This window comes from Mytilus trossulus, chromosome 7 (assembly GCF_036588685.1).
Source record: "Mytilus trossulus isolate FHL-02 chromosome 7, PNRI_Mtr1.1.1.hap1, whole genome shotgun sequence".
NCBI lineage: Eukaryota > Metazoa > Mollusca > Bivalvia > Mytilida > Mytilidae > Mytilus > Mytilus trossulus.
This window is the reverse complement of record NC_086379.1, coordinates 40,908,733-40,980,821: the sequence shown is the minus strand read 5'-3', so window position 1 is coordinate 40,980,821 and position 72,089 is coordinate 40,908,733. Positions and strand designations below refer to the sequence as shown.

General features: G+C 32.3%; 2 protein-coding genes across 2 annotated transcripts in view; both read left to right on the top strand.

Moving 5' to 3' along the window:
* The first annotated feature begins 12,443 nt into the window (after positions 1-12,443).
* On the top strand, positions 12,444-39,520 carry LOC134725082 (zinc phosphodiesterase ELAC protein 2-like). The gene is made up of 21 exons (XM_063588600.1): positions 12,444-12,847; positions 13,861-13,911; positions 15,362-15,435; positions 16,981-17,045; positions 17,758-17,812; positions 18,778-18,981; positions 20,265-20,353; positions 22,082-22,140; positions 22,787-22,847; positions 23,394-23,445; positions 24,515-24,671; positions 25,511-25,732; positions 26,478-26,608; positions 27,584-27,674; positions 28,009-28,147; positions 29,631-29,785; positions 31,671-31,779; positions 32,773-32,893; positions 35,518-35,596; positions 36,506-36,653; positions 39,244-39,520. The coding sequence occupies exons 1-21, from the start codon at positions 12,489-12,491 to the stop codon at positions 39,409-39,411; spliced, it is 2,589 nt and encodes an 862-aa protein (XP_063444670.1). The 5' UTR covers positions 12,444-12,488; the 3' UTR covers positions 39,412-39,520.
* Positions 39,521-52,493: 12,973 nt separating this feature from the next.
* LOC134725083 (zinc phosphodiesterase ELAC protein 2-like) overlaps positions 52,494-72,089 on the top strand; it is a 22,124-nt gene continuing 2,528 nt past the window's right edge. Inside the window, exons 1-18 of the mRNA XM_063588601.1 lie at positions 52,494-52,815; positions 56,533-56,580; positions 57,872-57,945; positions 58,650-58,714; positions 59,101-59,167; positions 60,601-60,711; positions 61,130-61,215; positions 62,398-62,456; positions 63,203-63,263; positions 63,990-64,041; positions 65,066-65,222; positions 65,957-66,178; positions 66,575-66,699; positions 67,339-67,429; positions 68,191-68,329; positions 70,258-70,412; positions 71,040-71,151; positions 71,565-71,685. Of these exons, the coding sequence (XP_063444671.1) occupies positions 52,544-52,815; positions 56,533-56,580; positions 57,872-57,945; positions 58,650-58,714; positions 59,101-59,167; positions 60,601-60,711; positions 61,130-61,215; positions 62,398-62,456; positions 63,203-63,263; positions 63,990-64,041; positions 65,066-65,222; positions 65,957-66,178; positions 66,575-66,699; positions 67,339-67,429; positions 68,191-68,329; positions 70,258-70,412; positions 71,040-71,151; positions 71,565-71,685 (2,017 nt within the window). The 5' untranslated portion in view covers positions 52,494-52,543. The remainder of the gene's footprint in view (positions 52,816-56,532; positions 56,581-57,871; positions 57,946-58,649; positions 58,715-59,100; positions 59,168-60,600; positions 60,712-61,129; positions 61,216-62,397; positions 62,457-63,202; positions 63,264-63,989; positions 64,042-65,065; positions 65,223-65,956; positions 66,179-66,574; positions 66,700-67,338; positions 67,430-68,190; positions 68,330-70,257; positions 70,413-71,039; positions 71,152-71,564; positions 71,686-72,089) is intronic.

The following is a 72,089-nucleotide window of genomic DNA, read 5'->3' as shown; positions in this document are numbered from 1 at the left end:
TTCGGAAATAGACAAGCGTTCATAAAAGATGTCAAACTTAAGAGTCAATGAAAGCTGTGAAAAGTAAAATCACAAAAATAATGAACTCCGGGGAGAATTAAAAAAGGAAAATTATTTTTTTTAAATGAAATTGCATAATACAAAGCTCAAACACATCAAACGAATGATGAACAACTGTTAATTCTTGTTTTGGTACAGACATTTTCGTATTTAGAAAATAGTGGGTAAACCCGGTTTTAAAGCTAGCTAAACCCTCACTTGTAAGACAGTCGAACATAAAGTTCTATTATATTGACAACGATGTATGTACAAAACAAGCAGACATAATAGATAATAATGTCAGAAATAGGAGTACAGCAGTCAACATTTAAATATTACATATCGACTTACACAAATAGGGATTGATGTTCTTTAAGTATAAATTCTAAGTACTGACGATGTTTGTTATCTTATTTACGTGTTAAAGTGTTTCGTTTCATTTGTCTTGTAAGTTTTTACCCATTACTTTTGATTTCATTTATGTTAAAATATTTTTGACGTTAATGGGTATTTATACATGATGTATCTCATTTTGGACAATTTTACCTATTTTATATGTTAGTTTTGCCTACATATTGTTGTTAATATGATGGAATAATATATATGACTGTCGTACAAGTGAGAGGTTTAGCTAGCTATAAACCCAAGTTTAATCAGCCATTTTCTACATAATAAAATGCTTGTACCAAGTCAGGAATATCAATATTGTATATTCTATTCGTTTGGTGTGTTTGAGCTTTCGAATTTGTCATTTGAGAAATTAAGGACTTTTTACGTTTCAAATTTTCCTTGGAGTTCAGTTTTTTTTTCAATTAAACTTCTTATCCTGTCGATCTAGCTATTCTCATAGTCCTGGGGCCTCACAGTTTGTATTTAAATCCTTGATTTGTCTCCTGGTAAAAATTAAAATCAACACTAAAAGTGTGCCAAATTTGAAAAGATCTATGTACGTGCATGTGGTAAATAACCTTTATTGATCCAATTATTTTAACATTTTTAACCAATAACAAAGACCTGACAACATCTTTAATATCGTATATCAGAACAGAAGTACTGACTGCTGAGTAGTTGTAACCCCCTGAAATGTTCACAAGCTGTGGGATCGAAACAGTGCACGTGGACAACCCATGTATGTAACAAAACTTAACGTTACCCAACGATGTGAAATGTATCAAACATTACTATTTTTTATTTGTTGACCAATTTGTTATGATGTATACTATAGGGTTATTGCATGAATATTGGGGAATATTGTCCCGAGTAGAATCTTATATTGCAAGAGCTTGCGAGTGCAATATATGTTCTACGAGGGACAATATTCCCCTATATTCATGCAATAATCCTTTTATTGTATGGCAATATAATATTTGAAAGTTAAAATTGGTTTAAACTAAGATTTTGTCGTTGATGACGTCATGAATTTTGAAGATTTATTGCACTAGTGCAATATTAGAATTTATTGCACGCTAACTTTTGGTTACTTTCTGTGGGAAATATTATATTGCTATACAATAATATATATAATATGTTGCTCTTGTTGCACACACTGTGTGTCTGAGTGTATTATTAATAAACTTGTCTTGTCTAAAAAGTAAATTTAACGAAAATATAGCAATGGTAAATATATTATGTTTTATTAGTGAGTTAGACATACTGTTTATTATAATTTCTATCATTGTTGTTTTATTATTCTATATCGTGTGACTTCGCCAAAATACTGTTAAATAATTATCATTGTACGAAACGAAACTAATTTAAGAGATAAATATGGAAATGCAATACCATACGGTTATTCAAATTGCTGTATGTCATCTGGTGGTAACGTTATTAGTCATATATAACTATCTAAATCATTTGCGATATTACATATATTTGGAATATTTGGAAACTCATTTTAGAGCAGAAGGGTCAAGTATGATTTAATATGAAGATCTGCTGAGCCATTATTGCTGTAATTTCCTGATAAATAGTTATAATTTAGTACGCCAGACGCGCGTTTCGTCTGATAAGCAAGATGATGAAGATTTGTGCTAAAGGACAATACAACAATATAATACCTATCTACGTTGACAACGTTTTATCTTAGTTGCAGGATAGATAAAAAAAAATCGAACTAATTAGAAATGCAATGATAGCTGTTGTTCGTGTTTTTCTCTGTCCTATATGTTCTCCAATTTATTTGTATTTTAGTCCTGTCATGTTATGCTGTCGTTGTTCATACAATGTTATATTAAACATTGCCATAAAAGCTGGAGGTTTGGTTAGCCACCAAACTAGGTTCAAACCACCATTTTTCTCCTAAAATATCCTGTACGAAGTCAGGAAATGGCCATTGTTATTATTATAGTTCGTTTCTGTGTGCGTTACATTTTAGTGTTGTGTTTTTGTTGTGTCGTAGTTCTGCTCTTATAGTTGATGTTTCTCTCAGTTTTAGTTTGTAACCCCGGATATGTTTTTTCCTCAATCTATTTATGAATTTCGAACAGCGATATATTACTTTTGCCTTTATTTATGATGTTTTATTTGGTTAGAAAGTAATAAAGAACGACCTCTTTAAACAGACTTGCTAGTTTTTAAATATTTTGTAATTTGATTGGGATGTCCACGATGAAGATGTGAAGTGTTAACGAACGAACAGACGAGTGCGGCTATCGATAATTATGCAAAAAGCTGAAAGCAAGATAAAATATCATTATGGATAATGATGATTGCTACGTTACAGTTAAAAAAAACTAACTGTAACACGAAATGCCAATTTTACATAATGATAGTTAAACATGCATGAATCTATACAGTAAAGGTACATCGCAACTTGTTTTGCAATACATCGATGATGCAACAGTTTGTTATTGATAAAGGTATTAAAAACTACTTATTTCGGTTTTATTTATATAAAATGCCTATATATATTCAATTATATTTATGGTGAAAACGTGTGGCAATATTTTTTTTATTGTTTATATCATTAAACTATATACGATCTTGAAGATTGTGTTACGTAACAAATAAATTGATTGAATCACGACAGTATTATATTGTTTACCGGTTGATCGTTAATTCGATGTTTGCTTAACATTTCATGAGTGTCTACAAGGGAGATTTTTCAATTATGTATTTTTTAATTCTTTATGCCCTTTTTCACTATTCTTTATACCTTTCGGCCATTTTTCTTTACTTTTTGTATTTTAGCACCTCATTGTTATCTGTACTTTATTTTTTTCTCAAGTTTAATTTTTAAGCAGAAGTTTTTAGTGTGATTTCAGCTTCTGTTATGGAAAAATTGTTCGGGAATGAAATGCAGTTCGTATGGTTGTAGTACTTGTATAACAAAACAATTTATGACTAATTTGAAGTCAACAACAGTTAGTATGATTTTCAGACTGTACTAGTACCAAAAGATAAATCAACAGCTGTTATGGTTGACCTTCAGCACACACTATCGTCTTGAAGGTTGGGGGCAACAGTTCAGTTCTGACGATCGAACAAACCAGCTGTTGACTTCAAAACCAGTCAATAACTGTATACTAAGTCACCCTCTTAGCAACATGTACAATGTATTTGTAATGTATATACTGTCTAGCATAAAATATAAACAATTGAATTTTTAAGTTGATAATTGATCATTATATCACAATTAATAAGATGTATTATCATATACATATTGAAAGGGATATATCAGCAATTTTACCTGACCATATCGGAAAATAGGTATTTAGTCGGATCTTAAAACGTACTTGTGATTTTTTTAATCCGGTTTTCGATAAAAATATACGAAGAGATGTCAAAATGTTTAGGACTTATTTAAATCCGTATTTCGGTAAGATTGTGCAAGCATACGATTTTATTGCGTCTTACACTTTGAGAGGCGAATAATCTGTAACTACTTTATTCAAATATTCTGTAAAAACGTTAATTTTAAGCTATGAAAGTCAAGTGGCTCGAGAATTTTTCTGAGGAAGTTTTAAAAAAGTGCAAAAAAATACTTTTACAGTGGTTTAGCTTCCATTAGTCTTCACTATCTATAGATTTACAACTTTTGGTTATATTTATAATTCAGAATCATCATTGAAGGAGGAGCCCGATTGCGCAGTTAATTTATTATATATTATATGTGCCATTTGTATGATGAGTGACATTCCGTGGTATTATGTGGCAATTCGAAAAAGTTATACGAGAATTGTCTCCCCTTAACAGGTTCATTTTTTTTTATAATTATGGTTAGGTTTCTGATATAATTTTGAATAATTACAAAATGAATCAATGCAATATATTTCAGTTTTTGTTATTGATGTATCAAAACAATTGATGTACGAATATAATTTCATAAATTTGAAACGTTTAAAATTTTTACATACCAATATAAAGAACTTTTTATCATTTTTGAAATAGACTATGAATGAAAATTGCATAATTTTTCTGCCCTTCATGATAGATTGATTGGGAAATGAGCCAGAGTTATCTATTTGAGATCACAGAGAGGGACTAGCAAGCAAATTTTAATTGTAGCTAATTCATTGTTAAAACAATGTTCCACTCTAAACGAATGTTATTTTATACAAATATAAGGACTTAGTTAGCTAAATCTACAAATTTTATTTGAAATTATGAATTTTTATTGCAATAGATTAATATGCTAGATATATTGTTAATTCTTTCTTTTCAGAATATAAAGAACCATGTGTAACTTCCCTGTTCGAACACCAAAATGAAATGAAGCGTTGCCAGGTAAACTCAATTTGAGACAGTAAAACTACCGATTGTCGTTCACAAAGCCTCAAATACAAAACAGATTTCTCTGAAGTGTTAAAAAAAGTGATGTTTCCAGTTCTTCAATATAACTCGTGACATTATAGAAGTAAATAAGCTAATCCGTTATCGTAAGACATATCGTGAGAACCCAAGATAAATGAACTATTGTACTTAGGATGGCGATTCCAAGAAGAAGACCCGTGAGAAGAGAGACAAACAGTAGTGTGGTTTTGTACTCTTAAGCAATATACAAATATATCTCTCACCTTTTGGTCTCAATCGTAAATCATCGCTTTGGAACCCGAGATAATTGAACTCTATATGTACGATATTGATTCGAAGAAGAAGACCCTTGAGAAGAAAGACAGACAGTAGTATGGTTTTGTCTCCAAAACGATATAATATATATATATTGTTCTCTCATCTTTTGGTCTCAATCGTTAGCCATCGCCTGGGCATCCAAGATGAATTAACTGTTGTATTAACGATAGTGATTGCCTGATTAAGATCCGCGAGAAGTCAGACAGTAGACCAGTGGTCTGTGTTTTGTACACCAAAACGTATCCTGTCACAAGTCATTGCATGGGAACCTGAGATGAATGAATTATAATTGTATTTGCGATAGCGATCCCAGGATTAAGATCCTTGAAAAAACAAACAGTAGACGAGTAGTATGGTTTTGTACTCCAAAACTATTTATGTAATTTGTTATTCTCTCACCTTTCGGTTTCAACCGTAAGCCATCGCATCAGAACCCGAGATCAATGAACTATTTTGTAAATTTACGATAGTAATTCACCAATTATGATCCGTTTATACATTTTGTTCTCTCAGTACACGAGTACTAATAGTATGGTTTTGTACTCTATAATAATATATATGAATTTTGTTCTCTCTTTTTGTTCTCAATTGATTAGAGGTTTTTGAAATGTGTGTCATTATTGCGGTTTTATGTTTATACGTTTATGAGAAATGGGTATACCAAAGAAGTTTCATTTCAAAAGTCATATGAAACGATTGTCTTGAAATTATAAGGATATAGCATGGCATATAAGCGACAACAAATATTTTGTTAAATGAAAACATTGCCTGCTTATCAAGTTGTGTGTTTTATTGCAGAAATCACCAAACGCGACCTTCATAAACAATCAACACAGAATCATGGACCACGTGAAAAAATATGTTTTCTTTTTTTCCTTTTTTTTGGTAGGGCGGAGAATGTTTTTTCATGTGTTAATATTTGTTAAATCATTTCGTGTATTAAATTCATCTTTCTGAATCCATTACACTAGCAAATGTTTCTTTCATCATGCTTTCTCTCTCGCACTTGCCGAAGTACTAACAAGAGGTCTTATGAATAAGGAAAACCTAGAGGTGAATTAATTAGCGTACAGGTAGACAATAATTCAATAGCAGCACTTTCCTTAAGTTTTAATAAGACAAATGTTGTTTTAAAAATCAGTCTATGTACACGTGTTTTATGGTAAAAGTTTAATTATATACAATGTCATCAACTATGAGTTTTTTACTTTGAAATAGCATATAACTTTCAGGCGCTTTTGTGGTGTTGATACGGTCGTGTGACGGACAGTTCGGGGTTCTGTTATGCTGTCCTAGACTGCTTACGTGTTCGTTGTTTTTTTCTGTGGTTAGCAGCCGAAATGTACTATTGTTTTGATTATTTGTGTATTTCTCTGTCATGAATTTTCATGCATTTATTTGAACTGTATTCCTGTCATGCAATGTTGTAATATTAGTGGTATATTTAGCATTTCCATAAAAGCGCGATGTTTGGCTAGCCACAACACTAAGTTCAAACCATCATTTTCCCTTAAAATATCCTGTGCCACTTTTTTGTTTCTGTGTGTGTTAACCTGTCATTTGTTTTTGTTTCACTCCAGGGTGGGTTTTTTCATTGTTTTGCTCTTATAGTTGATGTGTATCCCTCAGTGTTAGTTTTCAACCAAGATTTGTTTTCTCTCAATAGATTTATGACTTTTAAACAGCGGTATACTACTATTGCTTTTCTTGAGGATAAGGGAGAATGTTTTGGTTCTCAAAAACAAATTCCTATATCTATATGAGACCAATAGTTCGTGGAATGTACATTTTAAAGATGAACTTCACAAAAGGATAATTCAAGATGAACATCAGTTCATATTCGAATAGTACTGTAGATGTATCTGTTATCATGTCTCCACTACGGAAACAAATCTTCATTTTTCAACTTGACTATCTGTCAAAGCAATATACAACTGTTTCCGTGAGGATTAGATCATAATAGCCTTTCATGATATCTTTCTTCGACAAATATTGACAATCACAACAATCCTAAACGGAAAGCAAAGTAATTTGTTATGAAATTGATTCACAACCGGACAATGTCGTAATCCAGATTCATGACAAATAGAAATGAATAACAGTAGGAACGAACATAAGATATTAGCAACTTGTTGTTTATTCACAACGTGTTTACATTTGGTACTGTGTTTTGAAGTTTAGCATAATATTAAGGTTTCCAGCCATTTCATATTTTTTGAGAACGTATGGGTACTTATAAACACATGTTTGTTTTGTCACACACAAACATATATTAGAATTGAAAATAAATATTTGACACAAAATCAAAATGAAAGCAACACTTAGTAACGAATCACATAGTAAACGAGGGCGTGAGCTTTTTTTTAAATGATGTTGTTCATCACTTGCTTTTATTTCAAATTAATTTAAAAAAAAAACAGCATTCGATTTGTATATATCAATATCTTTTATAAAATTCAATAAACCTGCCTGTGATTTAAATTTTTAATCAAAAAGTAAAACCTTAAAGTTCAAAACTTTAGTCGATATGAGATGATGACTTAAATGCACTGCAAACTCAATGACAATGGAAATCAATTGTACTTTGAAATAAAGATTAAAATAGTATCAAGTGAATGTCGATTTCATAGCTGGATATTTTAAAGTATTTTTTCTCAAATTTCAATAATTATTATACTTAAAGAATGAAATAATGTTTTATTAATTCACATTGATGATGATTCATTTTTAATTTCTTAAGTGCTTTTATATTCATAATGATTAATTGTCTGTCGCAAGTTTAAACACTTTTATTTATAGTGGATTGGGAAACAAGTTTCGCAACTTATTAATCCCTTTCCGCTTTGCGAGTGCTAGTGCTGCCTTGTAGTAGAGTAAGCCTGCTCTTTTTCGAAATCTACAAGGATTCTTTTAACGTGCAAGAGACATGGTTCTCTCTTAACACGGGTCAGTCATTTATCGCCCCTTCCGACGGACTATCATCGTTTTCTCATTACCATATTCGCAAATGGTGTCAAGGTAGAGCCGAAAATTCAGTCCCTGAAATTTTCATCTCGAACCAGGAACCTTTGTGTTAGTAGTCTGATGAACTGACCACTGCACCACGGCTCTCATTTCAGCACTAATCACTACACCACGGCTCTCCTTTGCCGCAAGTGCTCGAACCTTGTGAGAAAATAAAGTGTTTATTTGTTTGAATCTTTTCACAAGACCTTTATATAGGACTTACAGCACAGGATTTTGCTTACTAGTATTACTACGGTGACCTACTGCTCCTTAAATCCTCGTCATTTTAGACATTTGTAAATAATTGTCTCATTAGCAACAGAGACTGCTTTTATTGTTGGTGAATGTGGTCTATTCCTGAGTTGCGTTTACACAAACAAGAGGCTCCCAAGAGCCTGTATTGCTCATTTGTATCTACTTTGGTTTTGGATATCCTATGAAATAAATTAAGGTTAACACTATATATATATATAAATAATTATTTGAATCAGGTTTAGTTTATTGTGGCCAAGTAGTTAAATTATTCTAGAGATACAGCTGTCTTTATTTAACAGTAAACTCATCATAGATACCAGGACTAAGTTTTGTGTATACGCCAGACGCGCGTTTCGTCTACAAAAGACTCACCAGTGACGCTCGAATCAAAAACGTTAAAATTGCCAAATAAAGTACGAAGTTGAAGAGCAGTACGGACCAAAATTCCTAAAAGTTTTGCCAATTACAGAAAAGGTAATCTATGCCTGAGGTAGAAAAGACTTAGAATTTCAAAAATCCAAAATTTTGTTAACAGTTAATTTATAAATATAACCATATCAATGATAATGCATGTCAGCACAAAAGTGCAAAAGTGCTGACTACTGGGCTGGTGATACCCTCGGGGAAATAAATCACCACCAGCAGTGGCATCGACCCAGTGGTTGTAAATAAAGTCATCATAGATACCAGGACTAAATTTTGTATATATACGTCAGACGGTCGTTTTGTCTACAAAGGACTCATCAATGACGCTCGAATCCAAAAAGCTAAACGGGCAGAAATTGAAGAGCAGTACGGACCAAAATTCCTAAAATGTTTTGCCAATTACAGCTAAGGTAATATATGCCTGAGGTAGAAAAGCCTTTAGTATTTCAGAAATTCAAAATTTTGTAAACAAATGATGGTTTATCTATATATATGTTCCTCGAGGAAGATTTTACAGAACAGTTTGGAAAATAACTGTGTTAACAATGTAACAGGTGGAGGTATTTTCTATATTCCCTGTGATGGATATAAAATAAATGGAGAAAAATAACTGTAATAATTTTGTTACATATGATGATCTATCTTTTTCCTGTGAATAATTGATAATTACATAAGTTCCAGGCTTTTCAATGTAAACATATTATTTCGTAGCCTTGACAGTCATAATGATTTACTGTTCCCATTTTGTTTATTGATTTTCATCAATATTATTTGAAGATTTTGTTATCAATTCGGCAAAGAATGCTCAGTTTTAGAAAATATTTTAAAATAATTATCTTTACCCTTTTAAAATAAAGGCCTAAATTCCAATGACATACATATAGGCATGAAAACAAACTTATTTAAAATAACACAAAACATACATACAAGAATGCCCTTTACTATGATCACAGTCCTAGTAAACATACAGTTAGTGTAGTCTTAATTACTTCATAACCTAGTTCCATATTTAGATGTTCTGTTAAAATGAGCAACTCTGCCAACGTTGAACGTTTCGTATACATTGTAATCTTAATAAACAGAGAAAATGAAAAGGTGCAACAAAATTTCCTTTCGTTACATCCTAATGAGTCATTTGGTTGTGTTCATATCCACTCATAGAACTTGAGTATCCTGAGATTATTTTGTTAGAACATACTTCTTTTTCGCTTATATTAATATCAAAAGGTGAATTAAAAAAAATTAAAAAAAAATGATTGAAATGGCATGGCGTAAACAGAATTGTTGTCCCGTTTATAGTGGCTAATTGTAATACAAAGCAGATACAATTACAGTAACAGTACTTGAGACAGACGTGTATGAAAACAATCTGCTTAAAATCAAACCTTACGGTCGCTCTTTTTTTTTAATTGGCAATGTCACCCCAATAAAAACTTCTACTATTTGAATCTGAGTGTCACCGATGAGTCTTATGTAGACGAAATGCGCATCTGGCGTATCAAATTATAAACCTGGTACCTTTGATAACTTTTTTACACCTCTGGGTCAATGCCATTTTTGGTGGAGACGTTTCGTCCCCGAGTGTATCAACAAACCAGTAGTCAGTGTTGAAATAAACATCAAGTAAATGGTAATTTCTATAAATTTACTGTTTACAAAAATATGAATTATTCGAAATACTAAGGATTTGTTTTATCCCATGCAAGGATTACCTTAGCAGTATTTGTCACAACTTTTTGGAATTTTGGGTCCGCAATGCTGTTATATGCTTTTTAACTGGTTTGATCTGCACGTCACTGGTGAGTCTTATGTAGACGAAACGCGCGTCTGGCGTATCAAATAATAACACTACAATCATTAAAGTATATGAATTTCTTTTGGTAATGTTTTATTCTTTGGATAATAGATATTTGGATAACTTTCGAATCATAACAGTTGAAAAGCCAATTTAATTACGAAATTGAAAAGCGCAGAAAACAAACAATTCCAAAGGGTTTTGCTTAATCTTCTGGTTTGGGCTATATCTTATGCTTTGTGTTTCGAATACATCAACAATTTATACACATTTAAAGAAAATAACCTACCAACCATGATTTGCTGACATTGGTTCATTGATAGGTATTGGCTACACTTTTAGTTAACTTCTGATATCCCGAGTCCAGTTCATATACCACCAGCAATGATATTGACCAAGTTTACTTTTAAAAACTAATAAAAAATACAACAGGTCTCCCGTATGCAAAACGTCTCGCGTTTTGTCTTCATAAACCAGCAAAGGTGCTCTATCAAACAGAGGGGGAAATTAAATACGATTGTCACTGAGCCTACTATTCACTGAGACTAAACTATATGTTATAGTAGTCTGAGATTTAAAATTAAATTATGTGGAATTTGACACTAAATTAATTGTCAGACGGTTTATCTGCCGAAGGTTATGGTTTTTCTGTGGGCACATCAGCTGAGTCTACAAATGTAACGTCTTCAAACTACAAAAACCATTAACGACGTCGATGTTTTCCTTCAGAAAACGTAAGCGTAACAAAAACACTGGACACTTAGTTTACCACATAATTCTAAACATTCACGTTCAACATATTTCTTTTTTTTTCGAACAAAAAAGTGCAGGAAATGCACATTTTGAAAATATAAATAAATATTTGCTACGAGCAGTATAATGGAAATAATTAGCGACGATGTCGTGGTTCCTTTTCAGAAAACAGCGTCAAAACGCCATTTCTGTAGATTGTAACATAATAGCTGGACATTTAAAAAAAGTAGGTGTTCAGACTAGACTATCGAATCATTCATATGTTGCAGATTTTATAAAACCTCTGGATTTGCACATTTCGAATACCAAGTTATTTTGAAAATAAAAAGATAGCAATTACATATTTTGTCTTACCGATTCTTCCATTTTTATTATTAGTCCTTCCAAATTACTACTTCTTACACATAACGAAGATCATTCCAAGCATATCTACTATTGTCGTTTTTGATTTTTTTGCAGTAAATTTCGTATAATGTCAGAGTCCGAATCTGAACAATTCTATTATACGAAAATGTGGGATACAACGTTAAATTTGTATAAAATTAGGTCTAAAACTCTATTTTATGCTAATTTCATGTTACAAGTTACACCGATTTTTTGCCGTTTTCTATATAGATATAGGAAGATGTGGTGTAAGTGCCAATGAGACAACTCTCCATCCAAATAACAATTTAAAAAGTAAACCATTATAGGTTAAAGTACAGCCTTCAACACGGAGCCTTGCAACTCATTACATATTTTGACAGCAGAATATATGAAAAAATGCAAGCCATACTTTGTAGTTCTTACAGCAGGTATATATTTTCAGTTAATTTTTTTGTATCTGAAAGAATATTTTCAGTTCAAGTACGTATGCCTATCCACAAGCTGAGATTGAACATATTTCTTTTTTTTTTTCGAACAAAAAAGTGCAGGAAATGCACATTTTGAAAATATAAATAAATTTTTGCTACGAGCAGTATAATGGAAATAATTAGCGACGATGTCGTGGTTCCTTTTCAGAAAACAGCGTCAAAACATATATCAAGCTGATATTTTCCCGCGCAAAACTATTATAAATAAAGGCTTGTTACCTCCCTTTGTAAAGAATCTTCTCAAAGAAAATAAATAAATTTGTACACAAATTGGCGTGTTTTTATTTTTCATGCAGTTTCGTCAGATGTTCTACAGAAAAGTGCTGTATAAGAGTTTGCTAAAAATTCAATTGACACTTAAAGCTTTTAAAGTGTCACCGATAAGCAAGAGGCATATATCTGACAATTTTAGACTCGAAATCAAAAAACGAGTAAAAGACAATAAATTTAGCCACAGAAATATGGATAAAACTGCTGAATCTAAGAAGACATTACGACAGGTAGTTAACGGCGTTGACCTGGTACGAAGAGTCAAGTACAAGGATAAAAAAGACAGCCTTCCACCTCCAGGAACCATTGATCTTCGAGTCATATCCAGTGGAGGCCGGGGTACTCCTAAATCTGTCCTCCTGAATACAACAAATGAAAGGTGTGTATGTTTACAAATGTACAGTATATAAATACATGAGAAATAATGTGAATGATCTGTGTTGTCAACCTGCGAACACCCCTATGACTACTTTCATGAGGGTAGTAATGGGGGTACATTCATGAGGAATAGCGTTAACTTAGTGCATGACGATAAAATGCAGGTACACTTTCTTTAAGGAGATAACAAATCCATTGATTTTGACACATCACTTTAAATTTTGTCTAAAAATGACGTTAGCAATAAATTGTTTTAGACCTTTGACAAATCACGAGAAGGATATGTTGATGAATCACAGTAAAAATTTTAAACCAATTTTGTGGTCTGAAAATGATCGTTTGATGCCTTAGATCATTACTTCCCTTTTTCATTTGGTTGAATGAGCCAAAAAATTATTTGGCCAAAAAAATAAATCATGTGTTTATGCTAACCTGCTGGGAAAAATATAGGATATATTTGCAGGTACATGTAATAGTCACAATAATTATGATGAGGGAGGCTATTTTGAATTTTATCTTTCTGTATCTCATATCTGTATGTTACAGGACCCTATGTTACACATTCATTACAGTGCAGGATCTGATGGAGATTATATGCGCACTGGAAGGAGAGCTGGTTGGTTTGTCTACAGCCTTCAATAATTAGCAAAGCCCATACCGCATAGTCAGCTATAAAAGGCCCTGAAATCATGAATTCAAACAATTCAAACAAGAAAACTAGTGGCCTAACTAATGCACATGTACAAAAAAAATAACAAAACACAAATATGCAACACAGCAACAAACTACAACCCTTCAATTACAGGCTCCTGAATAAGGACAGGCACATACTTTCAGAATGTTGTTGGGTTAAAGTTGTTAGCAGGGTAATAACCATCCCCTAACATGGCACAGGGGTGTAACAGATCAACATTAGAATAAACTATAAGAATAATATATGTCAAATGTATGTTTTGCAACTGTTATTCATGTTTATTATTATACTGTTTATACATTGTTTATTTGTCATTTCAGCTACCTGTTTAATTGTGGTGAGAACACATATAGAATCAGCTGTAGCAGCAGGTAATGTATAAATTACACACTCATGTTCATTTAGTTTAACAATAAAAATGAAGTCCATTGACATCGTTTGTGGAAAAATATTTGGCTGTGGCAATGATTTACTTTCAATTGTTGTCTATGTTCTGCTTCATATGCTTCAATATTTTATGTCATATTTTTTGTACTCAGCAACAGCATGGTGATGTCTAGTTATGCCCACTTTATTTGAACAAAAACCATGTGTGGACTGGGTACATGCATTGAGACAGCAACGAAACGTAGATATTAGTCTACCTGTTAAATTCTTCACACTCTTACAACTTGGGCTTTATAATTCATAATTCTAAAACTGCATGTAATTATAAATCACAGTTTGATGTCTGATTTTATCATCATCTTATCATGTAATATACATGTATCCTGCATTTAGCAAACTCGTGTAACTACATGTATCAACTGCATAATAGTTTGATAGAAACTATAAAAAAAAAACATAATAGGAACAGAAATATGTTTAAATCTAGGGAATACTAATATGAGGCAGGCGTAACTTGTGAAAGGGGATGAAGTCTGTATGAATTATTATTTTTAATTCAAACAAGTTAAAAAAGAAATGGAAATACCGTAACGTTTCCGATTCTGGTTCTGTTGGTAGGGATTTTAGTTGTGACATTATTTAACATGTTTAAGTTATGACGTCATATTCAATGTAAAAAAAGAAATGCTGTCATCATGAACATTTTAATACAACTGCATAAATTGAAAATTTTTTGGTCGTATATGGTATGACGTTGGCGTTGTCGTCTTCGTCGTCATTGTCATCTAGAGACATTTGGTTGTCGCACTATAACTTTAGTATAAGTAAATAGAAATATATGAAATTAAAACACAAGGTTTATGACCATAAAAGAAAGGTTAGGATTGATTTTGGGAGTTTTGGTTCCAAAAGTTTAGGATTTAGGGGCCAAAAGGGTCCAAAATTAAACTTTGTTTGATTTCATCAAAAAAATGAATTATTTGGGTTCTTTGATATGCCAATCTGACCAGATTCTTAATTTTTGGTCCTGTTTTCAAATTGGTCTACATTAAGGTCCAAAGGGTTCAAATTAAACTTAGTTTGATTTTAACAAAGATTGAATTCTTGGGGTTCTTTGATATGTTGAACTAAACATGTGCTTAGATTTTTATTATGGGCCCAGTTTTCAAGTTGGTCCAAATTGGGGTCCAAAATTAAACTTTATTTGATTTAAAAAAAAAATTGGATATATGGGGTTCTTCAATATGCTGAATCTAACCATGTAAGTATCCAGACTTAACTAATCGATCAGATCGGTAATCAAACACTAATCGATCATATTTGATCAGTAATCGATTGATGACTTTAAGTCTTGATTTTTCTACTGTTATAGGGGGACGTCTAATTCATCCCCATATTACTACATGATTGATATTTTGCAATTTTCTTTTTCAGACTTGATAAATTTTCCAAAACAGAAAACATTTTCATCACACACAAATCTTGGGACAACATTGGCGGATTACATGGTACGTAAGATTTTACTTAAGTTTTATGATTTAAGCTGGAAGTTTTCTTCTTTAACAATAATTTTGAAATTGTTTCAGACAACAAAAACTATTGAAAAAGTATTATAATTCTGGAGCTTTAAACTTGTTTCTATATATAATTCAAACAATGCTAAATAGATATAGGAAGATGTGGTGTGAGTGCCAATGAGACAACTCTTCATGCAAATAACAATTTTAAAAAAAGTAAACCATTATAGGTCAATGTACGGCCTTCAACACGAAGCCAAGTCTTTTTTCTTAAAACTATTTTTTGATATCTTCAAATATCAGGATCATGGATAAATATAAAAATAAAAGATCATGGATAAATATAAAAATAAAAGAAGTGGTATGATTGCCAATGAGACAAATCTCAACCAGCATGACCAGACACCAACTGGTGTTAATGTAACACAACTATAGAATACAGTCACTGTTACGGCCTTCAACAATAACCAAACCCATACTAGAATTGAGAATGGAAATGGGATATGTGTCAAAGAGACAACAACCTAACCATAGAACAGACAACAGCAGAAGGTAACCAATAGGTCTTCAATACAGCGAGAAATTTCTGCACCCGGAGGTGTCCTTCAGCTGGCCCCTTAACAAATATACTAGTTGAACAGTAATCATATACTGTAAACAGAGAAATTTTTGCGGTAGTTTTATTTTCGCTATTTTTGCGGCAAGAAATGAAACGCGAGAATAAAACAATCGCGAAAATATCAAGGAAAAATTCTTTTAATTACATTTACTTTCACAAATTGTGAATTGGATGGAGAGTTGCCTCATAGGCACTCATACCACATGTTCTTATATCTACGTATATGAATAGAATATATATATGACAACTGTGTAAAACTGTTTTCAAAGACAACAAATATATAATTTAAATTATAACTGTATCTCTTCATTGCTCTTAATGAAAAGCAATGTTAAAAGTCATGTCTTTAACTCAAATCAGTTATTTCACGGACGCGAACATTACGGATATTGTTGATCATTGTTATGTAAACAACACTCATTACAATTATGTTAATGACACCTGTCAATCAGTAATAAAGGTATCACCTCTTTGAATCTACTACAAAGATTGGTCAGATCAAAAGATCGATTAATTAGCATTAATCCTGGCAGCTTTTTATTTTAATTCATTCCTAATTAGATTTACTTTTCTATTATAATTGTGCATGTGTTTTTACGAGCATTGAAATATGCCAAACTTTTAATCTACAATAACATTAATGAACCGAAAATGAAAATTTTGTGATTGATTTTATCATTTGATGTAAGATATATGTAAAGCTGTTCACTTTCCAAATCATTTATGAAAATATTTATCTAGGCCAAAAGGAAAACACGAATTCAAAACGGCGTGAATTTGGATCTTGTCAATAAATCGCGAAATAAAGACGGCGCGAACAATTTCCCAGTTTACAGTACCCATACTACATAGAAAACTATAAAACTATAAAACAAATGAAACAAGAAGTTTATAAGTTGATTTATATTCTTTTACAGGAATGGCATTATCTTTAGAGGCAGCTGGTGTTCCTAAAGTAACATTGCATGGTCCAACAGGAATAGTATGTTTTTATATGTATAAGACAAAGAGTATTGAAAAAGATTACAACATCCTTAAATACTTGATGATCTAAAATTCAAATAAGAAGAAGAAAAAAAAACAACAGTATTTTGAATTCATGCATCATGTGCATAGACTTGAAAACTTTTATTTTTATGCGTTTATGCGTTGAAGAAAATAGGTATTGTTTAAAAGTATAATGAGTTGCTAACCAATCCAATCCACCAAGAGGAAGCATTCTTACAGACTTCTTAGACAATTTTCTATGCATGTGTCTCTAAATAAAAAATTTTGTAAGCTCATATCTCTCCAATTGTGTAACCTCTAATTCACAGAACCTTAGCCCTATTTGGCACAGTTTTTTTGGAATTTTGGATCCTCAATGTTCTTCAACTTTGTACTTGTTTGGCTTTATAAATATTTTGATATGAGCGTCACTGATGATTCTTATGTAGTCGAAACTGGCGTACTAAATTATAATCCTGGTACCTTTGATAACTATCATTAAAGATAAAAAATTGAAGTGGATGGACACAAAAATAATATTGTCAGCAGCTGATCTGGCTGAGGACAATTACATAAAGATATGCCAAAATTGAAGGCATGCTAAAAATGATACATATATTGGTGCACAGTTAATGAAACAAACATTTGTATATAACAATGTTTATGTATCAATGATATTTAATTCCATGTTCATTGTGACTTTGTAGGAAACTGTGACAAGGGATGCCATCTTCTTTGCAGAAGGTTGCAGAATAATTATAGGTAAATACTTGACATTCTTTTAATGGTAGATATATTTATAAAAAAATAAGGAGATTTGCAATAGTTTTAAATAAACTTGTTAGAATATTGCTTCAATGAAATGTTTTGGAAACCTACATTTTTTAATTGCTTGGACGTTGTGGTTGATGATGTATTTTCTAAATGATCAATCATGTCTGTTATCATTAATTTTCCTTTCTCTTAGGGTTCAGAAATTTATATCAGATCAGGTCCAGAAGCTAAATATATGTATACAGGTAATAGGAAAAAGTAACATCACCTTTATTACTGTTGCTTATCCAATAACCTTTGTGGTAGTGAATTACCTATTGCCTGACCAATTTAAAAAATCTCAATACATTAATTTGTCCATTTAAATTGTACGATAAGTATTGTGAGAGCTATTATCAACGGGTGGTCATTTAACTACCTATAGATTTACCTGGTTGTTTTTGACAGAGCTAAGTTAAATGACTGATAGCTAGCATGCTTTCCTCATGTCTAATGTTCTGAATGGACTATTCTATTTAGGTATTGGACATTTTATATTTTATACACAATTTGTTCTTTTGCAGGTAAATCCCACTTTCATAATGTAGAATAAAGCACTGAAATTTCTATTCACTAAGCTAATTGTACTTTTTTTATATATTGAAAATAATTTTTTAACAGTTATTCCAATTGAAGTAGATCCTGAATATTAAACAAAACTTAGCATCACTACTATTCCATTTCAGGAATCGAAATATCATGAAAATATATCCCATTAGAAAACACCAAGCCACACATATTTCATCGTGTAGAATTATTCACAATTGATGGGCTATCCAAAAAAAAAATTTCACAAACACTTTAATTCCATATCAGGAATCAGAAAGATTATTTTGCCTCTATATTTTATATGATGTTTCTTTTCTTTTTAAATATATTTAGTTGAATTACAATTAATTTTATTTTGATAACAGGAAGGCAACAGCCCTGGATGACAACATATAGTGATGACAATATCAATGTTACATATGTGCCTTTATTACCGGAGGAGAAAGAACAATTTCATAATCCTTCCAAAAATATATCTTCCTCATACAACTCCAACGAAAATACAAACTCAAATACAGTCTGTCAGGATAGTTCAATAACATCAGAGGGAACATCAATATCATCTACAGGTTTGTAATGAAGACCCCAAGAGTTAATGAGGGGGGATAGGACCTTTATCAGGACTCCAGGATCGGCTGTTTTTAAGCTCAGGATTTTGGGATTAACCCTTTCGGGATCCAGGAATTCTTTTTTTTCGGATTTCGGGATGACGTGATTTACTTTATTTAATTAAGGGACCTCGGGAATTAGGATTTTTAAGCCTGGGATTTCGTGATCAGGACCCCTCCTATCCCCCCTCGTTAATGTTTGAAAGGGATGATCAGATATTATTTTTTTGTATAAATCTACTAATTTTTATTTCAAAAGTGCTACCATATGGAACATAGTTTTGTAAACTGTAAATGTGTTATTATTATTGCAAATCCTTGATGTCTAGCATAATTCAAAATCTAATAGATGCATTTGCAAAAAATTATATGAAGGAAAATCACTATTGTTTTATAAACACAAAGTTTTATTTATAATGGAAACCTGATATTGTCATAATTTTTTCGATGAATAAAAACATTAAATAATTTCTGAATAAGTAGTATTCTATATGTTAACTGTTTTACAGGTTGATTAAAACACTACATGCATATGTATTATACAGATACTCTGTGTTAACAATACAGACACATTGAAGCCTCTTTATTGCTTGTATCAAATGTAAACAAATGGCTATATGCATGCTAAATGAATACAAAAACCAAAACTTTGCAGAAAACATTATAATTTAGAAATGACATAATAACAACCAGTAATATCAACATTAATATATATGAGAATAAAAATTTACTTCAAGGAGAGAGCAACCTAACTCATATGATTACCAAAATCAGATTAAGGTGGTATCCAACACTTTCACTAAAATTAATTGGGCTCGTTTAATTTTCATTAAATTTGTCAAATTACTTACTTTGACACTTTAACTAAATTATAAATTTTTTTAAAAATTTGAACCAACCGCTTTATCAGAAAAATTACACTGGTTATATAGCAATTTGACAAACACTTATTTTGATCATTGAGAAGCTTAATATTCCTTTTACAACACAATGTAATTAAAAGGTTTAGCTGACTTTACAGAGTAAAGACTCCCTGTAGTGTTAGGTACCACCTAAATAAAACTTGACAGTATTGAAATAAAATAAAATATGGTTTGGTTGTCCTGCTAATTAAATCCATTATAACATAAACATGAACATCATGATTTTCAAACAGGCTAATGGATAAAAAATAAATTGCTTCATTTAGAATAAATAGGCATATTTGAATTTACTAAAGTAGATAAAATGTTGAATAATTTCAGAACCATCTAGTCCACCAACCAAGAAGAAGAAATTATCAGTGTTTATGCCTTTAACAGATCCAGATTGTACTTATGCATACATTATTAAGGTAAATGAGAGTAAGGTTGAACAGTGATAGTTGTTTGTTTTATTGTGGTAATTATTCTCAATTAAAAATGTTGGGAATCTTAGAAAGTGAAACAATATTACTTATTGTATTTAAATTGTACCATACATATGTGATATTTAACCTGAAATGCATTTGTTATGTGTAACTTGACTCACTCTTTAACCATGTTAACCATTTGAATTGTCTATCTTGGACCAGAGAAATATCAATAGCAATTCAAGAAGTCTCTAAAATAGTACTCTGTTCAGTCTGTTGTCCAATCTCCTCTCTGAGAATGTCTCTGTTGGTTGAACAAAAACGAAGTCACTCAAAACTCGGAAAATTATGACAACTGTAAGTGAGATTGCTTTCATACAACCAAAAACAAACAAAATTGTTCAAATTTGTCACGTTTGAGTACATTTCATTTTAATTCATTGTAAATTTGTTAGGTCTTTATAAAATGTAAACATATTTTTCTAGCTTGTTGCCCGAGAGGCATTTTTTTCAATATCTTCCCTCATCAATTTTGAAATACACCAATTTTTTAATTAATTTTTTTTTCAACTCTTGCAATTATAAAAGAATAACAGATATAAACTTCAAATTTTAAAAGTTCAGTGTCTTTTATATTCACTGTGCTCAAACGGCTGTGGGTAACTCAAGTTAAGTTACCCACAGCCCAAGATGGCGGACTCTAAATTTGTTGAGATGATAGTTGATACGAAATCTACTTTTTGCAGCGTTCATACCTGTCAACCTCTGAAAATGAAAAGTCAGGTCATGACCTGCATTGAGAAAAAAAATCTCAGGTCATAACGCGTACGACATTTTGCGGGCTCAATTGAAGAACAAAAATATGTTTACATATAATTTATATAGTCAATATGTATATAAAACAGTTAGAACATGTATACAAGTTTATTTCAGACTATTGTTATATTCCATAGTAGCAGACTTGGCATTCTTTAAAAGAACTGCACTTGGTTTCAGTTCATAGCAATGCAAATGTGTATTCATTTTACAAGAAAGAAGAGCACACAGTGTATCCTTATTAAGATCAGCCCTAAACTCTGTAGCTATTTTCTTTACTAAAGAAAATATCCTCTCACTGTCTGCATTGCTGTTTGGCAAAACCAGTAATGTTTTAGCAAGTTTTGACAAAACAAAAAATCTTGGCTTGTTAAGAAAAATGTCATGCAACTTGGACATTTCTCCCCAAAATGTACCAATGTCAGTTTCAGGGAAAGTGCAAAGTGGAAGTTCATCTAAAGGGAGTCAACTGATAGTCACTGAACTCATCTTGTAGCTTGTTGAAAATATCGTTACGTAGCTCAGGTAAACAAGTCCTACATTTTGACTTTTGGTTACATTGAAAAAGACCGATAAAACCGAAGGTCGTACTACTTCTAAATACCGGAAACAATTCCGGTCAGAAATCCGGGTTAAACGGGTAATGTTAGAAATTCCAGGGACCCGCCGGGTAAAGAAAAACTCCCGGGTGAGAGGTGAAAATAACGGGTTTCACCCGCAAAAAACGGGTTAGTTGACAGGTATGAGCGTTTTTCATGATCCATGTTAATATTGATAGGATTTTTGAATAAAGGAATCACTTACCATCACTACAATTTTTTTTAATTTTGACTTCACTTTAGCGCAAGGTCAACTTTTAAAAAAGTTAATAAAATATTGACATACAGAGGTTATTCCGTGTATTCTGTATTCCAGCCACATCCACGTCCAAGAAGTGTTGATTTAAGTAGATGTAAAAGTTTAGGATTAAAACCGTAAGTATATTTATAGCTATTTCACACAAGAGCTACAAAATTCACTAATAGTTTCCAAAAATAACTAAGGAATTTTTTATATGAGAGGATGTGGTATGAGTGCCAATGAGACAACTCTCCATCCAAGTCACAATTTGTAAAAATAAACCATTATAGGCCAAAGTACAGTCTTCACACCAAACATCAAGCTATAATATGCCTCTAAAATGATTAGTGTAACAGGAAAACCAACAGTCTTATCTACATAAAAAATTAGAAAGGAGAAACACTTAACCATATCAACAAACCACAACTATTGATCACTAGATTCCTGACTAAGGACAGGTGAAAACAAATGCAGCAGGTTTAAACGTTTTAATAGGTACCAACCTTCACCCTTACCAGTAACAATAGTGTAACATCACAACATAGAAAGACATACTATAAAATATCAATCGAAATGGTTTAGTATGATTAATATAAGGAACATTGACAACAAAAAGTACAAAATGTTAATACTCAGATTTCATATTTAGAAGATACTTTAAGTGACAACAAAGGAATATCTTACTCATTATTTTATGGTAGCAAATTAATAAAATGTAAAAATAGTATGTGTAAAAGATAGAATGGATTTTGATTTCTCTGTTGTTTGTTTAACTTTCAGTGGTCCACTAATTGGGAAGTTAAAAAATGAAGAAAGTGTGACTCTACCAGATGAAACAGTGGTAAGATCTTCCATTACTATATTGAAGGTGTAAGACATAATAAATTGAAAACTGCCTCTTCTGATGACTACCCTTGTAGCAATATAAATTCCTTATTGTCCTTCCCTACTCCTATATCACCCTGCTCTGTCGCTCAATAATTCTCATATCAAGACTTCAAAACAAGACCAGGCATTATCAGCGACGTCACAATGTGAGAGAAGAAGTTATCAGCAATGTGAGAGGAGACGTTATCAAGCTTGCTTTCGTCAAGGGTAAAACTGTCTTAGGGAAGGAAAAAAGACCATTAATAGAACGATAAACAGATGATCACGTACTTTGAGATTTTAGTTTTTAAGTAGAAAATTAAACACCCCCAACCACCACAGATGAAGTTGTAGGAAGTTAAATGTTCATTATTGCAGTATTTATACCGGTTCTTTCTTTTTCATTACGAATATAACATTCCATGAATACTTTAAACCTACAAAAAGCTGTCATCTTTTAACTATCTGAAAAAGAGAGGATAAATAAACATAAGTTAATGCATTGATAGATTTTTTTCAGATTCATCCTGATCAAGTATTAATGCCAAAAGAAAACCCAAAACCTATTCTAGGTAAGTAAGGAAGCATGTGAAATATTTGAATTAATTACTGGTATGTAATTTTACAGCCCTTACCATTCTTTAGGGGCCAGCTGAAGAACGCCTCTGGGTGCGGGAATTTCTCGCTACATTGAAGACCTGTTGGTGACCTTCTGCTGTTGTTTTTTATTTGGTCGGGTTGTTGTCTCTTTGACACATACCCCATTTCCATTCTCAATTTTATTTGCTAATTGATGCTACTTGATCTGTGTATGTGAGTAAATGTTAGAATGCCTTTTGTTCTGCGAGATATAAATCATTTAGGGCTATTCCATTTAAACATACATCAACCCCCAGGAAGGCACTATGACAATAGGGCAGCCACCCAGAGAAGCATTTTTACAAATTTTGAAGGATTGTCCTCATCAAAACTTTGAAAAGGGCACCCACCACTAGAAGTGGTTTCAAAATGCCTTCCTGGGGGTTGATCTATGTTTAAATGGAATAGCCCTTACAGTGAAACCTGCTTAAACCTTTTGCATGGTATATTTTTCTAATTTCAGGTTTCACATGTGACTTGAAACAAAAAGGATAAATATGATCCTTAAGATTGTCATGTACTGAAATGACTATTTTTCATTGAAATGTTTGAAGTATTAAACTTTTTTTTCATCAAGATCACAATCGCCATATGTTTCGCATTGCTTTTTGAAAACTCAGTTGTATTAGAATTTTAAAATAAATGCATAAATGACCGTACTGATCACAGACATAGACAAATGCAAAAATTAAATCAACTTATTTGAGGTTCAAGACTGAATTCTAGATTTTGTAGCTGAAAAAGACAATGGAACTATTAGGAGGCCAACTTGTTCTGGAGTATATACAGAAAGGCTGTGACTTATGCAATAAGAAAAATAATGTGAATATGAATTGACAAGACGTTGTACATATGAATACATCATCAAAGTAAAAAAAAAAAAATATTAATGACAGCAAAACTCAGCTAGATAGGGCTTAAAGGAAAAACTTTAAGAATTGGTTTGTTTTCAGTATTTGAAAACATATGAGGCATATAGATATTATAATTATTTCTTTACAGTTGTTGAATGCCCAAGTGAAGACTATTTGTACAGTTTATTAAGATCTGAGAAGTTATCAGAATGTCAAGGAGACAATGACAACTCAGCTGAATTAGTAGTACACATGTCCTCATATAACATGGTCAATAATCAACAGTATCAACAGTTTATACAAAGGTAACTAAGTTTAATATAAAGAACATTGGTGCATACCTGCCAAGTTTTCAAAATGCCCATGCGATTTTTCGTACAAGATGGCTGCCATACTCCTAAAAAACCTTCATGGGGACCTTCAAATACAGTGTAATGTTGTTTTTTTGGCCACTCCATACTTTTATAAGCCTCAAATCATTAAAAAATTAATTATTTTGTTAAAATTGTGGACATAATTGCTATTTAAAAATTTCAATTTGGGAGCCTCCATGGGGGAAATCCCCCGCAAATAGTGACAGTTGGCAGGTATTTTGGTGATATTGCTGTACTCTATCTTTATGTACAGTTGCTGGCAGGTATTTTTCTGGCATCAGTTTTGTCAACTATGTTATTTTTTCTATGCCCATTTATGGGATGTATTATGGTATTCTGTTGACCATCCATCTATCTGTCTGTCCTCAAAATATAGGACAATAACTCAAAAATTATGTGAGCAGTTTTCATAAAATGTTGGTGAATTATATATATCAATTGACCTGAGCTCCCTTTCGACTTTCATAAATAAAAGATTTTTACGTTTCTGAGTAATGGGGTTTTATTCATAAGAAAATGGGGATTGTATGTATTGATATAAGTAGCATAACTTGGCGAGGCAAATAAAGATATTTCTCAGCAAATTTGAAGATTATAGTGATCAGGTGCCTGAATCTTTCACATTTATAATATATGGAGCAAAGTTAAGTGCAATCCATTTGCTTACATTTAAAAGTAACTGAGTTTGAAGACAAATAAGAAGGTAACTACATACCATTTGTTAACAGTGATGATATCTTATAACACTTTCATCAAAAATTTAATTTCAGATTTTCCAGTTCAACACGCCATATGTTTCTACATGAGAAGACAAGTACATTATCATTACCTTCAGTATTAGAACTTCAGAGCACCCTGAATTTGCTGAATTCAACAATATTTCCACAATTACATATACCAAAGCAGCAGATTGAAGATTTCAAAAGTGAAAATCATATACTAGCCAAACCTTTCATGAAATACTCTTATAGACCGAAAAAAATTGTATCATTGTAAGTATCCATTGAATTTGAAATATGACATTCATCAATTATTCAGTTTGAAATCTCTTTCTTTGGATCAGTTCAAACTAGGTTGTCCATAATCATCCCTTTGGTGTCTTCTTTCAGACATTTCAGTCATTTATTTAGATGTTTTTTTACACCCATATACAGTGGGTAGATATAGGAAGATGTGGTGTGAGTGCCAATGAGACAACTCTCCATCCAAACAACAATTCAAAAATTAAACCATTATAGGTTAAAGTACGGCCTTCAACACGGAGCCTTGGCTCACACCCAACAACAAGCTATAAAGGGCCCCAAAATAACTAGTGTAAAACCATTCAAACGGGAAAACCAACGGTCTAATCTATATAAACAAAACGAGAAATGTTTAAGTTCCTATCATGCTTCAATGACCAATTCAAAACTGCACAGTTCTTTCATAATATAAATTGGTTAGTATGGGTTTTAACACAACTATACCATGTCTATCAGACAGGATTAACCTGGCCTTGACGTCTTTTCATGGTTTTATGATCAATTTTAAGTTTTCCTGGTTAGGTGTGTTTCTCAAATAATGGTCAAATTAATTTTGTGTACAGAATATTTGTAACGTATAAGGACAGGGTTCATTGACCTGAACCTCATTGTCATGTTTCAGTGGTTAATAGTAGGCCTATAACTAATAGGTCAACTATATTTGATGTTGTAACAGTTATATCATAATAAATGTGAACTACATCTTGTCTTGTAGTGAAGATTGTTTACCAGAAGATTTTGAATGCAAGACGAGAGACCAGTTTGCTAGTGATAGTAATATTATGAAAACAGTAACAGATTATAAAGAATTGGTTTCATCCAAACAGTCCACATCTGAAGATAAAGGTTGGTTTTGGTAACCATTTTTAGAAGATTTATGTTAAAATAGATATTGGTGCGGGAATTTCTCGCTACATTGAAGACCTGTTGGTGACCTTCTGCTGTTGTTTTTTCTATGGTGTGGTTGTTGTCTCTTTGACACATTCCCCATTTCCATTCTCAATTTTATGTTTAGGCTATTATGTATAACAATTGAACTTACAAAAAGCAGGAAAAAAAAATCACATTCTGTGGATTCATCATTATTTGGCATACCAATTTTTTTTGGTTTTTGTGGGCACAGGTGAACCACGAAATTAAAAAATTCAGCGAATTACAAATATTCTATAGGCTTGTATGCAGACATCAGCAAAACCATGAATTTGAAGTTCCACGAACATATAAGTTTTCCTTAACCCATGAAAATTGGTACACACACGAAAATAAATGAATCCATAGTATTAAAAGAGCTTAATGATATTCTCAAGACTGTCATACTTTCTTTTCGGTAAAAATCCAGTCCTTCATTTATTCTCCTTTAAAAAAAAAACTGAAAATTTAATTTTTTCCCAATCAACAAACAACTTGATAATTCAGTAAAGTACCATATGCATTGTATGTCTGAAATATAATGCATGATTTAACACACTCTATCCTGAATGATTCAAAATTGAAAATAATGTTTTGGGTATACTGTAAACCAACTTATTTTTGCGAGCGATTTATTTTCATGACTATCGCGAGTAAAAAAAAAACGTGAATATAAATCGTCGCAAATATGTACTTGGTTCTTTCCTTATTAAATTTCATCAAGTAAATCAGAAAATCGCGAAATTTAATAGCCGTTAAGTGGTCAAGAAAGGGTGAAACGTGAAATAAAGTATCCACGATTATTAGTTGGTTTACAGTAACTACAGGTTTGACAATATAAAGAATAGATAGCTTTTTCGAGAATGATATGAATAGAATTTATAACATAAATTTCTTGATTCTTTTTTTCAGGATCCGATTTCCCAGAGGTTGTGTTTTTAGGTACAGCTTCAAGTGTACCAGGAGCCTTTAGAAACTGTACAAGTATTCTTCTTCATATGGAGTGAGTTTAACCTTTATATATACTGTGAATAATTATGAGATAACTTTATAGTATTTGAAGCTTTGCAAACGTCTATCAGTAGTTTAACTGTCACAAACAGAGTTTACCTGGTGACGCATTCAAAGACAGGATAACATATATCGAGCAATAAAACTACCTATGAACGTCTGGTTCCATGATTTTATTGTATGGATTTCTCAAATTCTACATACAAAACTAAAGCAAAACGTTTGAATGACTAGTTTTCAATATGCTTAAAATAAAAAAAAAACAAACAAACTAGTACCCAAAAATTCCACAATATAAAATACTAAAACCATTTCTTATCTTTCAGTGAAGAAACCAATTTATTAATGGACTGTGGAGAAGGAAGTTTGAGTCAGTTATTAATGCTATATGGAGATAAAACAGACGAAGTGTTAATCAAACTAAAAGCTATATTCATATCTCACTTACATGCTGACCATCATCTTGTAAGTAATTAAAAATGTTAATGGTTATTTGGTAAAAGCAGAAAATTTAATGTTCCCTGATCTTATCTAAAATTAAAGCAAGACTAAATTATTAAACCAAATGACATATTTGTAACACAATTATCATACATTCATTACATTTTTCAAAATAAATTCAAGTGGATATAGTCAGAAGTGTTTCATATAATTATTCCATAGACATGATAGATATGAATTTCACATCCTATGCGTACCTGTCAACCTATGAAAATGCAAGTCATGGCCTGCGCCGAAGGATAAAATATGAGGTCATAATACGTACAAACTTTTTTCAAGCTGTTGTTAAATATTTACAAAAGTACAAAAAGGGGAAGTAACTCCAATTGTTTGTATCTATTATCATATTTTCTGGACGTAGCAGACATTAAAAATAACTTTTTCATAAACAACTACTACAGGTTTTTGATCCTATATCTTCTAAGGATAGAAAAAAAATATACAGTATATATAATAGTTTGTATTCATTCTTCTCATATATGTTATGATACTAAACCCCTAACTGGAAGGATTGTGTCTGATATTCATTATATGATAAAATCATAATCTTTCAATCAGTTTAATTGATGTCTGGAGTTGGCATGTCAGTTTACTACTAGAAGTCTGTTGTTATTTATGTATTATTGTCATTTTGTTTATTTTCTTTGGTTACATCTTCTGACATCATACTCGGACTTCTTTTGAACTGTATTTTAAATCTGTGTATTGTTATACGTTTACTTTTCTACATTGGCTAGAGGTATAGGGGAGGGTTGAGATCTCATAAACATGTATAACACCGAAGCATTTTTGCTCCTGTCCCAAGTCAGCAGCCTCTGTCCTTTGTTAGTCTTGTATTATTTTAATTTTTGTTTTTTGTGTACAATTTGGAAATTAGTATGGCGTTCATTATCACTGAACTAGTATATATTTGTTTACGGGCCAGCTGAAGGACCCTTCTGTGTGTGAGAATTTTTCACTACATTGAAGACCTGTCGGTGACCTTCTGCTGTTGTTTTTTCTATGGTCGGGTTGTTGTCCCTTTGACACATTCCCCATTTCCATTCTCAATTTTATGTCATAAATTACATTATCTATTTATTCTGATATTAGAATGCATATAGCATGAATGAACTTATATTGTCTCCCTTTCATAAATCTTCTGTGTATGGCATCCCATCTGTGATGTAAAAATTGCATGATTTTATAGCATTAAAATGACAGCTTTCCCATTACTTTTGTAGACTTTTAGTATTTTTAATTTATGGCATTTCTCTAAGCTTAAGGATGGCGAAACCAAAAATTCTGTTGCAATTTTTTTCGTAGGTCAAATGCTATTTTGAATAGATAATTTATATGAATCTAGTGAATAAAATGAGCAGTTTCACAACTTTAAATTGTCTCATATTTATCAAAAAATATGCAATCATGAGAATTTTTATGAGTTATTAACTAATCTCTTTTGTAGGGTATGTCAGGTTTAGTTTTTGAAAGGAAAGCAGCCTTAGCCAGAGCTGGAATGGAGATAACCCCAATCCTCCTGATAGCTCCAGTACAGATCATTAGCTGGCTTAGAACTAATGAAGAACAGTTCCGTGTAAACAGTCTTAAAGAAGTTTTACAGTAAGTGATGTGACCTGAAAACTTTTGATTTTCTTTAGTTATGGCTTTAAAATGTAATAACAGTTATCTTTTGTATATGCTAATATAAAAAAGAAGATGTGGTATGATTGCCAATGAGAAAACTATCCACAAAAGACCAAAATGACACAAACATTAACAACTGTAGGTCACCGTATGGCCTTCAACAATGAGCAAAGCCCATACCGCATAGTCAGCTAATTTTATTATTAGCTTTTTATTTCTATGTTGACTACTTATTGTACAACCGCAAAAATTGAAAATTTTTTGGTCGTATATTGGTATCACTTTGGGGTTGTCATCGTATTCCGAAGACATTTGGTTTTCGCACTCTAACTTTAGTAAAAGCAAATAGAAATCTATGAAATTTAAACACAAGGGTTATGACCATGAAAGGAAGGTTGGGATTGCTTTTGTGTGTTTTGGTCCCAACAGTCTATGAATTAAGGGCCAAATAGGGCCCAAATAAGCATTTTCTTGGTTTTTGCACAATAACCTTAGTATAAGTAAACATTAATATATGAAATTTTAACATAAGGTCTATTACCACAAAAGGAAGGTTGGGATTGATTTTAGGAGTTTTAGTCCCAACAGTGGATTTAGGGGCCAAAACAGGTCCCAAATAAGCATTTTCTTGGTTTTTGCACAATAACTTTAGTATAAGTTAATAGAAATCTATGAAATTTTAACACAAGGTTTATGACTACCAAAGGAAGGTTTGGATTGATTTTGGGAGTTTTGAGTCCCGACGAATTAGGGGCCAAAAGGGTCCAAAATTAAACTTTGTTTGATTTCATCATAAAATGAAATATTGAATTCTTTTATATGCCAAATCCAACCATGTATTCAGATTCTTAATTTTTGGTCTTGTTTTCAAATTGGCCTACATTAAGGTCCAAAATTAAAATTAGCTTGATTATAACAAAAATTGAATTCTTGGGGTATGCTGATTCTAAATCTACTTAGATTTTTGATTATGGGCCCAATTTTCAAGTTGGTCTAAATTGGGGTCCAAAATTGAACTTTGTTTGATTTCTTCAAAAATTGAATAAATGGGGTTCTTCAATATGCTGAATCTAATTAGTTATCAAAATTACCAGGATTATAATTTTATACGCCAGACGCGCGTTTCGTCTACATAAGACTCATCAGTGACGCTCAGATCAAAATAGTTAAAAAGCCAAATAAATACAAAGTTGAAGAGCATTGAGGATCCAAAATTCCAAAAAGTTGTGCCAAATACGGCTAAGGTAATCTACTCCTGGGGTAAGAAAATCCTTAGTTTTCGAAAAATTCAAAGTTTAGTAAACAGAAAATTTACAAAAAATGACCATATAATTGATATTCATGTCAACACCGAAGTGCTGACTACTGGGCTGGTGATACCCTCTAACCATGTATTTAGATTTCTAATGTTTGGGCCCAGTTATCAAATTGGTTAACATTGAGGGTCTAAAATTGATCATTATTTGATTTCATCAAAAATTTAATTCTTGGAGTTCTATGATATGCTGAATCTAACCATGTATTTAGATTTTGGAAATTGGATTATAATAGGTAAATGTCCAATTTTTAAGTTTTTAAGTTTAAGTTCTTAGACCACATTCATTCTGTGTCAGAAACCTATGTTGTGGCAACTATTAAATCACAATCCAAATTCAGAGCTGTATCAAGCTTAAATGTTATGTCGTACTTGCCCCAACTGTTCAGCGGTCGTATAAAGCTGCATCCTGCGGAGCATCTGGTTCAATTTGGGCATATTATTATAGTTAAGCAGTTATAGACCATTTGATAATCTTTACAATTATATGCTGCTTGACGTGTAGAATCCAACAATCAATTATTTAACATGTGTTATATTTTTCAGATTAGTTTATAGTCAGAATTTAATGAGAGAACCATATACTGTCCCAATAAAGAATGAAAAAGACCCATCTTTGTTGGAAGTAGTAAAATCTAAATTGAATTGCACAGATGTAAGTTAATTATGGAGAAAACAGTATGGTATGGTATCCACTGAAACAACAACACATGTTAAACAAAAAGAGAGATGTGGTATGATTGCCAAGTATGTAGAACATTTAAAACTTGATAGAAATACATACTGGTATATCAAACTGTAATGATAATGCTATGGGTAGTTTGTTTACCTTAAACTGAAATGTTTAAAGAATCCACAGCCTTGGTAGCCAAGTGGACTTAGAAGTCCAACTACTGAATCACTAGCCTGTCAACACTGAGGTTGTGAGTTCCCGCCTAGGCCTGCAAGTGAGCAGGCAGGATATAAAAAAGAAGATGTGATATGATTGCCAATGAGACAACTATCCACAAAAGACCAAAATGACACAAACATAAACAACTATAGGTCACCGTACGGCCTTCAACAATGAGCAAAGCCCATAACGCATAGTCAGCTATAAAAGGCCCCGATAAGACAATGTAAAACAATAGTCAGTTTTTTCGTTCCAAAGTTCTGTAGTTCTCTCCAGGCACTCTATCTAGCCTCCTTAACCAATAAAAACAGGCAACCACAATATTGCTAACAGTGCTGAAAGTAGCTTAGAACACCAAACACAAAAATCAATCAATCAGAATTGTATGTCAGGTTTAATAGACTAGGCAATGAATAACTTTGAATTCATCATTATATGTTGGATACAAAGATTCATGAATTTTGTGGGTGCAATTTCAAATTTGCTATATGATTTTTCCTCAATCCACAAAAATTGGTACCCCATGATAATAAATGATTCCGCAGTAAGTGTAAGCTGGTACTAATCAAAGGATTACTAGTATTTGGTATTTTGCTTTATACCAAAATCCTATTTTGCCAATCATAATTCTCTGATATAAAGGTAACTGCTTATGGAATCAAATTAAAGCAAATTATGCTATTGAGAAAAATAGAAAATTGTTGGCTGATGATTGCATTAACATTAATCATGTAACATAATTATGTGTATTTCCAGTTTTTACCAGTACCTGTTCTACATAGTAAGCATGCTTGTGGACTAGTCATTACACATAAGTCAGGCTGGAAGATTGTTTATTCTGGTGATACTATGCCATGTAAAGCTCTTATTGAAACAGGTTAGTTTGAGTACCATTACATTTTGTATTACACAGTACAATGATGCGTGACTAAAAGTCAGTTAAAAAAAAATTATGAATTTTAAGATAATACATTTATGTCATGTTCATTCATGATAACTTAACCACTTTATATCATTGTTGTTAAAAGTTACAGTAAATGGCAAGTTAGATTATGTTTTATGAAAATTATATCAATAACTGTTTATTCATTTATTTTCATAGGTACCAATTTTTAGTTCACCTGGCCTAAAAGGCCATGTGAGCTTTTCTCATCACTTGGCGTCCGTCGTCTTCGTCGTCTGTCTTCGTTACCAATTTTTCAAACATCTTCTCCTCTGAAACTACTGAATGGATTTGAATGAAACTTAGCATGATTGTTCCTTAGATTATCCTGCACGAAGTGTGTGCTTCGATTTTTGATCCCTCAAAAAACATGGCCGCCGTTACTTAAAATAGAACATAGGGGTCAAATGCAGTTTTTGGCTTATATCTCAAAAACGAAAGCATTTAGAGCAAATCTGATATGTGGTGAAAATGTTCATTAGGTCAATATCTATCAGCCCTGAAATTTTCAGATGAATCAAACAACCCATTGTTGGGTTGCTGCCACTAAGTTGGTAATTTTAAGGAAATTTTGCAGTTTTTTGTCATTATCTTGAATATTATTATAGATAAAGATAAACTGTAAACAGCAAAAATTATCAGCAAAATTAGATCTACAAATAAGTTAATATGACCAAAATTGTCAATTGACCCCTTAAGGGGTTATTGTCCTTAATGACAATTTTTCACAATTTGTTCATCATATTTGCTAACTTTAAAAAATCTTCTCCTCTGAAACTATTGAATGGATTTGAATGAAACTTAGCATGATTGTTCCTTAGATTATCCTGCACAAAGTCTGTGCTTCGATTTTTGATCCGTCAAAAAACATGGCCGCCGTTACTTAAAATAGAACATAGGGGTCAAATGCGGTTTTTGGCTTATATCTCAAAAACGAAAGCATTAAGAGCAAATCTGACATGGAGTAAAAAATGTGCATTAGGTCAATATCTATCAGCCCTGAAATATTCAGATGAATCAAACAATCCATTGTTGGGTTGCTGCCACTTAATTGGTCATTTTAAGGAAATTTTGCAGTTTTTTGTCATTATCTTGAATATTATTATAGATAAAGATAAACTGTAAACAGCAAAAATTATCAGCAAAATTAGATCTACAAATAAGTTAATATGACCAAAATTGTCAATTGACCCCTTAAGGGGTTATTGTCCTTAATGACAATTTTTCACAATTTGTTCATCATATTTGCTAACTTTAAAAAATCTTCTCCTCTGAAACTATTGAATGGATTTGAATGAAACTTAGCATGATTGTTCCTTAGATTATCCTGCACAAAGTCTGTGCTTCGATTTTTGATCCGTCAAAAAACATGGCCGCCGTTACTTAAAATAGAACATAGGGGTCAAATGCGGTTTTTGGCTTATATCTCAAAAACGAAAGCATTAAGAGCAAATCTGACATGGAGTAAAAAATGTGCATTAGGTCAATATCTATCAGCCCTGAAATATTCAGATGAATCAAACAATCCATTGTTGGGTTGCTGCCACTTAATTGGTCATTTTAAGGAAATTTTGCAGTTTTTGGTCATTATCTTGAATATTATTATAGATAAAGATAAACTGTAAACAGCAAAAATTATCAGCAAAGTAAGATCTACAAATAAGTTAATATGACCAAAATTGTCAATTGACCCCTTAAGGGGTTATTGTCCTTTAATGATAATTTTTCACAATTTGTTCATCATATTTGCTAACTTTAAAAAATCTTCTCCTCTGAAACTATTGAAAGAATTTAGATGAAACTTAGCATGATTGTTCCTTAGATTATCCTGCACGAAGTGTGTGCTTCGATATTGATCCGTCAAAAAAGTTGGCCGCCGTTACTTAAAATAGAACATAGGGGTCAAATGCAGTTTTGGCTTATATCTCAAAAACAAAAGATTTCGAGCAAATCTGACATGGGTAAAAATGTTCATTAGGGTAATATCTATCAGCCCTGAAATTTTTAAGGAGTTATTGCCCTTTGAAGACTTTTCACAATTTGTTTATCATGTTGACTTACTTTAAAAATCTTCTCCTTTGAAACTGCTGTATCAATTTCAGCCAAACTTAGGCTAAATGAGTTTCAGAGTATCTAGTATAAATTTTATGTTTCATTTCCTTGTATGTCAAGAAACATAGCTCCTATGGCTAAAATAGAACATAGAAGAAAATGATTTTTTTTTTTGCTTTTGAAGAAAATAGGACGATTCAAAGAACATTTAAATAAATTGAAAAGCCAAAATAATCATTGATGAGAGATTTACCCAAAAAAATTAAGGTGAGCGATTCAGGCTCTTGAGAGCCTCTTGTTGATGATAAATAAAAACTTGTATGTTTGTGGATATTTAATTACATGGTTTTGCCCAGGATGCATATTAGCCTATGGCAAATTTGTCATTCTTTGAACATTTAATTTCAGGGTTTACCTATACCCCTGATATCCGCAAAAGTTAGTATCCAACTATTTATAATGAATTCACAGTATATAAACTTTAGACTGTAAAACAACTTTTTCAGGTAAAGATTGTGATTTATTAATCCATGAAGCTACCTTACAGTCTGATATGGTTGCTGATGCTGCAAAAAAGCGACATAGGTAATTATGTTGAACATTGTATATATAAAATAAGAAGATGTGGTGGTATGATTGCAAATGAGACAAGTCTCCACCAGAGACCAAATGATGTAAAAGTTAACAGCTATGTCACTGTATGGCCTTCAACAATGAGAAAAAAATCTATACCACATACTGTATTTGGTTACATCAGAAGAGTGATTGTGAAACCAATTGCTCAAGATTTATTGTGAATCTCATAAAAAGAATGAAAATTTGACTGTTATTCTCACATTGTCAGTAAAGTCCTTTTAAGAGAATATTTAGCTCCCTACTTGATGTGTTATTTTGGGTAAAGATTGCATGAAATGCAATCAAAACCCTATGTTACTGACTTGATATCTAAATCTTCCAAGGCTTATCACTACCTTTTTGATACACAAAACATAGTGCATTGATCATAATATTCTATATGTCCTGTCCAGAAATTTATCAATGTAATATATGCTTAGATATTCCAATCACAAAACGATGATGTCATTATTAAAGTCGTCTTAAAATCTTGGAGTTATCTCCCATTGTTCAGATTTTTAATTGAATCAACTACAACCAATGCTTTATACAATGCAATGTTTAATTTTACTTCCCATTGATAAATTAACACAATATTTACCCTTCTGTGCCCACAATCACTTTGATTAATCATTTTGACTTAATTTTGCAGAGGAAATGTAGTCTATTAGTAGGGATTGTCTTTAATTTGCTAGGGGGATATTTATTTAACAAAGAAAATGTTTGTATGTATAATCATTATGGATAACCTTTTTGGTAGGAACATAGAAAGATCTAGAGGGGACTACTGTAAATATTATCTTCATTTCCTTCCAGTGTATAAGATTCCACTTGCCATGCTGAACTATTAATAATTTAATATATTTATTGTATATTTAGCACTGTAAAACAGGCAATAGAGGTTGGGATTCAAATGCAAGCAAAGTTCCAGATGTTGACCCATTTTAGTCAGAGATACAAAAGAATACCACTGGTTGAACATAAAGAATTCCATAATAAATTTGGGTTGGCATATGACTTTATGAAGGTAGGTCAACAAACAAAAGTAATTGAGATCACAAAATTAGCACAGCATTAAACAAACCCTAAGTGATTGAGACCACGAAATGAACACAACGTATTGAACATACTGAAAGTGATTTAGACAACAAAATTTGCACACAACATATAAAATATAAACTGTTATCACAGAGATATATCTCGTTTGTTTTGTAACTTTGATTATATTCAAATGTTGAAATTAAAATAGCAATATTCAACATTTTACATTAGTTAAGCAAATATTCGAAGTTAAAGAATCATGACTGAGGTACTTGGCTAAGCAATCTCCATGTAAATGAGATGTGCCAATGCTAATACAAATGCATATCAAATATCATTGAATTATTAGAAGTCGTTCCCTTTAAACAAACCTAAACACAAACATTAAATTTGTAAACTATGTAAAAGTTTCAGAGTCAACAATGAAGAGGGGATGCAGCTATATAATCTCCATGCAAACAATACTTACAAATGCCGATAAATGTGCATAAGGAATACCTTTGATCTAACCTTAAAATTTCATCTTAAACTGATCTAATCACAAACTAATACATATTAATTAAGCAGAAGTTTCAAAGTCACTTTACCATAACTGAGGGGCAAGGCCAAATATTCTCCAGGGAAATGAGATGTTCTAATGCTGATACAACTGAATACCAATTAACATTAGCCTACCTCTATTGGTTCCCCCTGAACCGACCTAATCACAAACTAATACATGTAAACTTAGCAAAATTTTCATTTTTTTCTTAGACCATGACTAAGGGTTGGGAACCAAATAATATCCATGGAAATGAGATATGCCAATGCTTATACAACTGCATACTAAATATCATTGATCTACTACTAGTGGTTCCATATAAATGACCTAATCACAAACTAGTACATGTATAATAAGCTAAAGTTTTAAATATAAAGAAGAAGATGTGGTATGATTGCCAATGAGACAACTGTCCACAAGAGACCAAAATTACACAGAAATTAACAACTATAGGTCACCGTAGGGCTTCGACAATGAGAAAAGCCCATAACACATAGTCAGCTATAAAAGGCACTGAAATGACAATGTAAAACAATTCAAAGTCAATAGACCACGTCAGGGCCAAATAATCTCCATGACAATGAGATGTGCCAATGCTTATACAACTGCATACCAAATATGATTGACCAACCACTTGTGGTTCACCATAAACTAGACCTTATCACAAACTAATGCATTGTTGACACCGCCGTTGCCGGAAACAGCATACCAATGTCTCGCTTTTGACTCCATCAAGACTATACAAGACCACAGTTTTAACACAACATTTTGAACAAACAAAAATGATAGAGACCTTCAAATTAGTGAAAAATGTTAAAAAAACAAAACTTCTTAGTAATTGAAAGTACAGAATAAGCTCAATAAATTCAACAAACAATTGTTGTGACCACAAAAGTCATAGAACATAGTGAACGAACAGAAGGAAATGAGACCACAAAAACTGTTCAACATATTGAAACACAACTGAGACTATGATTTTAGCACCACAAACAGGACGAGACTGTTAAATCTCTACATTCAAGGAATACTGGTACATTTATTCATTTAACATAATCCAGTTTTTTATGACTTATTATATTTAATAAATCTTAAAGGTGTGAAATGTAAATCTTTAAAAAAATAAAAAGAGATACATTAAAGGATCAATTTCATGAGTCAACACCCAAAAATTAAATATTAATCGAAAGGATTCATCTGATCATGCAACAACTAACAGAACCACATTATTACAATAACAAAACATATGTTCATAAATAGCACATAATTGAGAGGGTGATGGATTAGAATGTTACCCTGAGAAAACATTGTCAATTGCAGCAAAGCCATGGTTGTCATTGTCTTTCTGAGTGGTAACAATCTGCTCTATCACCCTCTCAGATATATGTAATTTAACTTATCAGTCCCCTACTGACGAAGTCGAAGTACACTTTGGGTTTGCACTCTGTCCATCTGTATGTCTGCACTTTTGCTTAAGACTTAAAGATATTGATTTGATATTCTTGATGATATTAATTTGATAATTGGTATATAGTTCTATCTTGACAAGACTTGAAGTTGCAGTTCAAGTTTGAATTGTGTTATGGTCTGATGATTTTGTGCAGAGTTATGGTCATTGGATTTAGAAATTTTACTTTAATAATCAGTTTTCAACTCTATTTATCATCATACCTGAAAATATTCACCTGATATTTGTTATATAGTTTACACCATGACAGTTATAGATCAAATTAGAAATTGTTCCAATACAATGAATTTCAAACTGTTAGGGGACTATGCATTGCCATGCAATACTCACATAATGCTTGTTTTACTAAATGTTTTGCATTTCAAATTTAAAGTAATAAAATACAACATCTGATTCATATATATATCAACCATCCATATTTAATAAAGCACACAATTGAACAAGCGTCTTCGTGAAGGGTAATAGAGGATTTGCCATGGGATAACGTAAATTGTCTCCCTGGTATTAACCAATAATAATCTTGCATTTTGAAATGAAGTATAATAACTTATAATATTTAATTATTTTCAGGTTAAGTTAAGTGATGCTGAAGTACTGAATGATATGATTGATCCACTGACTGAGATATTTAAAGAGGACATTGAATATTCAAGGAAAAAAGAAGCAGATACTAAAAAGAAATCTAAACATATTTCTAAAAGACTTGGAAATTTATCTGAAGTGTTGAAAGCTGTGTGACGAATATTAGAAGAAAACGAACCATGGGATTATCCATAAATGAAATGTGATAAAAATAAAATTATAAAGTGAAATGAATTAATACAAAAAATAAAAAAATAAACTTTTATTGATTTGTTTGGTTTTACTCATTTCACTCCTAGCTGTTATAGCTTTCATAAGCTTGTACAGTGGTATATAGTAATAGAATATTCCATCCATTTCTTCTTGATTCTTCCTGACTTATTCCTTTTGTATCTGCAACTATCGTTCAAAAAAGCAATGACAAAGCCTACAAATCTGTAACAAACAACAAAGTTATTATTATTAATTTTATTAGATTTTTAGCTCACCTGGCCCAAAGGGCCAAGTGAGCTTTTCTCATCACTTTGCGTCCGTCGTCCGTCGTCGTCGTCCTGCGTTAACTTTTACAAAAATCTTCTCCTCTGAAACTACTGGGCCAAATTAAACCAAACTTGGCCACAATCATCATTAATGTATCTAGTTTAAAATTTGTGTTTTTTTACCCGGCCAACCAACCAAGATGGCCACCATGGCTATAAATAGAACATAGGGGTAAAATGCAGTTTTTGGCTTATAACTCAAAAACCAAAGCATTTAGAGCAAATCTGACATGGGGTAAAATTGTTTATCAGGTGAAGATCTATCTGCCATGAAATTTTCAGATGAATCAGACAACCCGTTGTTGGGTTGCTGCCCCTGAATTGGTAATTTTAAGGAAATTTTACTGTTTTTGGTCATTATCTTGAATATTATTATAGATGGAGATAAACTGTAAACAGCAATAATGTTCAGCAAAGTAAGATTTACAAATATGTCAACATGACCAAATTGGTCAGTTGACCCCTTTACGAGTTATTGCCATTTATAGTCAATTTTTAACCTTTTTTCGTAAATTTCCATATCTTTTACAAAAATCTTCTCCTTTGAAACTACTGGGCCAAATTAAACCAAAATTAGCAACAATCAACATTGATGTATCTAGTTTAAAATTTGTGTTTTTTTACCCGGCCAACCAACCAAGATGGCCGCCATGGCTAAAAATAGAACATAGGGGTAAAATGCAGTTTTTGGCTTATATCTCAAAAACCAAAGCATTTAGAGCAAATCTGACAAGGGGCAAAATTGTTTATCTGGTCAAAATCTATCTGCCCTGAAATTTTAAGATGAATGGGTCAACTGGTTGTAAGGTTGCTGCCCCTAAATTGGTAATTTTAAGGAAATTTTGCTGTTTTGGGTTATTATCTTGAATATTATTATAGATAGAGATAAACTGTAAACAGCAATAATATACAGCAATTTAAAACTAAAAAATAGGTCAAAATGACCAAAATGGTCAATTGACCCCCTATGAAGTTATCGTTTTTATAATCAATTTTTAACAATTTTCATAAAATTTGTGAATTTTTACTAACATTTTCCACTGAAACTACACGGAAAAGTTCATTATAGATAGAGATGATTGTAAGCAGCAAGAATGTTTAGTAAAGTAAGATGTACAAACACATCAAAATCACCTAAACACAATTTTGTCATGAACTGTCTGCTTCCTTTGTTTAATTCACATATACCAAGGTGAGCGACACAGGCTCTTTAGAGCCTCTAGTTTTTTTAATTTAAACTGACATTCTTCAAAAACATTTTTATATGGTAGCTATAACCAATTATGGATTAACAGAACTTGGTGTTTTGAATGACTGAAAGGTGTACATGTCTGTCTTACTAGATTCAATAGATTTGTGTTTGTATTCATGTTTATTGATCAATGTTAAATAATATTTTCAGTGGTTAGTAAATGTAGGAAGATGTGGTATGAGTGCCAATGAGACAATTCTCCATCCAAGTCACAGTTCATAAAAGGAAACCATTATAAGTCAAGACAGTTCAACACAGAGCTTGGCTCACACAGAACAGCAATTTATAAAGGGCCCCAAAAAAATATCAATGAAAAACCATTCAAACAAGAAAACCAACAGTCTAATCTATATAATAAAAAATTGTAAGGGTTCCGCGGAACCCAGTGTCTCGCCTACTTTTGCTGTAAATCACAGACTCAACAAAAATGAGGAAAAAATCAATAAAAATATTCCTCTTGATACTATCTTATGATTGTAAGAAGCTTCTGTCAAAGTTTGGTAAAAATCTAGAATAATTAATGAATCTAATAAATGTTTTGAAAACTTTAACTGCAGACTGTATGTAATGTCAACTGGAAGAAAATTGTAAGTCCATTTTAAAGTAAAATACAGAAAAAATGGAGTTGTCTTTTTTTCAAAATTTACTTCTTGATACTATCTTATGATCATTAATAAGCTTCTGTCTAAGTTTAGTACAAACCCAGGATATTTTAAGAAAGTTATTAATTTTTTTTAAACTTTAACCACAGAGTGAATGTTATGTTCCCCACAGAAAAACTAAGTCCATTTAAAAGTAAAATACAGAAAAAAATGGATTTATTTGTTTACAAAATTTAATTCTGCATACTATCTTATGATCATAAACAAGTTTCTGTCCAAGTTTGGTACAAACCAAGGATAGTTTAAGAAAGATATTAAAATTCTAAAAACTTTAACCTTAGAGTGAATGTAATGTTTCCCCGCAGAAAAAACTAAGTCCATTTATAAGTAAAATACAGAAAAAAAAGAATTTTATTTTTACAAAATTTACTTCTGGATACTATCTTATGGTCATAAACAAGCTTCTGACCAAGTTTGGTAGAAATCCAGTATAGTTTAAGAAAGTTATTAAAATTTCAAAAACTTTAACCACAGAGTGAATATTTGTGGACGCCGCTGACGCCAACACCGACGACGACGGAAAGTAGGATCGCTTAGTCTCGCCTTTTCGACTAAAGTCGAAGGCTCGACAAAAATGAGACACCTGAAACACTTATGAACAACATCAACAAACAACAACTACTGAACATCAGATTCCTGTTTTCATATACTAAAAGTAAGTATGTTTGTTGTATGCATTGTTAAGTCTCTTTGGCAGTGTTAATTTGACCTTGACCTCATTTTTTTGAGTCTGGTTAGAGGGTTATAATTGCCTATGTACATTTGCTACTTATAACTATGGACTGAACTGTGCCTATTATTGCTTATAATGTTTTATGTTTCATTACAGATGACCGTGGTCATTGTTCTACATTAAAGACATGTGTGAATAAATAGACATTGTTCTTATTTATGACCACGGCCAGTAATTACTGAAGACCTGTGAGGAACAACACTTATACGACAATGTCTGCAGTACAGTGTCCAATACCTGGATGTGATTATGTCACTGACGATCTTGATGCAGCAATCGTAGCTGTACTCATCACTGTTCATAGTACAACACACGCTCCGGGACCAGTCACAGCAGCGAAAGTAGAAAAAGTGAAAAGACTGGTTATATCAACAGCTGGAACTAGTGAGGAATGGGCATATTTTGAATCACGATGGTCCGATTATGTTTAAGCAACAAAAATTGCCGGGCGTGACAAGGTAGTTCAGCTTCTAGAATGCTGCGATTAACAACTACGCAAGGACTTGACACGATCCCCTGGGGGGGGGGGGGGGGGGGGGGGGGGGTAGTCTAACAAACAAACCTGTGCAAGAAGTCACACTTCATAATATGCGCCAAGACCATGATGAACCAGTGCGTAGCTTTTGCGCACATTTGCGAGGACAAGCTTGCCTCTGCAAATTCTTCGTACAGTGCCCGACATGTAACACAGATGTGAATTATACAGATACCATTATCGTGACGTCCTTGCACGAGGCATTTCCGATCCAGAAATCCAACTAGATCTCCTCGGTGACAAAAACCAAGACATGACCCTTGAAGAAGTCACTCAATTTGTTGAAGCAAAAGATTCAGGGAAACGTTCTGCATCTCGATTACTTGATTCCCAAACAGTTCAAGCAGCTAGAAGCTCTTATAAAAAGGCAAAACAGACAGCTGTGACGGACAAAAATGAAGTTTGTACATATTGTGGCAAAAAGGGACACGGCAAAAGTGCACCATCTCGTCTCCGTAAATCAGATTGCCCTGCATATGGTCATAAGTGTGATTACTGCAACCGTAAACACCACTTTGAAAAGTTTTGTAGGAGCAAGGAAAAATCAAAAACTGGTACAGCTACTCATAATACAGACGATTGTGAAGGTGCTGTTTTTGATTTACTGTGTAGCATGTCCAGCGATTCATATAAAATAAATAGTAGAACGCTAGCCATAGACCATCATCTTTTAATATGATAATCTGTCAGATACGTGGATCAGCAAGGCATCGCAACCACAACCCTTCGTGAACCTTGTATTAAGAATATTACCGGAAGATTATGAAGCATTTGGTTTCGACATGACAAAAAGAACAAATACTATTGCAATCTCTGCCATGCCGGGCGGATACAGGATGTCAGAGCTGCCTTGCCGGTATAAAGGTCATCCATCGACTAGGAATAAACCAGACTGAAAAATCCCATGTCAATATGAAAATGCATGCTGCCAACAACAAAGGTATCACGATCCTTGGTGCAACCATACTCCGCATTTCAGGCAAAGATGATCAAGGCAGACATGTCGAAACGAGACAAATGACATATGTTATTGACAAATCTGATAAGCTATTTATCAGTAGAGAAGCTTGTATTGCTCTTCGAATGATCTCCGACAGCTTTCCAACAATTGGTAAAATTGACGATACGCAACAATCTCTCACAACATCACAAACAACACCGGAAGTGTTAATAGCCTAGATACCACCTGGCACTGTCCTCAACGGAAGCTGCCGCCTCCAATGCCAACGAACCTACCTTATCCAGCAACTGAAGACAACCTTGAAAAAATAAAACAATTTCTCATGGACTATTATAAATCTGGTACCTTCAATACATGTGATCACCAGCCATTGCCACTGATGGATGGACCACCAATGCGATTGGTGGTGGATCCCGAAGCTGAACCTGGGGCACATCACACTCCAGTTCCGGTACCAATCCACTGGAAAGAGGAAGTTAAAGCTGGTCTTGATCAAGACGTCCGACTTGACGTATTGGAACCTGTTCCAGTTGGGGAACCTGTCACATGGTGCCATAGAATGGTCGTATGTGCTAAGAAAAATGGAAAACCACGTCGCACTGTTGACTTTCAACCCCTTAATGTGCATGCAGCACGTGAAACACACCATACGCCTTCACCTTTCCACCAGGCTAGATCAGTACCGAATGGAAAGAGGAAAAAGTTTTTGACGCTTGGAACGGCTATCATAGTGTGCCAATTCCTGAAGAAGATCGCCATCTGACTACCTTCATTACACCCTGGGGCAGATATCGTTACAAGACGGCTCCACAATGTTACATAGCTTCAGGCGACGCCTATACAAGACGATATGATGAAATTGTTGCCGAAATCCAAAACAAAACCAAATGTGTCGATGACGTCCTCCTATGGGCTGATTCTATTGAGGAAAGCTTTTTTCAAGCTGTACAATGGCTCGATATTTGTGGTCGTCATGGCATTACTCTCAATCCTGAGAAGTTCATATTCGGTCAAGATATTGTAGAATTCGCTGGTTTTGAGATCACATCCAACACTGTCCGTCCTTGCATGAAATACCTAAAAGCGATCCTAGATTTCCCAACACCTAGAAATATCACGGATGTGCGATCATGGTTTGGTGTCGTGAATCAAGTGTCCTAAGCCTTCAGCATGGCTGATAAGATGCTTCCCTTCAGTCAATTATTGAAACAAGTAACGCCATTTTTCTGGGATGAACACATCAACAAACTGTTCGGGGAATCGAAAGCTGCTATCAGTTATAGGAAAACGGTCAAACAAATATCCGGATAAAAAACAAACGACGCAAGTGTACCCCAATAATGGTTAATAACAACTTAATATTTGATGAAATCGAAAAGGCAAATGAATTTAATCGATTTTTTTCTTATCAGTCAAATATTGATGATTCAAGTGCTGTGTTACCTGAAGAACTTCATAATATTAGTGATGACATTAGTTATATAGAACTTACTGTTACTGAAGTTAAAGATGTATTAAAAATTGTTAATCCCACAAAAGCTTCTGGCCCCATAAGTCCCTAATTGTTAAAAGAAGCATATTCTGTTTTAATTTATCCACTATGTAAACTATTTTTAAACTTATCGTTAATTACGTCTACTTTTCCAGATCAATGGAAAAGAGCAAATGTTACCCCAGTTTATAAAAAAATAGTAAACCGAATGACGTTAAAAACTATAGACTTATTTCCTTGTTGAGTGTAATATCAAAGTGTATGGAACGATGTGCATATAAACATAAAATTGAGAATGGAAATGGGGAATGTGTCAAAGAGACAACAACCCGACCAAATAAAAAACAACAGCAGAAGGTCACCAACAGGTCTTCAATGTAGCGAGAAATTCCCGCACCCGGAGGCGTCCTTCAGCTGGCCCCTAAACAAATATATACTAGTTCAGTGATAATGAACGCCATACTAATTTCCAAATTGTACACAAGAAACTAATATAAAAATAATACAAGACTAACAAAGGCCAGAGGCTCCTGACTTGGGACAGGCGCAAAAATGCGGCGGGGTAAAACATGTTTGTGAGATCTCAACCATCACTTTATGCGCAATAATATTTTAACGAAAAATCAGTCGGGCTTTACACGGGGGGATTCAGCAGTTAATTAATTAATTAACATTTCGAATAATTTTGGGAAGGCTTTAAATAGCGATAAAGAAACAAGGGTAGTATTCTGTGATATAAGTATTTAAAAGCGTTTGATCGAGTCTGGCATAAGGGACTGCTATTTAAACTTCAACAAGCGGGCATACCGGGTTCTTTACTAAGGTGGTTTGAAAATTATCTTACAAATAGAGTCCAGCGGGTGGTTATTAACGGTTCAAGTTCCGAATGGTTACCTGTAAATGCATGCGTCCCATAAGGGTCCATTCTAGACCCTCTCCTTTTTTTGATATTTATAAACGATATTGTAGAAGACATTCAAGCTCAAATTAAGCTATTCGCAGATGACACTTCATTATATATTATGTTTTGACAATCCAACAGAAACAGCTAAAATTTTAAATGACGATCTAGATGAGATTTATAATTGTTAAAATAAATGGCTTGTTAATTTTAATGCCCAAAATAATGAAAGAATGAAAATTACAAAAAAAATTAATAGACCCTTTCATCCTCCATTAAATATGAAGACTTAAGAGCTACAAACAGTAAGTAAACACAAACATCTAGGTGTCTTTTTTTCTAACAACGCATCCATGAACGACCATATTGAATATATAGATTCTAAATCTTACAAAAGAATAAATATAATGAGAAAAATGAAAAATGTTCTTGATAGATTTTGACTTGAATATGCCAATGTCGTTTGGGACTCTCAAAATCAGAATTTGATTGCTAAACTTGAAAGTATTCAGCTTGACGCAGCGCGTATAGTCACGGGGGGTACTAAGCTTACCAGTATAAACAATTTATATGTTGAAGCTCAATGGGAAAAATTATCTGAAAGACGACGCAATCACAGACTAACTCATTATCACAAAATTTTGAATAATAAAACTCCAGAATATTTAAGGTTTATGTACCCTTCTATAGCCATTTTTGTACGAACTTTTCAAACTTCAATTGTATCAAAACTACAGATATAATGAATAATAGGGATTGGCTATTTTGTACATATTCCAATGGGAAACTGGATGCAAAGCATTATTTTTTACTGTTTCATTGCATTTAATAGAAAAAGAGGACTTTGTGGCAAATAAATCATAATTTTTATAGAAAATCCACAGCTTTTATCCTTGTACTCTCATATTTGGCAATTTGATGACTAGTAGAAATAGGATTAGTCCATGCAGTGCTAGCATTGATTTCCTTAAAACAACTTTATAAATGTAGTTATTGGTTAAAACAAATATAAATATGGCCAAAATCAAGTACACCTTTTAGGGTGCGCTCGACTTTAGTGACTCAGCACGGGGTGTTTTGGAATTTACAGGTTGCTTAGAACTTTTTGTATTTTTTTTTTTTATAAATTACGGTCATCCTTTCGATTTTACGGTCATCATTTTACCAATCACGGTCATCCTTATTATATGTTACGGTCATCTTGAGAATATTTTAAAGATGATTCACGGTCATCTTAGCGAATTTTTCAAATCCAAATTCCCGTTCTATACACGTTCTTCGGTAGAGATTTGTGACTTCCGTGTGAATCTTTTATAAATTTACATCGTACCAATGTATGCTTTGTAAAGAAAATGATGTAGAAACACCTTAACAGACAATTAAAATACTGACCTAATTTTTCGTCCGACATCTTGGGATGACCGTGAATGCAGTTACGGTCATCAGCTTTACCCCAGTGAGTGTACAAGTATTTGCCACCTTTAATGGAACATTACAGGAACCAAAAACTTAAGGGGAGATAGAGGGTTTATAATTGCTACTTATAACTATGGACTGAACTGTGCCTATTATTGCTTATAATGTTTTATGTTTCATTACATATGACCGTGGTCATTGTTCTACATTAAAGACATGTGTGAATAAATAGACATTGTTCTTATTTACTGGTAATGTTAAGTTTATTTGATACAAAAGACTTTCAGTATAAAACTAAATCTATATCATTAAAGCAGGCAAGACATTTCAACTTTTGCACTATTGTTACTAATATGAGGACAATGGACTTCAATTGTTGTAAAATCTTCAGGTACAGAAGTACTCAGCAAGGCCGTAACTAGGCATCTTATTTTAGTGAGGCAAAGTAATTGAGCCGAGCGAAGCGAGGCGAAATTTTTTTTTGAGGGTATGAAATGAATGGTGCAAAATCCTGCATTCTAGGCATTTTTAGAGAGTTTGATAATGTTTTGAATTTGGACACTTTTTATAAAAAAAATCATATTTTAAGACTTTTTCTAAAATAACTAATACCAAATTTTTAACAGCTTTTTAAAAATTTATATGTAAGATAATCATCCAAATATCACTGGTTTGAGTCTGCTGCTAGAACATAGAACAAACATCGATACAGTAGTGTTTGCCAAATCTTTCTAAGGCCGGTTCAGTCAAATCGTTTCAGAATCATAATTTGGTCTGCTGATATCCTTATTGAGATGAACATGGACCATGACAAGACCGAAAATCTGTCGCCACTCATGCATGCTCTTTTTCAAGTTTTCAGTCGTTTCAGGGCAGTCTATGTTTCTTAAGGTAGCACAATGATCAATGTCTTCTTCCAATTCCTTCTCCATCAGCAATTTCGGGAGCAGCATCGGTAGTAACAGTTTTGTTTGCAAAAGGGAATTAAGCTTTCCTGTAAGCACCATCATACAGTCGCAGTTACAAAATTTTGAAACTCGCTTTTATGCTGACAAAGAGTACACAAACTGGGGATATAATGAGATAAGATACATGTATATGATTCTATTTATAGAGTAACTTACTGTAAGTATATATGATATGGGTACAGGGCAATTGGAATGGAGTTTTTGAGGTTTACATGTAGTTCCGTAATTTCAAATTATTTCTAGAAATAGTTGGTGGTATTTTAGTTCCAGAATCTATAAATTTAGGAGTTAGGGGTTTGGGGTGTCCGATTTCGAAACCCTGAATATAAAGAAACGAAATTCCATAGTCCTGAATAAGTAACTGAGACAAAATCCTGCGTTAAAGGTTCTACCATTCCTCATTAATATCAAATTGGAATATGGAGTATTCTTTCAATTGTTAAGGTTAAAGAACCATCATCATGAATAAAAGCTAATCCATGCATTCATGTTTCATATTATTTATATTTTATTTATCTGTAAAGAGATAGATTAAAGTTCGTGAAATGAATACGCAGACCCCCTTCTGAAGACCAGTACTTGATTTGTCAGTCTACTCATCCTAATAAATTTATATGCAATACTCAGACTCTGTTCACAAAAAAATAGTTTGTTGAGACAGAACAACAAATGTCTATTATATTTATATATATGTATAAAAAAAAATCAGTGTCGAAATTTTAGTGAGGCAATTGCCTCACTTGCCTCAAGGGTAGTTACGGCGTTGAGTAGGTAAAGGATCCCTGTAAAGGGCTGTGTCATTTTGGTCTTTTGTGGATAGTTGTCTCATTGGCAATCATCCCACATCTTCTTTTTTATATGGTAAGCTAACTTGACTCAATATCTTAAATGTTTGCACTGATAAAATATTTATCTGTCTCGTTCGTTTAAAAAAAGTAACATTCTTCATAGCCACTAAAATGCAACCAGAGTGCATAATTATAAGCTACATTTGTAAAAACTAAAATAAAAAATAGCAAACTAAAACCGAAAATTCAAAATGGCAAGTCCTTTATAAAAATAGCTAAATTAAAAGCTCTAACACATCTTACTAATAGAAAACAACTGTCATATTCCATACTTGGTAAGGGCATAATAAGTTAATAATTTAAACCTGGTTTTATAGCTAGCTAAACCTCTCCTCTGTATGAAATTCACATACAATTCCATAACATTTACAAAAATGTTTGAGCAAAGTGGATGAAAGCATGCAGGCAACGGACTGTATACCCTTCAAACAATGAGAAAAACCTATACCATTAACACCGCTATAAACATGATGAAAGACCACAGGCACTTGTCTCCGAAAAAAATATCCTATATAATAAGGTATATAGGAATTTTTTTTCTGAGACAAGTGCCTGTGTGAAAGACCCTAACAAGAAAAGGATGAAAGGATGAAAAAATCATAAGGAGAAGGATAATGGGGGGTCCCAAATAGATGTCCCCATTCAAATGCCACGATTGGTAGACTAGTAAAAAAGGGGGTGTTCAGACCCTGGTACCCCCAACTTTTCAGATATGGCCCCACAACTGACATTGTAAAAAAAATTAGTAAACTTTGAGATTTACTGATAGTTTGAATCTGATGCAGCCTAAACATAGTCTGTTGTGTCTAGGACCATAAGAAGCACTACAGTAATATACAAATCCATGCCCTCGTGATAACTAAAATTAAGGTCTGACAGTTGTGGCATCTTATGCTACATATATATAAAGTAGAATCCAAGTAAATGCTAATATTTATTATACAACTCAAACGATCGAACTACAGTTACAGAATGATTATAATCCTAACAAAAGCCTTATTAAACTATGTGCAGATAACGAGGCAGATAATGAACCCGTGTGTGGTCGAAATGATAGATACATAGAAACTGTCACAGTATCAATTATGTCACTACAACAGTTTACACTTTTTAAGTCATTTCTTTTATATTTTATATTTCTTTTATATTGCTTGATAAACGAATTAGGTATAGACAATTCACTTGGAAACTCAATATATACCCTCACGACACTTACCAAAGAGGAAATCCTGGATAATCAAAGGTCTGTTCTTTGTTCCTTTTGGTATTTCAACCAAAGATGAAGAACTGGATCTTCCATCACTGTATTGGATACCTAAACTACATAAGTGTCCTTACAAACAACGGTATATTGCTGGGTCTTCCAAGTGCTCCACGAAACCCCTTTCTAAATTATTAACATCTATTTTATCAGCAATAAAGACGGGCTTCAAAGTTATTGTGAAACTGCCTATTCTAGAGGTGGCGTGAATCAGATGTGGATACTTAAAAATTCCAAAGATCTTTTAAGAGTACATAAAATCTAACTCTCTTTCATCTTGTAACAGTATTAAAACATTTGACTTTTCTACTCTTTACACAAGTATTCCACATTCCAAACTAAAAGACAAATTAAAAGAGTTGGTATTACTTTGCTTCATAAAAAAGAATGGCCAACGTAGATACAAGTATCTTGTCTTAGGGACGGATAAATCCTACTTTGTAAAGAATCACTCTGATTCAAACAAAAAATTATCTGAAACCGATATTATCAAGATGCTTGATTTCTTGATTGACAACATATTTGTTACGTTTGGAGGACGTGATTTTCAACAGACTGTCGGCACCCCAGTGGGAACAAACTGTGCCCCTCTACTTGCTGACTTGTTTCTTTATTATTATGAGGCTGACTTCATGCAGGAACTTCTTAGGAAGAAAGATAAGAAGTTAGCAATATCCTTTAACTCTACTTTCCGCTATATAGATGACGTTCTTTCACTAAACAATTCAAAATTTTGTGACTATGTGGATCGCATCTATCCCATCGAATTGGAGATAAAGGATACTACAGATACAGTTAAGTCGGCTTCATATCTTGACTTACATCTAGAAATTGACAATGAGGGTCGGTTGAAGACAAAACTTTACGACAAAAGAGATGATTTCAGCTTTCCAATTGTGAACTTTCCATTTCTAAGTAGCAACATTCCAGCAGCACCTGCATACGGGGTATAATTATCCCAATTGATACGATATTCCCGTGCTTGCATTTCCTATCATGATTTTCTTGATAGAGGGTTACTGCTCACAAGGAAGCTATTAAACCAAGAGTTCCAAATGGTGAAGTTGAAATCATCCCTTCGTAAATTTTACGGACGCCATCACGAGTTGGTTGACCGTTATGGAATAACCGTTTCACAAATGATATCGGATATGTTCCTTACGTCGTAACTACAATCCCCTTCCCTTTCATGAATTTGACCTACCGAATTAGACTATTTATCGGATTTGTAATCACATAAGCAACACGACGGGTGCCGCATGTAGAGCAGGATCTGCTTACCCTTCCGGAGCACCTGAGATCACCCCTAGTTTTTGGTGGGGTTCGTGTTGTTTATTCTTTAGTTTTCTATGTTGTGTCACGTGTACTATTGTTTTTCTGTTTGTCTTTTTCATTTTTAAGCCATGGCGTTGTCAGTTTGTTTTAGATTTATGAGTTTGACTGTCCCTTTGGTATCTTTCGTCCCTCTGTTAACATAGCTTATATGATAAATTATTTAATAACAAAATTTTAATATCAAATGTTGAATAAGAGATGTTACAGTAATCAGTATATGTAAACCAACAACACGATTTCAGTGATAGTACAATTATTAAAATCGATATATTCACTTTAGAGGTGCTCCTGGCTAAAGGACATTATCTGGTAGGAAATGGAATGTAAAAATATACACAAATGGTCGTTCCGTTCCCTCATTTTAGGGGCTCTTCCATCTTTCATCATGCTTTGCAGAAATGTTATTGTACAAAGAGGTTTACTCGCTTTTCTATTAAGACCACAAACAAATAAAGTAGTTAGAAGATTCAATGCTAGATTTAAGAGGCATACGGGTAAACGTGAATTTAAGCCAGAGGGAAAATCGACAGAAAGTTTGCAGAAAAGCCAGAATGTCGTGAGGACATCAAGTTTCAGTAATTTTGTTGAGTTATGTGTGATATCCAGTGGTGGCCCAGGCACTCCAAAATCAGTTATCTTAGTCACAACAAATGGGAGGTAAATAGATATGATAAAAGATATATTGATAGTGATTATACCAGACAGAATAGGCTGTTCTAGTGGGGGTTAAGGTTCATCATAACAAACGGACAAATATGGCTGTATTTACATGCCAAAAATTACTCTGAGTACAGACTTACCTGTAAAGTTGGAAAAGTTTTAATCCCTAGCATCCACTAGATATAATAAAGTTAAATCCATTTTGTGTTTCAGAAAGATAAAATCTCTTTTGGATTTTGATGGGCATTTTTTTTCCTTCGTGCAAAAGGTGTGAAAATTGACTAAGTTGTGGAACAACTATGAGATGCTCCCTCAGGTAAAAAACCGGTTTGTATTGTTTTCATTGTCCTTAATTGACCATACACACTCAACTATAGGCGAGTTAAAGAGTTTATCTGAGTCAGTGAGTGGACAGTATCAAAGTAATTCAGGTGTTTGTTTATTTTTGCACCTTCTGAAAAAAGGAAAAAAAATGCCAAACAAAAACCAAGAAAGATTTTATCTTTCTTAAACACAAAATGCATTTAACTTTTATATATCTAGTGGATGCTAGGCATTAACACTTTCCAAACAGCACAGGTAAGTCTGTACACAGAGAAGTTTTTTAGGTAAAAATACGGCCATATTTGTCCATTTGTTATGATGAACCTTAAATTTTTCCAGTGTCAGAGACATATAAATACATGTCTCTGTTTTTGTTGACCCATAATCATGATAATGGCAATATGGCAATAGACCAATTTAAATCTCTAATTTTATACATTTTTTGTGCATGTATGAATGACAAAATGAATGAGCATGCCTGTTGCTCACTCCACCATTTGACATCTGATGTGCACATGTTTTCAGTGACATCCTACATTGTCCTTCCCACACACAATTTGCATCAATTCCTTTATTTTACTGTTTTTTTTTACTTGATTCCAGAAATTCGTGTGGTTCCCCCCAACCGATCCCTTATTGATATTGAGATAATGGAATGGCTTATACATGTACTTTTAATGTCAATTTTATTGCTGTCCACATACACTCTTCTAACAGGTTATATATGAAGTTGATATAGCAGGCGTTGAGTAAGGCCTTACTTAAATAGTAAGTATCTCCAGAGCATACCGGCTTCATCCACCAATAAAAACTTGCAGCCAAGAAAAAATATAGGTGCTTAACAGTGGTGTTTAAACACCAAAAAATCAATCAATCACCATGTTGCTCATTAGGAGATGCACTGGACAATGCTGGACATAAACAAATACATAACAGTGTTTTCCATTCGGCATTTAAGCCGGTTGTGCTGACCACCTTCTTTTCAAAGCCGACCACCTTTCCATTTTAGGAGGTGGTCGGCTTTTTTTTTAAATTCCGGAATTTTTTTCGGTTCCGAACCGTAATAATTTAAATACTATTCGCGCCTCGCAGTTTGTTTTCATTGACAAAAATGGCGGATCGTCAAATTTCAATGTTTGCTTTTCTTAATCATAAATCGGGGGAAGGGAAAGGCAGATGACGATGGGGATAGAGAAAATTCTAAGCCATATAAGTCGGATAGTTGAATTGAAATTGTTGAAATTGAAAAACAAGTATCAAACCAACAGAAAAGGCACACAGGCGATCGCGAAGATGAACAGGTTGGGAACAATCCCAAAATGAGGGAACAATACAGTACCCTGTATCAAACAGAGGATCAATACTACTAGCAGAACTAGTAGCCATTAAACTTGTGCTGGAAAAAATAGACAATTATAATTACCGCAATGTTAAACAACTTAACCTATACTCTGGCAGTCAATCCGCCATAGGCATTATAACCTTAAATTGGAAATCAGAAAATTATCACAAAACCATACAAGAAATCAAAAACAGGAAAAAAAAATTGGAACAAAAAGGTTTTATTATCAACATCATTTGGACACCGGGGCACTCTGATATAGAGGGAAATGAACAGGCTGACCGTCTGGCAAAAGCAGCGGCAAAAGAGGCAGATAATAGGGAGGAAATGTCTTCAATCACGACAAGACAAGACATCAAACAAGCGGCGAGAACATCAGTCATTAAAAAATGGAAGACACAATGGGAATCTAGTGAGGTTGGGAGAAGATTTTTTAATCATCACCCAGATGCATCAAAAAAAATCAAACTCGACTTCCCATCAAAAAAACACTTCAATATACTAAACAGTCTCAGATCAGGATACTCCAAACTAAAGGGGTATCAACATTTCATTAACAGACATGTAGAAGACAACAAATGTACTTGCGGAGAAATAGAATCTGTAGAACATTTTTTATTATCTTGTGGCAATTACAGTTTGGATAGAGAAAAACTCCGCCAGTCAATATATTTCAAAATAGGAACACTTAATCTAGATCTAGAAGAATTACTTAACACCGAAGCCAGTGCAGACATACAATATGCAGTTTCCGAGTTTATAGACGATACTCAAAGATTTGATCATTTGTTTTTATAAATCAGTATCAACAGCGCCTACCTAAATTAAAGTGAAAGTACAAAGAGAAAATACAAACGTGATTAATGTATTCAAACGCGCAAGTGACGAAAGTACATATGAGAAAATCAGTGTCAAGATGACGCATACTAAAGACTAAAGACTAAAGGATATCCCTTTAATGAGGGACTGTCCATCCGGCAAGGGGTCATATAACTGTTGAAGAAAAGAAAAACTTAGATTTATTACCATACAAGAGGGGAAATCGTTTTATTTGGTACAACATTTCTAAAAGAGTGTCCATTAAGATAAAATGGCCAGAAACAAATATGTGCTCATTTGTTTCTATTTAAATGTACCCATCATAAAAGGGATAGTCATTACATTGAGAGGTTACCCCTCGTCTTTTTCTCTTTAAACATACCCCTCATAAAAGGTATAGTCATTACATTGAGAGATTACCCCTCATTTGAGGGGTGGTGATAAATATGAACAGGATTTTAAAATAAATGGATAATCGTCACAGAAGGATATTACTGTTATGTGTGCCAAAAATTCAGCACTGAAGCGTGGAACTTGGTTCGATAGGCCATGTATTAGCTGATTTCGTTGGAGGAGGGAGTCCTGCAAAAGCCATTATCATGATTATGATCTGCTATCCGAGATGCACAAAACTAATTTGTCAAATCATTTCATGAAAGGCTAGCAGTGAAAGCAGAAGAATGGTTCAAGTCCATTAAATGTGAATACAATACTTATCCTTCTATTTGTGACCTCAACAGAAAACCCACAGTAAAACTGAAAAAAATAAACCCGGTTGAAAATGTTAAAAAAAACTACCCGGTTGCAAGTGTTTTTTTTCAAAACACCCACCTTACCTTAGTAAAAAAAGGAGAACACTGCACAAATTTTATGGTCAACATCCTTAAGACAATGTCACGGGTAGTACTGTATATATTATCATCAACCATTTCACCTTAAACTGTTTAGAATTTATATCATTCTCCTGATAGATGAAAATACATAAGAGCTTCAATGTATCTGTATTTTTTCAATAATCTGATTATAACTTTCATGTTGTACATATTCTTGATTCAAAACATGCAGAAAGACACCATGCATTAACAATATCGTTCTTTTGAATTTTACAGACAAATTGACAGAGCGTGTGAGTCTAACAATGTAAATTTCATTTATTTAGTGAATAATTTGACTATATAGAATTGCATATATCATGTATATATTCAGATATTAATAATTATCTATTTCAGTTTTGTATTTAATTGTGGAGAAGGAACCCAGAGAATAAAGAATGTTTGGTAAGTAAATCCTTAATTTATTCCATTTTAAATGGTAATATCTTTAATAGCAGATTTTGTTTTCATATTTAAAGAACCAACTATATTGTTTTCATCTCGTCTTATAACAACATATGTACAGATTTATCATTAAAAAAAGAAACAAGAAACTTCATCTCTAAATTTAAGCTTTTATTACGCAGTCATGATGTCCAGTGAGTTTCCCTTTTCTGTATAATAACTATTTACCCTTATTTTAGGGATGTCAATGCTTAAATAGAAAATCTTGATAAAAATCATTCTTTTTCCATTGCTCACATGTACATGTATATATACATCAACTTCAAAGACTTATAACTATCTTGAAACCTGCGTTTTGCATTTGCGCCGATCTGCACTTCATTTGCACTGATTTTTTCTTTCATTTGCGCCGATTTTTTCTTTCATTTGCGCCGATATTTTCTTTCATTAGCGCCGATTTTTTTACAGGTAAATTACAGGTGAATAGATATAAGAAGATGTGATATGAGTGCCAGTGAGAAAACTCTCCATCCAAGTCATGTTATTTTTTATTTAACATTATAGACCTCTTCCATTAGCCACTTGTACAAATTTATGAATTGTCAATTATAACATGTATATAACTGTTTTCCCCTGCTCACAGTGGGGAGATGGAAAAAGGCCTACAAGATACATCTCAAGACCTTTTCCCTGACCGAAACCGTAGTTCTTTAGCCTCTGTCTTTCGGACATCTGCCACATGTTTATGCTGAATCTGTGTTTTGACAATAAAATCCGTGGTGACTCTGGCTTTACACAGTTTTATGGTACATTAGTAAGATATGTTGTTATATTTCAGGACACTAACCTTCTGATATGTATGGCCCTTGATGATTATGGAATTGTCTCCTCGGCTCGTTTCAGTGTGCAATATGCCCATCATGTTGCAATGAAGTTGCAGAAAAATATGAATCAAAATCATCTTAAACATAAATGAAAAACATTTAGAACAAAATTTTACCAATGGTATAGTACATGTACAAGTATTAATTTACCTGTAAATCTAATTAGGAGCAAATAAAAAATCGGCGCAAATGAAAAAATGAAATTGGCGCAAATGAAAGAATGAAAATTTTCAAAATCGGCGCAAATATCATACGCCCCTTGAAACCTAAATGCACTCCATCACTTCTATGAAATATGTGGTTAAACATTTGTTGAAGGTTACGATATTATTTCCCAATCTTTATTATGTTAATGCTGCATTAGACCTGAAATTAAAAAAAAAATGTTTTTTTAATGTATTTTGTAGCTTCAAAAAGTTTGCTAAAATAGAAAACGTTTTCATCACTCATAAGTCTTGGGACAATCTTGGAGGATTATATGGTATGTTAGTCCATTTAAAAGTAAAAATAGAAATGAATCAGTACCAAATTGAATATATATATAAAAAAAAAAAGTTGTATGATTGCCAATGAGACAACACTCTACAATGATCAAAAGACATAGAAATTAACAACTATAGGTCACTGTATTGCCTTCAAAAATAAGTAAAGCCCTTACCACATAGTAATCTATAAAAGGCCCTGAAATTTATTTATATGAATGTATTTTTCATGTTGTACGACTATCTTTTGTTGTTAAAATCCAACAACTGTCTAAACAACCTATTTTTTAGGTCAGATTTTTGGTACAAATATCAAAGACTTAATACATGTTATATCTTTGTGTAAACTTGTGTTTAAAAATATTAATCTGTTTTAAGCATAATTCATGCTCTTGCATTAGTTTTGGTGGTTCACATTTTTCTATAATGGTGTCAATGTAAAGCGTTCAATTTTATATGGTTTTGGCTTTGCTCATTGATGAAGGCCACACAGTGCTCTACACATGCTCATGATGCTTTATTTGTTTATACATCCTTGATCTTTGGTCTCTTTGGAATAGTTGTCTCAGTTGCGAACATTTCAAATTTGTTAATAAATTATTTTGGTTTTTCACCTTCAGCTAGAAACATCTTTGTTACATGTATATAGTTATTTTCCATGTTCTCAGATATGAATAAATTTAATTGAAAATTTATTTTGCAGGAATGTCTCTAGGTTTAGCAGTAGCAGGTGTTGGAAAGGTTACTGTACATGGACCTGTTGGAATTGTAAGTATGATATTTATAATTAGTAAAAATTAAATATTTGGTATAAATTAAAAATATGTCAATAAAGCAAAGGAAAGATCAATAGAAATTGTTGCTTGTACAGTTTTGGGTTGGTACTTATTTATTTTGTGTTTCTATATTATTTTGGTGTGCTGAGTGTCAAATTATACTTTCAACCTAATGATTTTTTTTTCAACAAAGTATAAAGTTCATTCATATATTGTGCTGTTGCACCATTTTCTCATGTTAGGGGAGGGTTTAAGTTGATCTCTTACAAACATGTTTAACTGCACCACATTTTATGTCTGTCTGTTCAAAGTCATGAACCTGTTATTCAGGTAATCATTGAATTTGGAATTTCATTATTTTTTTGTTTTTATTTGAAGGAATCAGTAGTGCAAAGAAAAGCCTATATGATGCTTTACGATGACGTCAGAACAAAATTGGATATTGGTAAATATATTTCTTCTTTTTATAAAGTGGTCTTACAGATCAATGGTAAATTACATGTACCTGGATTGTTTTTTCACTCATAGTTGATATAATTTTATATTATCAATGTATATATCATGTATATAGAGAATGCTATTAGGCAGATATTACCTAGCATATTTTATCACTGGATCAGTAGATGGCTAGAAAGCATTTATACTAAGTGCCAATAACCAGGCAACCGTTACATGTACTTTCCTTGAATAAGAATTCAAACCAATAGTTATTCTTTGGAAGTTGACCAATTTCTATAAGACTTTCAAGACTTCTTATCATATGCACCAAAACCATTTCTAGATATATTCAGATCTTTTTGATTTGCAAATTAGAAATTTTGAAAAAATAAAACCTGTCAAAGGTTATGAAAAAATTAATTCAGTTTAACTTTTGATTTGCAGTTAGTTTAGTTTTTCTGTGGTCACAATTATACGAAAAAAAGAGTTTGGATTTTGAAATAACAGAGAAATTCATGTTTCTGATGTTATTTATGTATTATTGTCATTTTGTTTATTTTCTTTGGTTACATCTTCTGACATCAGACTCAGACTTCTTTTGAACTGAATTTTTAAGTGTGTATTGTTATGCGTTTACTTTTCTGCATTGGCTAGAGGTATAGGAGGAGGGTTGAGGTCTCACAAACATGTTTAACCCCGCCACATTTTTGCGCCTGTCCCAAGCCAGGAGCCTCTGGCCTTTGTTAGTCTTGTATTATTTAAACTGTTAGTTTCTTGTGTAGAATTTGGAGTTTAGTATGGCATTCATTATCACTGAACTAGTATATATTTGTTTAGGGGCCAGCTGAAGGACGCCTCTGGGTGCGGGAATTTCTCGTTGCATTGAAGACCTGTTGGTGACCTTCTGCTGTTGTCTGCTCTATGGTCAGGTTGTTGTCTCTTTGGCACATACCCCATTTCCATTCTCAATTTTATTCTGAGAGAGAAAAAATTGATATGTGACCACACTATTAAAGTAATACATGTATATATATATGTAGCCAATTGTTTAAGAAAGGCATTAAAACAAATTTAAGTATTGCTATTAAAAAAGGGACAAATATGATTTGATTCTTTGAAACATTGTAGTTACATGTATTTAATCATCATATGAAAATCAAGTACAATCCCTACTGTTCATGCTGTTAGTGGATTAGTATCATAAATACCATCATAAAGTATAGGAGAAGAATATAACAGGTATCATGCCAACAATTGGTTTTAGAATAAATGTGTTTGTTTTTCCATGCAAAGACCCCATGAGTGAATCAATATTAATTCCAAAATATGCAATTTTTTATGACTTTACAACAGTATCGTAACTAACTATAATATATTCTTTCCGAATAAATCTGTTTAAATTTTAAGTTAGCCTTTGACATGTATTGTATACTTTAACAGGAAGACAATCAAAAGAGATGACAGGTTTTTCCAATCCTGATTTAAGTATTGACTACGTTCCATTGTTACCAGAGAAGAAAGAAGATCTGTATAATCCCCCAAAAGACCAAGGTATAAATTACTGATAGTTATAATTTTTACATCCCAAAATTGTGGTACTGTCAATTTTACTGTTCTTGAATTATGTCCCTTTATAACTTTATATGCAAGTGAGGGCACCATCTGTGTCCCATACATGCATTCCCTATTTAATTACTCCAATAATATGGATTGGAAAAAAGGTAATTTGGAATGGAGTGTTTTAAAGAAGATAAATGGTTTCGAAAGTAACATACATTATTTTTCAATATTCAGATACAATTTAATCTGTTTTAGCAGCAAGCAAATTTTGCTTGAAATAAATAACTATGAGTACATTTCCTTCCGCAGTTTTACTATCACAGCTTCTGCATATACATGTTACCAAGTTTTTATCTCTGCTATATTTAAGATGTGGTGCAATTCATATTTATTATTCATTTTATTCCAGAATCTTCTAGTCCATTATCACAACAGCTTCTATCATTTTATACACCATTATCAGACCCAGATTGTACTTATGCCTATATTATCAAGGTATGTAGAACAAATTTTAACAAAATTTGTCATTTTATTGAAATTATTTTTTCAGTAGACATGGTAGAAAGAAAGGAAATAAGAATATTTTTTTTACATATGTATAGTTACTGAACATACTCTAGTTAAAAACCAATTGACATAAAAGTTTTATGGTATTTATTTTAGATAAAGAATGAAAAGAATAATTGTATTTTGTATTGTATAAATAATCATAATAATAAATGATTTGTTTTGTTTTGTGTAAGATATTTCTCTTTTTGTTAGGAAACATTTTTACAGGCAATTAATTGTAAACTTTTCTGTTGCCACAATTTAAAATGGCATTATTCAGAAAATATGGGCGCACTACGTTTGCGCGCATTTGGGGATTAAAATGTTTTATGTTTGCGTGCAGCTTTTGATTACATTTGCGTGCATTTGGGGATTAAAATGTTTTGCGTGCAGCTTTTGATTACATTTGCACGCATTGATTTTACAGGTAAACTCAGGTAAACTCAGGTAAAATATAAATAGAAATCAAATCAAATTACAAATTTTTTCAAAATAAATATGACTATCCATTATTAATTTTTGAAAAGAATCATGCGTATTGACTTTGAAATCGCAATGCAGACCACCACACACATCAAACTGAGAGGGCTTGACACAGCAGCAGTAGTGTGCAGAAGTAGAAAAGAGAAAATATATTATTTGATGGAGCAATTCAGAAAATACCAGGATGGGGAAATTGACAGTTCCTGTCGTTCCTAAAAGCAGTTGGCTTCAAGTTTTCGGCACGTACCGACATGTAAAGTCATGTATTGAGTATTGTTACGGGTTAGATTAGCTATGATTTAACATTTTAACATTTGTATCTGTTTATATTTCTAGGATTTACTGTTTGTGCAAAATAAGACGGACTTATACTTCTCGAAACCCTTCTTCCTCCTCGTTGTTGAGCAGGTGACTTAGACTAACGGAAGGTTTACTTATACTTGTAAATGTTTGAAAAAAATAATGAATTATTTAATATTATTACCTGTATTTTACCTGAGTTTACCTGTTAAAAAAAATGCGCGCAAATGTAATCAAAAGCTGTGCGCAAACGTAACGATTTTTGCGCGCAAATGTAATGCTAATGCGCGCAAACGTAATGCACAGGAAAATATGACCTAATTTCATGAATGTGTATTATTTCAGCCCAATCCTAAAAATCAAGTGGTAAATTATCAGAAGTGTATAGACTTAGGTATAAATGAGTAAGTACAAGTTATTTTTTTTTAATTCCCTAAATATTATTGAAGGCAATGTTTACTTTTAAATAGGTAAAGTCATGCTTTCTTTTATTGAATTGAATGTTATACCTTTTTGATTTATTGGAAGGATATCTAAATAAATGTTTTTATGCCCCCTCCCCAACAGAAATGGCATTTTAAGAGTGTTTACCTTGTCCCTCTGTCTGTCCCTTCCAAACTTTAGTTCCACGTTCTGTAACCATAGGTTCCCTAAACAAATTTTATCAATGGTTATGAAACTTACACACAATATTTATCACCACAAAAAAGTAAGGATAATTTTTTAATTTGGGTTGTGTCACCTTTACAGTTATTGAGTTATGTCCCTTTATAATGTTACATTCTCCATTTATTTTTTAGTAAGACATTCTTAATGAAACAACAACAAAATTATGGGAAAAAATACTAAAATTTGTAAATGAGATAACAGTCTAGATATATGAATACAATGAAAAAAGCAATATTTAATTTTCTTTGAAAATAGTTGGTTATCTTGTATAAATTTGTGACAACATTCCTCTTAAAAAAAATTGTCAGACAATAAAAACTACATTGTTGTTGATAATTTTAATCATTCATAAAAAGGTAAAATGAAATCAAAATCTTTAAAATTTTGCTATCAAAATTGTTATTCAAAGTTCTTGTACATTAAAGCATTTATAACTTTGGGGAATTGCTAATCTTATATGTTACAATTGTTTTGCTTGTAGTGTTTCCATGGTAAAACAGTTACGTGATGGAGATGATGTTACTCTATCTGATGGAAGAATAGTAAGTCAATGTTTATATTTACAAAATTTCCAGTGTAATAACATCTGAACAATTCAAGTTCCTCTGTGTCAAAGAGGAGCAGAGAATATGGTTTGGTTTAAAAAAATGCATTTCCTTGTCTAAATATGAAATAAAACTGTTTGTTTTTCAGCTAAAAGCAGGATTCTATATATATAAAAAGAAGATGTGGTATGATTGCCAATGAGACCACTCTCCACAAGAGACCAAAATGACACAAAAATTAACAACTATAGGTCCTTGTATAGCCTTCAACAATTTTTTATTGTGAAAACATGTTTTATCAAATTGGGAAATTTGTTATAAACCATGAATTTGACCAGAACTTCAATTTGCAGACCTCCTTTCAAGAGGTAAACCCTAATTTGAAATAAGACCCCTTATTGTCAGTGATGATACATAAATAGACCCTCAAATCTGCGCATATAGTCATTTTAGGCAAGAAAAATGTTTTAATGAGCTTTGTTCAGATTGAACTTGGGAGCATTTTTCAGATTGTATTCATGCACAATTACTACTGAGACTGCACTGTTTGGGAAAAAAGTGGGGTTTTTTGGAATAATTTTAAGCCATTTTTTTTTCAAATAGGGATTGTTCTCCACGGGAAAAAGTCTTTTAATATTCTCCAGTAATTTAAGGCAAACAATATCACTGTATGTGACGTGTATGATTAAAAGATAGACTGATACCATATTATATATTTTTCAGATTTATCCTGATGATGTGCTAACAGAAAAAGATATTGCAAGACCTATTATTGGTAAACATTCTAATATTTCTGTTGTATTTGAGGAGGTTCAAGCATAGTTCTGTCAAAGGCATTAATGGCACACTAATGTTAAGACCATATAAAAACTATGTTTCAGGTGCTGTCAGGATTTTTAATGGTTTGTATACTTTTTTTTCAATTGAGTATTATGTTTGTACAGAAAAGATAAATAGCCCAAAAGCAATCATTACAAAAGCAGATCAGATGACGGAAATTACATCCCCCCCAAAAAAATATCACAGCCTTTCAAGAAGTCATAATTATTTGGACTAGGTACAAATGTATTGTACTGATAATAGCCATTAGAATTTTATAACTTTTTATGGCTCGTAATTAAGGGTTTAAGACTAAAATAATGCCCATCAGTTTCTTAATCACGCAACCCTGATTTAATTTTTGAAAACAATTATTTAGAGTTACAAGATTTTGTTCATGGTTTTTTATGACTAAATGATCAAACTACTCACAACTTTTTTTTATAAACACTTGGGTTTTCAAGGTATTTCATATGATCATGTTACATGAAATAGCATGATCAAGAATTAGGGCATGATACATTTGTTAAAACCATTCTTTTTCATGAAATTTCATGAAATAATCATTGGTCATGAAATCAAAGAAAGTAGGGTACTAACAAAATTCAGCCCAATACAGCAATTTATCATATTGGTACCAGATTACATCTATAAGTGAAGCAGTGCTACTACATAGGATACATCAGAATTACTAAAAGTTAGCTAGAACAGTGTAATCAAGAAATAATGCCTCCTTACAATCTTATATACAAAAGTAAGAAGCTGTGATATGATTGTCGTTGAGACAACTCTCCACCTTAGACAAGTTTTTGTTATATGCTCGGCGGCAAATAAAAATTATCAATTTTCTTAAAACAATGATCAGTTTAATATTAACATCTGAATCCTTGTTATACCAGAAAAAAGAGAATTAAGGAATTGTAATGCAACATTAGAAATAAGCTTATCAAAATTTCATTATTATAATTATTTCTTTACAGTTGTTGAATGTCCAAATGAAGACTATTTGTACAGTTTATTGAGATCTGAGAAGTTATCAGAGTGTCAAGGAGACAATGACAACTCAGCTGAATTAGTAGTACACATGTCCTCATATAACATGGTCAATAATCAACAGTATCAACAGTTTATACAGAGGTAACTTAATTCCTGTTTCTATTTACACATTGCTAAACGATTTTAAGTGTTTAGTAAAAGTTTAAATCTGAAAAAAAATGGGGATAAGATAAAGGGGAAGATAATTCATTGTAAGTTTTCAAAAGCTTATACAGCAAATTTTCTGAAGACAAAATTCATGAAAAAATCTAAATTCACTTTATGTATCATGTGTATCCTGAACGATTGAAATCCTTTTGTCCGTGTTGCAGTCTTTTGCGATACATTAGTCCATGATGAAACATACAATATAATGTAGGTCAATCAAGACAAATTTCAAACAAAAAAATAATATAACAGATGTAATGTAGCTCACACACTTTTGCTGAAAAATTATGAATAGCAACCTACAAATTTTAAGGAAGATCATTTTTGACACTGAAAATAATAAGAAACTTTCATGACTAATGTTACAATGTCTACAACCCAGTTATTGATAAAAATTTGAAGGTAGGCAGAAGACTATAATAAACTTGCAAGTTAATGAACAAAAAGCCACAAGACAGAAAGTAACAAAATTAATAGTAAAAAATAAACACAAATTACACAATCATCAGAATATATGAGAAATTTCTTGAAATAATGTCTATTTATAGAATAAATTGATTTTACTAGTTTGATAGGAAATGGTTAATGAGCAATGTTAAATATAGATTTGTCAAAGTCGTAAATTGTTGTTTGTTATCTGAAAGCCAGAATTCTGTTTTAAATTTCAGATTTCCTAGTTCCACAGTACACATGTTTTTGCATGAGAAAACAAGTAATATGACATCAGAAGGTATGATACAGCTTCAGAGCATACTAAACATGGTCCATCCAGATATATTTCCCAGAATTCATATGGAAAAGCAGCAGATGGAAAATTATCCAATGGAAAATTATATAATGGCTAAACCATTCATGAGATATTCATACAGACCTAAACTTGGAATATCTGAGTAAGTTATGGCATTGTTTATTGGTATTGGAAAGTAAATAAAACCATTCCTTCAAATCATTTGGTATTTACTAGACCATTTAAATTTTTGCAAACAGGACCGTCTCATTGAATGCATATACATTGTTCTCTTTGGAATTCATTTAGTAGAAAAAAACACTGGTTTTAGACAGCATTATACTGACAAAATGGAAAACAAAAATAATGTTTTAGATTATGTTTTCAACTTTACTAATTTTAATGCATTTTGCATAATATTTTAAATCGCAGTAAATTTGTACATGACTGTTATTCAATTATATTGAATCGTCCTAGAAGTCTGATTTTATGGTTAAATTATTTTTTTATATCACAAGCATATTACATTTTTTGTTAAGCAGTATGTTCCTATTTGTAGCGACCTTTGTATACCAGATGATATTGGAAGTAAAATGGTCACCAAACTTTCTAATGATGAGAATTTTATGAAGACTATAACAGACTACAAATCATTATTGTCAACTAAACAATTAGAAAATAACAGTAAGTATTAGATGTAGAAATAAAAAAGTAAAATCAAAGAAATGCCAGACTCCAAGGAAAATTCAAAACAGAAAGTCCATAATCAAATGGCAAAATCAAAGCTCAAACACATTAAACGAATGGATAACAACTGCCATATTTCTGATAGGTACAGGCATTTTCTTATGTAGAAAATGGGGGATTAAACCTGGTTTTATACCTAGCTAAACCTCTCACCTCCATGCCAGTTGCATTCCATTAAATTGATAATGATGTGTGTACAAAACAAAAAGACATAATATAATTGTAACACTTCATAAAGTTTGCTGTCCATGCATTGAATTAAGGAGTTATTTCCCCTGTAACAACAGCTGTACTGATCATCATAACACTTAAATAAAATAATTTATTTTATCAATCTAATAAAATGTTTTTTAAAAAATAAAATCAGGTATTTTAAAAATTTTAAGTTATTAAAAAAATAATCAAATTGAATTCTTACAGAAAATATAAAAATATAATATTTATTTTTAATATATATAAAATATGTACTATATTACAGAAATCAGGTATTTAAAGTAATTTTAGAGTAATTGATATTTTTAGATCCAGTATTTCATAGTAGTTAATAATGCTAATAAATGATGAATTTATTTTCAGATTCTCAGGATCCAGAGGTTGCATTCTTAGGAACAGGCTCTGGGTTTCCAGGAAAATTTCGTAATGTCACAAGTTTTATTATTAATATTGAGTAAGTATGTACTGTATAAAAAGGGAAACTTTGGGTAGTTAATGATGAAACAGTAAACCTCTTATGATCACTGGGAAGAAGAGTCAAAAGTCACTGTAGAGGCTATTAACAATGAAAATGTTTCCATACTGCCTTTTAAGCTCGTAAAGGATGAATGTTTTTATGAAATAAAGTTCAAAAGAAAAAAAGGGTTGTCTAAAATGTTTTTAGATTTGGAAAGGAAAACATATAATGTTAGAAGTTTATCAGGTGGTTAATTTAACTTACAAATGAAATTCATTTGGAAAATGAATATTTTTTGTATTCATTTAATGAAGTCATTCAATACACATTAAACATAAGATTCCAATTTTGATTTTATGAATAAACTGCCCCAATTGACCAAGGATTAATCCAGATAAACAAAAGATGGGATATTGTAACGAGAAGATACTTGCTTTGTGAGGTTAAATATTTCAAAGAAAAAGCACCAGTTGGAAGATCAATCATGGGACTTACAGTTATATACATGTACATATCACATTGAAGAAACTTTGAACCTTTGGAACTCTAAAAGAGAAAAAGAAAAAGATATCTAAAAGATGAAAAATGATATAGAATAAATAAGAAATATGAAGTGATTAACATGATTAAGTCACATTGTAGCCTTTAGTTAAATATGAGCATGAAGATAACTAATATCTGTTTAAATTTTACACCGGTAAACAAATTATGTCTGAATAATGTTTTGATACAATTAAATAGTCAACTTTTGATTTCAGTGAAGAAACCAGTATTCTAATGGACTGTGGTGATGGGACTATCAATCAGTTATATATGTTGTATGGAGATAAGACTGATGAACTATTGATAAACATGAAATGTATATATATCTCTCACCTACATGCTGATCACCATTTAGTACGTATAATGTAGTGTTGCTTCTACTGAGAGCTGTTCCAGAAAATACTATGCCCCCCCCCAGGGAAGGCAATTTTTTTAAATATTATGTGGGTGGTTGTATTTGAAATACCAAAATGCAAAGGGAGTGCTGTTCTAATTAAATTTTATTTCTGTGGGTGGTGGGGGTTAAAAAAAAGTACCGTCCCTGGGGGGGACATAGTATTTTCTGGAACAGCCCTGATATATTTTCCCTTGTAAAATATTGTGTTACAGATATTATAATACAGTAGACTCCACCTAATCGGATATCGGTTAAACGAATATATCGGCTATTGTAATATTATTTCAAAACACCGAACCATTCCCTATACATTTCAGTCAAAATACATCGGATAATCGAATATCGGTTATTAGAATATATCGGCTAATTGGATAGGAATATTCATGAAATATGTGTGAAAACCATGTACAATCGAATATTTTGAAATAATTTCATATTTTTCTTGACAGGAAATGAAGCCGGAAGTTGCGCCATTACGAAGTTTAAGAAAACTTCAGTACAGAAATGTTTCATTTCATTAATAAAAACGATCTTTTATAGTCAAATAAAACATTATTTTTCTTGTTGTCTTGTTTATTTTATGAATCTGGTAATATATTTTGCCTAAGATGTGTTTGTTATGTGTTTATCCAAATGTGATCGTTATCATTTACTTCACACGACAGAAATGATAAACTGTGCGTGATGATCATCAATGTTTATTAAATATGAATGAAATATACCTCTTTCTCAACAATTTATTAAAATATATATAGAAGTCCCGTGTAAAAATAAGGAATCGTGTGTCAATAGCATATCCCAGGTGAAATAGAATTATGTAACTTGTACACACGTACGCCATTTTCCTAATTTACATAATATTCAGCTTTTTATTTTGAACCACGAGGCACGACAGATAAGATAGAAAAGCAAATTAATTTAATCATCTTGATGTCCATTTTCATAATCATAAAAATAATTGTATTACTTGAAATTGGAAATGTGTTTTATAAATAAAAAACTGTAGAGAATCGTAGCTATTAATAGATTTACCTGTGGCCTACTTCCGAGAATTCATAGCTATTTTTAGCTTTTACCTGTTTAAACACACAAATGAAACAAATCACGCAAAAACAACAAGTCTCATTTTTTAAGAGGTACATATTTTATTCAGATAATCAACACATAATTAAAAAATCAATAGACTGACAGATAAACAAAATACATTTATATAATCATCTGATCGATCTATTACTCAATCAACCGAATTATCCGAACTTGTACCTGAAAAAACCATCGAGATTAGTTACAAATTTCCATTAATAAAGCAGCTATGAATAGCTATTGGTATCTTAGGGTGGTGTCTGTCAATTTTGAAAAAAAACTTGGAGGAATATACGTTCATCGGCTAATTGAATATATCGGACAATCGGATATTTTTAGCTGACATTTTGGGTATCCGATTGCCCGGAGTCTACTATATATCCTGTTTGATGAGTAAAGATTTGAATGTTTGCTTTTCAATGTAATATTGTCTTTTGTGGTCTAAAATGTTTCATAGGGTGTATGAAATTTAAAGAAGAAAGTCGGTGAATCAGAAATCATGACCTTTTTGACTCACTCCAAGGAATTGTATATTTAAACGGAGTGGGAATTCAACTGAAGTTTTTGAAGATGCGTCATTAAATTTTCTTTGAAGTCTGTCGCGTTTCAATTCCTTTAAATATACAATTCTTTTCTCACACATACTGATAAGTAATACAGAATATTTTTCTTTAAAGGCATTCCCAGAGTGAATGGAACAAACAGATATTTTATGTGACAATGATATTCCATTTTATTGTTAGTTGTATGCTATTTCAATTAAGATGAGATAGATTGGAATAAGAATTTGTGTCTTTTACAGGGATTGGCTGGTATTTTATTTGCCAGGAAAGCAGCATTAGAAAGAGCTGGAAAGGAATATACTAAAGTTTATCTGTTAGCTCCAATCAGAATTAAAAGATGGCTTCATGTAATAATTGATAAAACACTTCATATGAAATATTATGAATTAATACAGTAAGTAGATATATATAAAACTATCCTTGTCCATATCATTTGAATACTAAAATGTTGTTATAGACTACCATTGAACACCAGGTTTATTTCTTACATATTCTTGAATTATGTTTCTAGATCATTGCAAGAATATATAGCCAAATTAAAGATTAAAAAATTCAGTATTTGACCAAATCAGTAGAAACTTTGATTGATTGTTTTTTGCTTATAGTACAGAGACGAAAGTTACCAGATGGACTCATAAATCCAAAATCAACTGACAACACCATGGCTAAAAAGGAAAAAGAAACCCAACAGATAAAAAATAGTACACAAAACACAATATAGTAATCTAAAGACTAATTAAGCAACACTAACCCCACCAATAACTGGGGATGATCTCAGGTGTTTTAGAAGGGTAAACTTGCCTTTTGAAACTATGTTATATTTACAATCTGAATTTTCCTCTACAAATTTTTTTTTAACTAAATATGAACTAATTTTATGTGTTTCATATGTTTCCAACAAGGATGTAATTTCATTCATGTCTGTTTTCGTTTGAATATCTTTTTATGAACATAACTGGAAAGAGATAGCAAACAAGTTGGGAATAGGTTAATTGTATTACACTTGTTTTTATCATTTCAGGTTTGTACCTAATGAAGCTTTCATGAGAGAACATTATAGACCAGCTGATTATAAAGAGGAACAAAATTCAGCATTGTGTCAGACAGTGTTATCATTGCTCAACTGTAAAGAGGTACTTACATACATATACGTATAATGAACCAGTTAAAAAATTATATTACACCATGGGGGCCGTGATTTGTCAAAGTATAGATCGTGAAGATGGGGAGATCTGTTTATAACTTCCAATAGGGATTTGCTTATTGTTGAAAGGCTGAACAATGACATATAGTTGCTTATATCCACCTTGTTTGAACTACCTGATTGTTAGTTGACTCATTTGCAATCATACATGTACCACATCTCTTAATTTTTTGACAAGTACTCCAAGAAGGTTTCTTTTAAGTGCAGAAATGGACTCATCGCTAAATTTATATTTGAAATTTTATAAAATTCAATAAAACTTGAAAGTTATAAACTTAATCTAACATATTAAGATATTATGCTTATTAATAAAAAAAAAAATGCAAACTAATTGCATTGTAGATTGTAGCAGTTCCTGTCAATCATTATGCATGTGCAACTGGAGTTTCTTTGGTTCATAATTCTGGATGGAAAATAGTTTATTCAGGAGATACAATGCCTTGCCAGTCACTTGTAGAAGCAGGTAATTATGTATTTTTTCACATCAAGGTCACAATTTGATAATTTAAACATTTTTAAACACTTATTATTAATGAAGAACATAATGATAAGAAAAATAGTAGATTGAAAAAAAGATTATGCGGAAAATAAACCTATTTTTTATGCCCCACCTACGATAGTAGAGGGGCATTATGTTTTCTGGTCTGTTCGTCCGTTCGTCCGTCCGTCTGTTCGTTCGTATGTCTGTCCCGCTTCAGGTTAAAGTTTTTGGTCAAGGTAGTTTTTGATGAAGCTGAAGTCCAATCAACTTGAAATTTAGTACACATGTTCCTTATGATATGATCTTTCTAATTTTAAAGCCAAATTAAACTTTTGCCCCCTATTTCACGGTCCACAATATAGAAAATGAAAGTGCATGTTGCAGGT

Excerpts from the sequence above, each read along its gene's own strand:
- LOC134725082 (XM_063588600.1), top strand. The coding sequence starts at position 12,489 with ATGCAGTTTCGTCAGATGTTCTACAGAAAAGTGCTGTATAAGAGTTTG. Across the intron at positions 18,982-20,264 it reads AACATCAATATCATCTACAG|AACCATCTAGTCCACCAACC; the intron begins GTTTGTAATGAA and ends GAATAATTTCAG. Across the intron at positions 36,654-39,243 it reads TGGCATATGACTTTATGAAG|GTTAAGTTAAGTGATGCTGA; the intron begins GTAGGTCAACAA and ends AATTATTTTCAG.